Source organism: Chiloscyllium punctatum, chromosome 3 (assembly GCF_047496795.1).
Source record: "Chiloscyllium punctatum isolate Juve2018m chromosome 3, sChiPun1.3, whole genome shotgun sequence".
Lineage (NCBI taxonomy): Eukaryota > Metazoa > Chordata > Chondrichthyes > Orectolobiformes > Hemiscylliidae > Chiloscyllium > Chiloscyllium punctatum.
Window position 1 is genome coordinate 148,930,446 of NC_092741.1, and position 60,197 is coordinate 148,990,642.

At 40.2% G+C, this 60,197-nt stretch overlaps 1 protein-coding gene across 1 annotated transcript; it reads right to left on the minus strand.

Annotated features, from left to right (window-relative positions):
• Positions 1 to 3,519: 3,519 nt before the first annotated feature.
• fkbp1b (FKBP prolyl isomerase 1B) lies at positions 3,520 to 41,827 on the minus strand. Its single transcript, XM_072562075.1, has 5 exons — positions 41,651 to 41,827; positions 41,004 to 41,051; positions 13,571 to 13,683; positions 12,362 to 12,520; positions 3,520 to 8,548 (listed from the first exon to the last, which is right to left on the minus strand). Exons 1-4 carry the CDS (start codon positions 41,685 to 41,687, stop codon positions 12,392 to 12,394), a joined length of 327 nt encoding a protein of 108 aa, XP_072418176.1. The 5' UTR covers positions 41,688 to 41,827; the 3' UTR covers positions 3,520 to 8,548; positions 12,362 to 12,391.
• Between the last annotated feature and the right edge of the window lie 18,370 nt (positions 41,828 to 60,197).

Below are 60,197 nucleotides of genomic sequence, written 5' to 3' on the forward strand. Positions count from 1 at the left end.
TGTCTGTCCAACTGCTTCTCTCTCTCTCTCTCTCTCTCTTTGGGCTCTATCCCCACGCATCGTTTATTCCTTACTCCCACCCTATTCTGCACATAAACCGATACTTCCTAGTTACTATCAACCAGTTCTGAGGAAGGGTCAGTGGACGTGAAATGTTAACTCTGATTTCTCTCCACAGATGCTGCCTGACCTGCTGAGTTTTTCCAGCAATTTCTGTTTTTGTTTCTGATTTACAGCATCTGCAGTTCTTTTGATTTTTATTTGATTAAGATGTCTTAGAGATTTGAAACTTTTTAACCATTGAATATTCATTGAAGGGAATGGGACTTGGAGGAGTCTGCAGCAGGCCAACATCACTGTGATGTAGACAGGGACAGTAGCCCTGTATGAGAAGGGCAGATTATGTACTAGTAGTAGAAATATAAATACAAAAAAAAAACCCCACAAAAGTAGGCACTATTTACAACAGTGAGACAGCATGTGTGTAAAATAGCAACAAAAAAAACATTAGAACCAAATGAATAATTAAAAAAAGTTACAAGGAAATATTTCCTGTTGTGGTTGTGACTTTGAATAACTAAAGAAATTAAGTAGCTGTAAGGTAGGAGAGTGGTGATGGAGGGTTGTTTCTCAGACTGGAAGCCCATGCATAACAAGCAGTGTCTGCGATTACACACCACCCATTTTTAGCCACTAACAGTCCCCATTAGTAGTTAGTCACCCTCCAAGCTGGATTGTTATGCACTGCTTTGTCTGTCCAACTGCTTCTCTCTCTCTATCCCCATGCATTGTTTATTCCTTACTCCTACCCTATTCTGCATATAAACCGATATTTCCTCGCTACTATCAACCAGCTCTGAGGTCCACTTTTGTTTGTCATTTATTTAAATAATTCAGATGAGAATATAGGAGGCACAGTTAGTAAGTTTGCAGATGACACCAAAAGTGCTGGTATAGTGGACAGTGAAGGAGGTTATCTAAGATTACAAAGAGATCTCAATCAATTGGGATAATGGGTCGAGGAGTGCAAATGGAGTTTAATTTGGATAAATGTGAGGTATTGCACGTTCGTAAAACAAACAAGGTCAGAACTTATACAATTAATGATAAGGCCTTGGGTCATGTTGTGGCCCAAGGTATTCGAATACGTGATTCTTTGAAATTTGCATCACAGGTAGACAGGTGGTTAAGGTGTCATTAAGCACACATGCCTTCTTTGCTCAGACCATTGAGTACAGAAGCTGGGACGCCCTGTTGGAGGCTGGACAGGATGTTAGCAAGACCTCTTCTAGAGTACTACGTGCAGTTCTGGTCACCTTGTTATAGGAAAGACATTATTAAGCTGGGGAGGGCTCAGAAAAGACTTCCTAAGATGTTGCTGGGAATGGAGGATTTGAGATATAAAAATAGACTGGGAGGTTTTTCATTGGAGCGTAGGATGTTGAAGATTGACCTTACTGAGGTTTATAAGGTTCTGAGAGATGTCGATAAGGTGAATAGTAAGGGTCTTTTCCCTAGGGAAAAAAGAAGTGGGAGTCCAAAACCAGAGGCCATATTTTTTTTTAAAAAGGTGAGAGAAAGATTGAGAGCCAACTATATTTTTTTTAAAAACACAGTGTGTGTGAAATGAACTGGCAGAAGAAGTGGTAGAATTGGGTACAGTTACAGTGTTTAAAAGACATTTGGATATATTCAAGAATAGGGAAGGTTTGGAGAGAGATGGACTGAGTGCAGTCAAGTGGGACTAGTTTAGTCTGGGAACATTGTCAGTGTGGACCATTGGACCAAAGGGTCCATTTCCATGCTGTACAACAATGCCTCTATGAGATACATTCAAACAATAATTTGTCTCCAACAGATTTCACAATTAATTCAGAAAATTTTCCAAAAGTATATCTTAAATAGCGGTCTTAAATAAGATAGGTTAAATAAGCTACGCTTAAACCGACCAGTGTTGCTGAAAATGTCAGCAGTTAATAAATGTAATAGAAAAAAAATAAACAAAAGAACGGTGGATACAGCATTAACATTTCAGGTCCAGTGATACTTCAAGTCCTGTGAAGAATCACTGAACCCAAAGCATTAACTGATTTCTCCCCACTGATGCCAGACCTGCTGAGATTTTATTCCCCCAGCAATTTGTATTTTTGTAGTAAATATAACAGATTCACTTCCACGATACTGACTTCACTACTGCTGATCAAAACCTACGCAAGACGAATCACAACTCAAGCATGCTGTAAAAGTTTACAGCAGACAAGAGGAGGCCAGAAGAGCACAGCAAGCCTGGCAGCATTATGAGGTGGAGAAGTCAATGTTTTGGATATAACCCTTTCGTGAAGAAGGGTTATACTTGAAATGCTGACTTCTCCACCTCCTGATGCTGCCTGGCTTCCTGCCTATCTACTTTGGATCCCAGTATCTGCAGTGTTTTTTTTATCTCTAATAAAATTTTAGGAAGCAAAAGTAAAATTCTTCTTTTCCTATTCCAACAAAAATAATCACAACTACTGCTTTAATATCACCAGTAGAAATCAAGTCTTTGGGAACAGCTGCAAATACTCCTCGAACATTGCCTAATGCCTGTGCTGCTGAATGTTGCCTCTGGATGGAAAATGATTTTCAGCCTTATCAGAATATTATTTTAGTAATTCCATGAATTGGATTGAATACTTTAAATCTTGATTTGCCTGTTGCAAAATTTAGGTTAATTGATTGGGTGGAGTGGAGGATGGGGTTGGGGGTGTTAGGAGAATAGGAGAGCGAAGAATTGCACTCCTGTAACAAAAATATCCAAATCAAAAAAAGGACAGTAAACCATTTATTCCATTCTATTAGGAGATCCACTTTGCCAGATTTTCTGCTGTGCCCTGCATTAGTGCAAATTACTATATATGAAGATATAGAAATAGGAACATCTGTCCTGTCTTGCAGCACCAAATAGGTTTTCGTCTAATTTCTTCTGGTTTCCTGGCCTGTTCCCTTCCCAAACTATGACTAATTCACTTCTGGATGAACGTGCACATTTAAGGCAACCTGGATGTACTTTTACTTGGCAGCGCTATAGACAAGTATTAATTTAGGAACTGATATTAATAAACAGGCTAAGGTCTTATTCTAAAACTAAGATATTAAATGTTACAGCAAAGTTTAAATATGAACAAATTTGGTTGCTGGATAGAATCTTAATGGATACATTGAGAAAGGACTGGAGTCAGATTGTTCAATGAAATCAAACATGCACCACTCTGGATGCCAGGAGTGAGATATCAAACCCCAGAACTTACCTCTCATTTAAATTAATGAATTTGTACAAGAAACTACAAAGAATGCTCTATACATTCTCTGAAAAGTGGCATATCACACTTTTGTACATTCAGGTGAGAACTAATATTCAGTCTTTTTTATTATGATACACAAGTTACACAAACTACTGACGGCACAAATATTTAATAAACAGAAAACCAATCCTTAAAAGGAGCACTATTCCTTTACTGGAATTTTTTTTTAAAACAACAATTGTGGGTGAAACAGAAAGACCTTTATTACATGATTATTACAAAATCTCTTGTCAACAAGGGCCCAGCAGTTCATTAGATCAAATTAACACTAGAAACAAGACAAATTGCCAGCAATATTTTTCAGTCCAGGGCTTCAGAATAAAGGATTTCCAATCAATTAGATTAATACATATCATCATCAACAGACATTTAGTCAAACATTGAAAATACTCCCATTAATAAATATGTGAAGGCCAAGTATTTCATAGAATTGTAGATGCTCAGTTGCGTATATTCAAGACAGTGGTCAATAGATTTGAGAGTACTAAGGAAATTAGAGGATATATAGATAGTGTAGCAAGGTGAAGTCAGTCAATCAGCTTTTTGCTTATTGAATATGGAGAAAGCTCAAAAGGGGCTTCTAATTCTTAAGTTTGTGTGTAATGTTTACACAGTGTTTAATTTGATTAACATAGAGAGTCAAGTTTCTGAGGTCATATAGCCAGAAGGCAATCATAAGCTTGTTAAAACCATAGCAAAATTGATTCTTTCTTGACGTTCAGACTGGAATGTCAGTTCAGTTTTCTGCAATTTCTATTGCCCTGGCAGAGAAAGTGGGATTTGAGTTCTGGGTTGAATCAATTATCTAGTTAATAAAAGCCATTAGAATCAAAAAGAATGCATAAGTGTCAAGACAAGTGTTACCAACTGATCAACATGTCTGTTTGACTCAGATGTTTGGAGTCGATCTCAAAGTTAGAATGCTGTAGGCTCAGCCCAAACTCCAATTGTTGGACATACAATTGAAGCTGACATTCCAGTGCAGTATTAAGTCAGGAAGCCACTGTTAGTGCTGTATTTTGAATGCAACATTAAGCTATTCTGTGTTTTAATACAAGTTTAAAACAAATCCCAAAGCAAAAAAAAACTTTTTTTCCTGAGCAACATTACCAAGAAATGGATCAATTAAATTCAGGTTTTTTTTTTAAAAAATGGTTGCTATCTGCTACTTTGCTGCTGCATTTGCTTTCACTGCAACAGTGACTGTTAATTCAATGCAGGCTCTTTCTTATTTGACAAAACCAAAGCTTACTTACATCAAAATGGGAAATTTCCATAAGTTTTATTAGCCTACATATTGACATTCAATGCCATTAGTCAGAAGTTTAGAAATAGTTTATTTTAGAAAGAAATACTTGATTATATTGCGCTTCATCAAATACTTTGACTGTGCCCTTTAAATGTCTTGTTGAATGTCATTTGATGCATTTGTATTAATTTATATTAAAGAATTGGTTTATCACCACCTTTAAACATTTTTTGCAAACGAACTGAACTTGCTAAATGTTTTCATAGCATTTCAAAATGTCGAAACTGAGAGGATAGAGCTGAGAAATACTAAGGGTAAAAAGACCTTCTTGGGAGTTATCTACAGGCCCCCAAACAGTAGTCTGGATGTCAGATGTTAGTTGAATCAGGAGCTGAAACTGGCCTGTCGCAAAGATGTTACTACAGTTGTTATGGGGGATTTCAACATGCAGCTGGACTGGGAGAATCAGGATGGTATTGGACCTCAAGAAAGAGACTTTGTGGAGTGCCTCAGAGATGGAGTCTTAGAGCAGCTGGTGTTGGAGCCGACCAGGGAGAAGGCAATTCTGGATCTGGTATTGTGCAACGAACCAGAATTGGTCAGGGACCTCGAAATGAAGGAGCCATTGGGAAGTAGTGACCATAATACAATAAGCTTCAATCTGCAATTTGAGAGGGAGAGGGTACAATCAGAAGTGACAATATTTCTGCTGAATAAAGGGAACTATGGAGCTATGAGGGAGGAGCTGGCCAAAGTTCAATGCTGCAATACCTTAGCAAGGATGACAGTGGAGGAATAATGGCTGATATTTCTGTGTATAATGCAGAAGTTGCAGGATCAGTTCATTCCAAAAAGGAAGAAAGATTCTAGGAGGCATGGGTGGCCGTGGCTGACGAGGGAAGTTAAGAAACATATAAAGTTAAAAAAAGTATAACATAGCAAAGATAAGTGGGAAAACGGAGGATTAGGAAGCTTTTAAAGAACAACAGAGGATTACTAAGAAGGAAATACGCAGAGAAAAAAAATGAGGTACGAAGATAAACTGGCCAATAATATAAAGGAGGATAGTAAAAGCTTTTTTAGGTATGTGAAAAGCAAAAAAATGGTGAAGACTAAAATTGGGCCCTTGAAGACAGAAACAGGGGAATATATTACAGGGAACAAAGAAATAGCAGAAGAATTGAATTGGTACTTCAGATCTGTGTTCACTGGGGAAGACACAAGCCATCTCCCTGAGGTAACAGTGGCTGAAGGACCTGACATGAAGGGAATTTATATTTGCCAGGAATTAGCGTTGGAGAGACTGTTAGGTCTGAATGGTGATAAGTCCCCGGGGCCTGATGGTCTACATCCCAGGGTACTAAAGGAGGTGGCTCGAGAAATCGTGGATGCGTTGGTGATTATTTCCCAGAGTTTGATAGATTCGGGATCAGTTCCTGCGGACTGGAGGGTGGCTAATATCATACCATTTTTTAAGAAAGGTGGGAGAGAGAAAGCAGGAAATTATAGACCAGTTAGTCTGACCTCTGTGGTGGGAAAGATGCTGCAGTCTATTATAAAAGATGAAATTACAACACATCCTTTAGTAGTAACAGGATAGGTCAGAGTCAGCATGAATTTATGAAGGGGAAATCATGCTTGACTAATCTTCTTGAATTTTTTGAGGATGTAACTCTGAAGATGGATGAGGGAGATCCAGTAGATGTAGTGTACCTGGACCTTCAGAAAGCTTTTGATAAAGTCCCACACAGGAGGTTAGTGAGCAAAATTAGGGCGCATGGTATTAGGGGCAAAGTACTAACTTGGATTGAAAGTTGGTTGGCTGATCGGAAACAAAGAGTAGTGACAAACGGCTCCATTTCGGAATGGCAGGCAGTGACCAGTGGGGTACCGCAGGGATCAGTACTAGGACTGCAGCTTTTTACATGATATAGAAGATGGTATTAGCAATAACATTAGCAAATTTGATGATGATACCAAGCTGGGTGGCAGGGTGAAATGTGATGAGGATGTTAGGAGATTACAGGGTGACCTGGACAAGTTAGGTGAGTGGGCAGATGCAGTTTAATGTGGATAAATGTATGGTTATTCACTTTGGTGGCAAGAACAGGAAGGCAGATTACTACCTAAGTGGAATCAATTTAGGAAAAGGGGAAGTACAGAGAGATCTGGGTGTTCTTGTACACCAGTCAATGAAGGTAAACATGCAGGTACAGCAGGTAGTGAAGAAGGCTAATAGCACGCTGGCCTTCATAACAAGAGGGATCAAGTATAGAAGCAAAGAGGTTCTTCTGCAGCTGTACAGGGCCCTGGTGAGACCACACCTGGAGTACTATGTGCAGTTCTGGTCTCCAAATTTGAGGAAAGACATTCTGGATATTGAGGGAGTGCAGCGTAGGTTCACGAGGTCAATTCCTGGAATGGCGGGATTACCTTACACTGAAAGACTGAAGCAACTGGGCTTGTATACCCTTGAGTTTAGAAGATTGAGAGGGGATCTGATTGAGACATATAAGATTATTAAAGGATTGGACACTCTGGAGGCAGGAAACATGTTTCCGCTGATGGGCGAGTGTCGAACCAGAGGACACAGCTTAAAAATATGGGGTAGACCATTGAGGACAGAGATGTGGAGAAACTTCTTCACCGAGTGTGTGGTGGCTGTGTGGAATGCTCTTCCCCAGAGTGCAGTGGAGGCCCAGTCTCTGGATTCATTTAAGAAAGAGTTGGATATATCTCTCAAGGATGGTGGAATCAAGGGTTATGGAGATAAGGCAGGAACAGGATACTGAATAAGGATGATCAGCCATGATCATATTGAATGGTGGTGCAGACCCGAAGGGCAGAATGGCCTACTCCTGCACCTATTGTCTATAATCCAGGCATTGCTCATCTGTATTAGCATGTGATATAATGAAAAAAAAACTGCAAGTGAGAAAATATATGTATATTTGTTCCTAAATATCTTGTATCCCTCTCCTCCTTTCGACGTGTTACTTGCTCCCATGCAATTCTCCCGAGCCAGAAAAAGGAAATGGTTGAGGCTACCAATTCCTGATTTCCTGAGGTGAGGTACAGAGAGAGCAGGTCATATTATAAAATTTGCCAGTATGAAGTAGAGCAAATCATTTATCTGCATTTCAGACTTTCTGCCTGATACATCACTATCTCATGGCATTCGAGCCAACAACCTAATTTTGAACACAGCAGAACATTCTGTGTTGCATATTTCTCTCACATGTAAATGAATCATAGTTGTGTATTTAATTACTGGGGTGTATCGAATGGTTTGTAAAGCCAATTTGGAATGCTCAATTTTCCTGTTCCTTTTCTGAAGTGTGCATACATTATAAAACTAATGGCTTCTGGAGTTTAGCTAGAATTCAAGGTTAAAATCAATAATCACAATAATTATCCCAATAGATTAAAAAAAGGAACCATACACTTAGCTGGGACGATATAAATGTATTTTCTTTTAAATTGTTTTTTATTTCAACAATCAATTAAGTTTTACATCAGTTCTTGCTTCAGTGCAAGACTGGCAAATACAGGTCCTGCAGTTTCTTATGAATGCCCATTTATTTTAAATTTTATAAAACCTTTGTATGCCTTTTAGGTATTTGCTATTCAAAAATTAGGTTAGACCCTGGTTAGGTCAACTTCATCAAATATTTTAGAAATTACTTAAATTCATTAAATATTGCATGCAATCAAAACAGACCAAAAACTAAAAAGATCAAGGTATCAATCCCATAAGCAAAGGATCTACAAATTAACAACACTGGTAGTCAAAACTAACAATTCCAAGTAGCAAGAGCAAAATAAACAGGATGCAGGTAGCTAGGCAGGATTTTGTTTTGTTTAAAATCAATATCATAAAAAGGTCTTCAGTGGCTCACAGAAGTCAGTTTGAAGATCAATTCCACTGTATTGATACCCAGGACTCCCTATGGCATCCCTTTAAAAAAAAAGAAATAAAATTATTATTTAATAACCGGTGAATATCACTTTCATGCCTGTAGCATCAGCGTACCAAAGTTTTATTCAAGGAATAATATCTAATTTTAGTTGTAAACGAGCATGTTTCTATCTAGGCACTTGCAGCTTCAAATAAAGAAGGAATCTAACTACTCCCATAATAGTTAAAAATTGTCATTTTTAAAAGACTTGCCTGTAAACTCACACCAAATGTTGTTCTTTAGTAATGAAGACAAATACGCATGATGGACAATTTAAGTGGACAGGGGAAAATGATGTACCTATTAATCAAGGTAACAGATTAATGAGATGAACTACATTCTAGTGTTAACTTCCTCATTAGTAGGAGGTCTGCAATTTATTCATAGCCTCAGTGAAAAGCTCTCAAAGTATCTGCAGCCAACTCGGATGGTGTTGTTTGGGAAAATAAGTAGTGCAAAATATTAATTCATCACTATTTATTGATATTAGTAATTTGGAATATTGCTTGCCTAAAAACCAAGAACAAATGTGCACTAACATTTCAACCAAAACAATAGTCATTGTGCAGAACTTGCCTGTTACTGGTTCTGTATTGCTACAAGTGAAGTTTGTTAATAAATAAAAGTCCTCTCACAAATGTCCGACAGATACACTCTTTTCCCCTAGCAATTCAACAGTGTGATAGTGCATTTATTTAGCACAGAAATAACATCATAATTGCATAGTTGTTAAGATGTTAGATCTCGCAGCTGTTACTCAAGCTGGGGAGCAGAGGAAAATCTGAAACCTTTCCCTCACTTTCATTAGCACCGTTAGTGGATTAGTGCTGAGGAGCAAGACATAAATTTCAGCACCTAAGTTCGTAGATAAGCTTCAGATGAAGGCAACTGTTCTGCCAACTGATCTCATCCTTCCAAAGTACTAATCCTATTGTCTTCCCCTTAGAGGGTATAACCACTGTTTAAATTAATCCAATATCCTGACTTCTTCCTAACAAAAAAGGTTACCTCAACAGTACAACAGGATCTTGACCAAATGGGCCAGTGGGCTGAGGGGTGAGAGATGGAGCTTAAATTTAGATAAATGTGAGGTGCTGCATTTTGGAAAAGCATAACAGAGCAGGACTTATACACTTAATGGTAAGGTCCTGGGGGGTTATTGCTGAACAAAGATCCCTTGGAATGCAGGTTCATAGCTCCTTCAAAGCAGAGTTGCAGGTAGATAGGAAAGTGAAGGCAGCGTTTTGCATGCTTTCTTTTATTGGTCAGACCATTGAGTATAGGACTTGGGAGGTCATATTGTAGCTGTACAGGACATTGGATAGGCAACATTTGGAATATTATGTCTTTCCTATCAGAAGCATGTTGTGAAACTTCAAAGGGTCCAGAGAAAATTGAGAGAGGAACACCAATTATCTGAATATCGATTATCCGAATTTCAGATTATTTGATGATGATTTCAAGGCCTTGCAAAAACGTTACATCAAAGAGATAAGTATATTCGATTTACCTGGACTGAAGGACATGTGAAAATGCTGGCAAAGAAAGAAAGAAACACAAGCACCTCAAACATCAGCAACTGGATTTTTTTTTAAGGTAATGGTTAGTTACACAGCCCTTTGCAAAAGTAAGTGTTTTACAGTATTCCCAGCACTTTACTGGGCCATTTATGAAAAGAAAATGGCCAAGAACGTAGATGCATGCGTGAGGCAGTGTTTCTGTTTTTGTGTTGAGAGACTGAGTTCCCAGAAACGACAAATGTTCTTGCAATCGTAGAAGTTGTTTGGGACTTTGTTTAATGCTGCCTTCACCACTCCTTGCCAAATGCTAACTACTGTTGCATTTTTAAAATGTTTTCTCATGTTATCATTGCTTTTGAGTATTTTGCATCAGTATTTACTGTGGAAAAGGATATGGAAGATATAGACTGAAGGGAAATAGATGGTGACATCTTGCAAAATGCCCATATTACAGAGAAGGAAGTGCTGGATGTCTTGAAACACAAAGATGGATAAATCTCCAGGACCTGATCAGGTGTACCCGAGAACTCTGTGGGAAGATAGAGAAGTGATTGCTGGGCCTCTTGCCGAGATAGTTGTATCATCAATAGTCACAGGTGAGGTGCCGGAAGACTGGAGATTGGCTAACATGGTGCCACTGTTTAAGAAGAGTGGTAAGGACAAGCCAGGGAACTATAGACCAGTGGGCCTGACGTCGATGGTGGGCAAGCTGTTGGAGGGAATCCTGAGGGACAGTATGCACATGTATTTGGAAAGGCAAGGACTGATTCGGGATAGACAACATGGCTTTGCACATGGGAAATCACGTCTCACAAACTTGGTTGAGTTTTTTGGGGAACTAACAAAGAGGATTAATGAGGGCAGAGCAGTAGATGTGATCTATATGGACTTCAGTAAGGTGTTTTGCAAGGCTCTCCATGGGAGACTGATTAGCAAGGTTAAATCTCATGGAATACAGGGAGAACTAGCCATTTGGATACAGAACTGGCTCAAAAGGTAGAAGACAGAGGGTGGTGGTGGAGGGTTGTTTTTCGGACTAGGGGCCTGTGACCAATGGAGTGCCACAAGGATCGGTGCTGGGTCCTCTACTTTTTGTCATTTTCATAAATGATTTGGATGCGAGCATAAAAGAGGTACAGTTAGTAAGTTTGCAGTTGACACCAAAATTGGAAGTTTAGTGGAAAGCGAAGAGGGTTACCTCAGATTACAACAGGATCTGGACCAGATGGGCCAATGGGCTGAGAAGTGGCAGATGGAGTTTAATTCAGATAAATGAGAGGTGCTGCATTTTGGGAAAGCAAACCTTAGCAGGACTTATACACTTAATGGTAAGGTCCTAGGGAGTGTTGCTGAACGAAGAGACCTTGGAGTGCAGGTTCATAGCTCCTTGAAAGTGCAGTTGCAGGCAGATAGGATAGTGAAGGCAGCATTTGGTACGCTTTCCTTCATTAGTCAGAGTATTGAGTACAGGAGTTGGGATGTCATGTTGCAGCTGTACAGGACATTGGTTAGGCCACTGCTGGAATACTACATGCAATTCTGGTCTCCTTCATATCGGAAAGATGTTGTGAAACTTGAAAGGTTCAGAAAAGATTTACAAGGATGTTGCCAGGGTTAGAGGATTTGGGGAGCTATAGGGAGAGATTGAACAGGCTGGGGCTGCTTTCCCTGGAGCGTCAGAGGCTGAGGGGTGACCTTATAGAGGTTTTTAAAATCATGAGGGGCATGGAAAGCGTAAATAAACAAGGTCTTTTCCCTGGGGTGGGGGAGTCCAGAACTAGAGGGCATAGGTTTAGGGTGAGGGGGGAAAAGATATAAAAGAGACCTAAGGGGCAACGTTTTCACACAGAGGGTGTTGTGTGTATGGAATGAGTGGTGGAGCAAGTGGTGGAGGCTGGTACAATTGTAGCATTTAAAAGGCTTCTGGATGGGTATATGAATAGGAAGGGTTTAGAGGGATATGGACCAAGTGCTGTCAAATGGGACTAGATTAGGTTAGGACATCTGGTCAGCATGGCTAAGTTGGACCAAAAGGTCAGTTTCCATGCTGTACATCTCTATGAATCTAAGTCATCGATCAGTCTCTGTTTGAATGCTTCTAGCACTCATCCTTCATGTGCACATGTAAGCAATTCTATCCGACACTAGGCTCTTGCCTTGGTATATTTAAAATATCTAAGTGAGCACATGGCTTGAGGTTACAACTTAATAAAATGTTTCAGATGAAATCTTGCTGAGACAAAATTGTTCAACATTAAATAAAAATTCAGTAACCTCAAGCAACTTACATACCTTGAAACCAAATATCAACGAAGGAATTCTTCACTCCAACTTCAGCAGCTCGACATCAAAGATAAGGGTGGCATTGGCTGGGATGACTCCGGGGTGACCTGTTACACCATATGCCACATCGGGAGTACAGGTCAGTTTTGCCCTTTGCCCCAAGCTCATCTGTAATTTTAATAAAAAGATCTTATTTGGTTATAATCCTATTCAATAAGAAATTCCTTCTACTTGTTTAGATGCTAATAAAAAAAGACTTAAAAAGTGAAAATTTATTTCATCGTAAACTTTAACCAAGGAATATGTACCATTGACATTTAATTGTTCAGTTCATAGAATCCCTAAAGTACAGCTCATTGGGTCCACACAGACCCTCCGAAAAGCATCCCACCCAGTCTGCACATCCCTGTTACAATATAGGTCAATTTAGCTTGGCCAATCCATCTAACCTGCATGTCTTTGGACTTTCATTATTCTGTCTTATCAACACTATATTGCCGACTGCAAAATGTTTCTTTAAAATATGCAATTAGATTGACTGTTAACTCTGTTGACCTCTACTTCCCCACATACATAAATACCTTTTATGAGTAAATCACCTGCTTACACAATTGTAACCAACCAACACATTTATCTTTATTTTCCAAAGATAACTTGTTCCCATTCTTCTTTGCACATTCTCCCTGTGTGAGCGTGGGTTTCCCCTGGGTGCTCCGGTTTCCTCCCCCAGTCCAAAGATACGTAGGTGAATTGGCAGTGCTAAATTACCCATCGCATTCAGGAACTTGCAAGCTAGATGAGTTAGCAGTGGGAAATGCACGGTTACAGGGAATGGTGGATCTGGAAAGGACACTCTTTGAAGAGTTGGTGCAGACTCAAATGGGCTGAATGGCTTCTATCTGCACCTTTATTCTTCTAGGGTAACAGAGGTATGCATACCCCTCATAACCAAAAGTCACAATGTAACGTAATTCTATGATTCTTTTAAGTTGGACGCCTATACTTAAAGATTATTTTGTAACATACTGGCATCACTGATACTATGTAAACTTGGACTGTTATAAAACAAGCTCCTTAATTGATCTTTTCTCATCAGTTTCATTTTATTGAATTTATTGTACTGTATAGAGGTATATTAAAATGTTATCTACCGCCATAGTGTTTTTTAAAAATGTATTTGGTGAATGTTTTACAAAAACATAACCACACAATAAATACCTGTGCTACGCCTTCTTCCCAACCTTTAATTACTTCCTGTTTGCCAAATTTGAACTTGAAAGGCTTGCCTCGGTCTCTGGAAGAATCAAATTTCCTTCCATTCTGCAACATTCCTGCAAAAACCACAAAATTGTCTTTGAAGCCATGATAGACAGAAAAACAAAAATAATTCAAGACATATTTTCTGTGACAACAATTTTCAACCAGAGGCATTACAGAATGCTGTACAATTGCTGAAGCCGAAATACTTTCTCCTAAGCTTACTTTACACAGGCATTGATAGAGCAAATATTGGAATGGAGCATAAAAGAATTACCTATAAATGCATTATTTTACAACCCTGGACCAGATTATTGCTTAGAGCCTATATCCTACGCATCTGGTTCAAAGCATTCAGCCCAAATATAATTTGGACATCGTATCTGAGATTCTGAAAAATTCAAGATCATATGCTATCAAAAGGACAGCCTTAAATTTATGCACAAATTAAGAGATGAAATTTATTTGGAGCCAAAATATTGTTTTTAAACAATTAGAACAAGATGGCATATACTTATTGGAAAAGAAAAAAAAAATTAGAAAAAGGTTTTCTCAATGAAGGCACTAAATGCTTGGAACAAAGAGTATTAATTACACCAATAAGATTTGAAGCAGTTAGATGCTATGCTGGTTGATTTGACAATAACCGAGCACATGTTAAAAACATTCTAATCTTTCATTTCATTTTATTCAAAGAGACCTAGGAATTGACAATGGCTAACCCAATCCAATCATTGCTGGCAGTATACCATGCAAACTCTTGAATGGGCACAACATTGTGACTTTTGGTTAGGAGGAGTATGCATACCTCTGTTACCCGAGAAGAATAAAAGGTGGCAAAAACAAGAGTTTACAGTGCTGATGTGCAGTAGCAACAAGGGTGGTTGTTAGCACTAACATGATGCTATCGTCTGCCCAATCTGTGGGATGGCACAGTGGTTAACACTGCTGCCTCACAGCGCCAGGGACCCGGGTTCAATTCCCACCTCGGGCAACTGTGTGTGGAGTTTGTGTGGGTTTCCTCCGGGTGCTGCAGTTTCCTCCCACAGTGCAGGTTAGGTGAATTGGCCATGCTAAATTGCCCATAGAGTTAGGTGGATTAGTCAGGGGTAAATACAGTGGGGTGGGTTTTTCTTCGGAGGGTTGGTGAGGACTTGTTGGTGAGGCATCTAAAAAAGATGCCTCACCTACTACAGAAATGGGTAATGTGGTACCTAAATTGCAGTGCCAGTGTGATGCCAGATATGTAGGCTGTATGTCCCAATGGTTGGCGGATCATAAGAAACAACACATCTGTTTGTTTGCAACAGGCAGAGCATTGACCATACTCAGCCAGCCTGTGCCTGCAATACTCAATGAGGTGTCTAACATTAGATGGGGCGATTGGGCAGCACTAAATGAACATTTCCAAGTGCGCCAAGAATTACACTGATAAGCAATTTGAAATATCCGTCAGACACTCAGTACAGCTTATCTACACTTGGCAAAAGCTATATATTCCTATACAGGAACATGCACTCTGCAGACAAATGGAATATCCAGGCATTGCACCTTTTCTAATAACCATAGACTGTGTCTGAGAGTACAGATAGAGATGCAGGGAGAGTTGTGTTTGGGTTGTTTCTAGTGCATTTTCCACATCATGCCTCATGTCTCTTCCAAAGCTGCTTTGTCGGTCTAAAATTAAATAAAAGGTCTGGGTTACTGTCTTCTGGTACATTTTCTATGGCATCAGCTTGACCACAGTCTATACAGGAGATAGTTGGCACCTCATTTCTCATGCAAAATAAACAACTGTACCTTTTTCAATGGTTGTATGCTTGTGACATTCCTGATAAATGCAAGGCAAAAAGCTTTGCCAGCTTCTTTTTTTTCCCCAAATAATAAAATAGCTGTGGTAACAAACCATTGTGGTTATGTCAAAGGAAGACTGTGAGACCACTACTATTTTATCAAAAATATCAACCCAAATCATTTTAAGCAGGTTAATAGGTAGTTTCAGACAAAAGATACATGACTATGGAGAGGACATGAAGTCCCAGCTCTAATGCTAATTTGGACTCCTTGCATTTTTGGCAAAATATTAAATTTCTACATTTTGATAACAGCTTTTATAAGCATGGAACAGACTCCTTCCTATAAGACGGGCACTTAGAATGCCAGCACCACCAAATAAAACTCAAAAGGGTATCCAAAATGTTCAATGCTTTAAAAGTTCAGTAATTAGTGATTTATGTTTGTATGATGCAAATATTTTCAAAGCACGTTAAAATGGGAATTATTCCCCCAGCTATAGGGAAAAACATTTTATCAGTTCTAAACAAACAGAATACAATAACAGGATACTGAAACTTCATCCAAACAAAACCATTAACATTCACAAACAAGTCTTAACTGCAATTACATTCTGCCTGTTTTTGTATCATTGAAACTAGCATAACTGTGTGCCAGAAAGTTCTTTGAAACTCAAACTACAGGAAGAACATTTGATAAGTAAAACATTTTGTATGAATATCCACATTTGTTGGGCACTGCACAAAAATATTACTGAAGAGCTGCTAAATGTGATCTATTTCTGCAGAATTCACTATAAAATCTAGGTCAAAGCTTTGCCTTTGGTTGTTTGATAGTGTGCTTAGAATGCCAATCAAAGCAATACAGAGGCATCATAAATTCAGAGAAAATAAACACCACAATGAATCCTGTTTTTTTTGGGAAAGAAAAAACACTGAACGTACTCTACGTACATTTTTGGAACATTACCTTCAAAAGCATTCTTTTAATATCCATTTTATGTTGCAAATCATTTGGATCAGGCAGCCAAAGCATTTTCACAGGCTGCATCAAGAATTAAAACATACCAAGAAGCATTATGAATTTATTTTTGTTGGTGAATAATTTATTAGCACTGCCATTTAATTTTATAGACTTGATCTGTTGATAATTTCATTCGTTTAACATATTTTACAGAGATGGTAACAAAAAGACAAAATATCATCTGCAAATCAAATATTTGGAGTTCCTAACTATGCAAATACACAGTAAAACTACTACTTCGCTAGATAAATGTGCTGATAGATCTTAGGAACACAGGAACAAAAGTCGGCCATTCAGCCCTTTAAACAACTGCCACCATTTTCAATCACCCCTCTCAACACCATATTCAGACACTACCCCCAGATCGAGGCCATTAGTAATGAGGAAGCTGTCCACCCTCTGTCCTGAATTTAACAATGACTGAGCCTCACACTAATCCAAATTATATTCCATTTGCCATGTTCGCACCCACTCATTCCACCTCTGAAGCTTCCTTGCATCCTCATCACCCATATTATCTGTAAACCTTGAATTATCACAATTAACCCCATATGCAAATCATTGGTATAGACTGTGAACAGCTGCGACTCTAGCACTGACCCTTCTGGTACCCCACTGGTCACACACTACCAACTGCAGAATGACCCAATTTATTCCTACTCTTGCTTTCTGCCTGTTAGCCAATTCTTAGTTCACGTTAGTATATTTCCTCAAACTGATGCACTTTAATTTTATTAACCTCACGTGGGAGTGTTTCAAACACTTTCCAGAAAACCAAATACATCACATCCCCTTATGGAAACTGTTAATAACATCCTCAAAAAACTCAGACTCGTCAAACATTATTCCTGCTTCATAAATTCACAACGACTAGCCATTCAAAATTAGTTTTAGGTATCCAGCAATTACATTTGTTTTAGGTTCTAGAAGGAGATGTCAGGTTGACAGACCCCGATTCCCTGTTTTCTCACTCTCTCCTTCCTTAATCAGCAGTGTTGCAGATTAGAATGTTGCAAATGTAGTCTCCACTGCAAAACAGACAAAGTGGGAATAGGCTACGTAGAGCAGTTGATCTTCTGTAATTACACCGGCACCACTCCCCACCTCTTCCTCCGCTACATTGATGACTGCATTGGCGCCACCTCGTGCTCCCGCGAGGAGGTTGAGCAATTCATCAATTTCACCAACACATTCCACCCTGACCTTAAATTTACCTGGACCATCTCTGACACCTCCCTCCCCTTCCTGGACCTCTCCATCTCCATTAATGACGACCGACTTTTTTTTTAAAAAACAAACCCATCGACTCCCACAGCTAACTGGATTACACTTCTTCCCACCCTACCTCTTGCAAAAATGCCATCCTGTATTCCCAATTCCTCCGCCGTATCTGCTCCCAGGAGGACCAGTTCCACCACAGAACACACCAGATGGCCTCCTTCTTTAGAGACGCAATTTCCCTTCCCACGTGGTTAATGATGCCCTCCAATGCATCTCGTCCACATCCTGCACCTCCGCCCTCAGACCCCACCCCTCCAACCGTAACAAGGACAGAACGCCCCTGGTGCTCACCTTCCACCCTACCAACCTTCGCATAAACCAAATCATCCGCCAACATTTCCGCCACCTCCAAAAAGACCCCACCACCAGGGATATATTTCCCTCCCCACCCCTCTCCGCCTTCTGCAAAGACCGTTCTCTCCGTGACTACCTGGTCAGGTCCACGCCCCCCTACAACCCACACTCCCATCCTGGCACTTTCCCCTGCCACCGCAGGAACTGTAAAACTTGCCCCACACCACCTCCCTCACCTCTATCGAAGGCCCTAAAGGAGCCTTCCACATCCAAAAGTTTTACTTGCACATCCACTAATATAATTTATATCCGTTGCTCCCGATGCAGTCTCCTCTACATTGGGGAGACTGGGCGCCTCCTAGCAGAGCGCTTTAGGGAACATCTCCGGGACACCCGCACCAATCAACCATTGTGCCCCGTGGCCCAACATTTCAACTCCCCCTCCCACTCTTCCGAGGACATGGAGGTCCTGGGCCTCCTTCACCGCTGCTCCCTCACCACCTGATGCCTGGAGGAAGACCGCCTCATCTTCCGCTCAGAACACTTCAACCCCAAGGCATCAATGTAGACTTCAATAGTTTCCTCATTTCCCCTTCCCCCACCTCACCCTAGTTCCAAACTTCCAGCTCAGCACTGTCCCCATGACTTGTCCGGACTTGTCCTACCTGCCTATCTCCTTTTCCACCTATCCACTCCATCCTCTCCTCCCTGACCTATCACCTTCAACTCCTCCCCCACTCACCCATTGTACTCTATGCTACTCTCTCCCCACTCCCACCCTCCTCTAGCTTATCTCTCCACGCTTCAGGCTCACTATCTTTATTCCTGATGAAGGGCTTTTGCCCGAAACTTCAATTTCATTGCTCCTTGAATGCTGCCTGAACTGCTGTGCTCTTCCAGCACCACTAATCCAGAAAGTGGGAATAGGTGTCTAAAGATTCATCTGAAATACTGTCAAATTGGGAGTATGATGTGGATAAAGCAGTTCTCCAATTTGCCAAGTGCTCTCAAAGCCCTGTAAAAATGTATGCTTAAAACGTTTTAGCTGGAAAAAACAAATTCTGCTTTAACATGTAGAACACCACTGCTGACCAGGCAGACATGAGTGCAAGTAAATTTTTCGAAATTTTCATTACTCCTCGATAGGAATTGGCGTTGTCACCAAAAGCTGGAGGTCTGTGAATTTCCAACACAGACCTTGTATGCAGCACTGTTGCATGGGCACATGATACCCACCAGGGGCAGCTATTACCATCTTCCTTTCCTAAAGGGCTTACTTACTCTGAAGTGGCAGGGGATAACCACTAACCAGTCTAACGAGAAGAGGCTCTCATCTTAAACAACAGTTTGTTTACTGCATGGTAACATTCAGGTACAATTTACATGATAATCCCCATGACAATGAAGAGACTACAAGAACAGGTGTATCCCCTTGGAGAGCTGGAGATGTTCTGTCTTTCTCCACACAAGTACTTCTGACACCAGATTAGGTAGAGCTAAATGTAGTTCTCAGCATTAACCAGTCACCTTATCCAAACAGGAATTATGGTGCAATTTCTGGTCACTTTAGAAACTACATTAAAGAACAAATCTGTCAGTCATTTTGTGGATTTGTTTCCACAAATAAAAATAGGAAGGATATGAAAACAAAGATGAAGAAAATTTATCAACGATTGCAGGAACGAGAAACTTCACTTATGAGAATAGGTTGGAGCAGCTGAAACTATTCATCTTGGGCGAAACATTATTTAAAAAGATTCATGAGGGACTAGGACACAGCATATATTTTTAAAAAAAGGAGTAAATATTCCTTTTGATAAAAGAGTTGACAACCAGAGGGCATAGATTTGCAGCACTGGCAAAGAGTAACACGAGGAGAAAGTGTTTCTGCCCCAGCAAATGATTAGTACCTGGATTGGACGACTCAATAGTTGGGAGGTAGCAATTAAATAATGCACTGCTATATAAATGAACAGTCAGTCCAATGCCTGTTCAGCCATTTAAGATCAAGGTTAATTTAATAGTGGCCTCAAATTCCTCTTTGCGATCCACCTCTGAAACGCTTCAACTCCCTGTTGGGGAAATAACCTACCTACTTGTGCTTTATAAAACATTCAATGACTCTACCGTCAATGCTCTGAGGCTAATTGTTCCAAAAAATTCCTCAAATGAGTTTTGTATGGGTAACTGTTCATTTTAATACTTCCATCAGAAAGCAAAAGCTAAAATTGAATGGAATAAATTTCAGTAAAATATTTGTGAAGTGTTTACGGCATTAATTGTCATTGCAGCAGCATTAGCATACTGGAAACGGTCATGGCAAAAAGAAAAACACTTTTTCTCCTGGTGAAGGCCATTTCTAGTCACAATCCTGGTACCTATAAAAGAGAGATACTTTGGTATACAGTATTTTTTCATATCATTTCGCCATGTATGAGCAGCTTTCACATTTGAAAATTTGTCTTATTCAGTACAAATAGGAACTCAGGAGGGTTTACACAAGAAATATCGTTTCAAATGTTATCCTGGGCATGCCTAAAGAACTTTTTTCCATTGTGGAAGAAATTGGATTGGTGGTGGAGTGATCAGACTTGGAGAAGGGAGTTGAGTTCAGGCGTGGTGGAAGGAGAGAGACCCAGGGACAGAACAGAGACAGGGCTGTTGGATGAGCAACTACTGGGGACGATGGTGGCTAGGGGGAGGTGTAGTTCAGAGTGCGTGAACTAAGTTTGGGAATGATTTGGAGAGGACTGTGTTGGACTGGCGTGTACAAAGTTAAAAATCACACAACACCAGGTTATAGTCCAAAAAAGTTTTAATTGGAAGCACACTAGCTTTCGGAGCGACGCTCCTTCATCAGGTGATAGTGGAAGGCTCGATCGTAACACAGAATTTATAGCAAAAATTTGCAGTGTGATGTAACTGAAATTATACATTGAAAAATTGATTGTCTGTTAAGCCTTTCATCTGTTAGAATACAGTGATAGTTTCACTTCTTTCATGTGTAAATCACAAAACCTTTTTTTAAAAAGTTGCATTCTTGGGTTAGCTGTTAACAATGGTGATAGCTAGACAATATGTTGAAGGTGTTAGCCCCCTGTGTTCTCTGTTTATGACCTGATGTTTAGATTGATTCTAATCTAAAAAGTGAGATAAGTTTTTACATAAATTCATGCAGTTTTTGAGCAAAGTGCAATGTAACACTGCAAGTACAAATTCACCCCACAAAATGTGTGTGCATGTGGGTCTTTGTCTGGGGTGGTGTGTGTGGTGGGGTGGTGGGGTGTGTGTGGTGGGGTGGTGGGGTGTGTGTGGTGGTGGGGCGTGAGTGTGGGTGGGGTGTTCTTCGTGACCTGCAACACATTATCAATGAGGATGAGCTCCTCACCAAGACCTTCCCCACACCTCCACTACTTCCCTTTAAACAACCGCCAAACCTCAAACAGATCATTGTTTGTCGCAAACTGCCCGGCTCTCAGGACAACTCCATACAGCCCTGTCACGGTGGACACTGAACAAGACGTGTCAGATTGTGGACATAGATACCACCATTACGCGTGGGAACACCTCCCACCTTGTACATGGCAGGTACTCATGTGACTCAGCCAACGTTGTCTATCTTATATGTTGCAGGCAAGAATGCCCGGAGGCATGGTACATTGGGGAAACCGAGCAAAGGCTACGACAACGGATGAATGGGCACCGCACAACAATCAACAGACAGGAGAGTTCCCTCCCAGTTGGGGAACACTTCAGTGGTGCAGGACATTCAACCTCGGACCTTCGGGTGACCATCCTCCAAGGTGGACTTCGGGACAGGCAGCAGAGGAAAGTGGCCGAGCAGAGGCTGAAAGCTAAGTTCGGTACCCATTGGGAGGGCCTCAACCGGGACCTTGGGTTCATGTCACATTACAGGCGATCACCATTGCACCCCACACACAACCCCCACCCCAAACAGACAGATACACACAGACAAAGACCCACATGCACACACATTTTGTGGGGTGAATTTGTACTTGCAGTGTTACATTGCACTTTGCTCAAAAAAAACTGCATGAATTTATGTAAACTCTTATCTCACTTTTTAGATTAGAATCAATGTAAACATCAGGTCATAGACAGAGAACACAGGGGGCTAACACCTTCAACATATTGTCTAGCTAACACCATTGTTAACAGCTAACCCGAGAATGCAACTTTTAAAAAAAGGGTTTTGTGATTTAGAAGTGAAACTATCACTGTATTCTAACAGATGAAAGGCTTAACAGAGAATCAATCAATTTTTCAATGTATAATTTCAGTTACATCACACTGCAAATTTTTGCTATAAATTCTGTGTTACGATTGAGCCCTCCACTATCACCTGATGAAGGAGCGTCGCTCCGAAAGCTAGTGTGCTCCCAATTAAACCTGTTGGACTATAACCTGGTGTTGTGTGATTTTTAACTAAGTTTGGGAAGTATCAGTTGAATAGACTCCACGGTTACAGTCTATTTAATAATCTAAAATTTCACTAGTGAACTAGTTAGTTAAATCCAGCAGAACCTTCTGAATTAGACGCCAATATTTAGCCCAGAAGAAAACCATTTAGCCATAGTATATCATTGGTCAACAAACATCTGAAGACAGTAATACAGTTTTCCATAATTCTCCAATTTAAATGGATACTTTCGTATCCAAGCACAGGGGGAAAAAAAACACTTAGCACAATCTCGAATATCCATGCTGATTCCCTCAGTCCAAAAAACGACTGGTCTGCACCTGCTTACTCATTGTAAATTTAAGTAACCCATATCTCAAAGTCAACATGTCCTCATATTCCATGTATTAAAAACAGCAAGGCTGGTACAGGTGGGAAATGAAGGCTTCAAGCTAGAATGAAGCCAAGATTTGGCATGTCAAGGTGTACATCACATCCTCCTGTCTGTCTTTGGCTGGAGTTATGTCATATCTGAAGATCGTTGCTAAATCAGTTTAGAAACATCAAAATAAAAAAAAAATCAAATCTATTATGGCACTCGGATAATCAAATAAAATGATCACAGGATTATATGCAAGACTGATAGATGAAATCATAATTTGAAAAAAACTTTTGTTAGATTATCATTTTTTCAAATTCTGAATTAAAACATTAGTAATAAAGCAGAAGTTATTCAAATCCAAGGTTTCTTTCTTTTGACAGAATGGTTATGTGACCTTCTCACATTTCTATAGTAAACAGCATGATGGGTTTTGGTGATCTACATTACACACTTGCACAAACAGATTAAATGTTTAGTATACAATGGTATTGGGAGGAGTGTAGAACATCAAATAAGCTTTCATCATGGTCTCTGAACTATTCTTTTTCCACACATTCATTTCACTTATTTGTTTTCGAAGATATGACACGGCTGCATGATAATGACAACAGATAAGAACAGAAACACTGATTAGACCAAGTCTATTCAATGAAGCAAATGAACAAGCAGGATTCCTCAGAACAAGTACATTCCACTGCCTGTAATAACAGTTGCAGAGATCATGGAGATGACAGCCTTCCTTCCGCACAACACAGAAGAGTGTTAAATCTTTGGGGCTGTATTTTTGCAAAAAAAAAAAATCTATACTGAAAGATTGAATTTGTTTCAATAAACTTTTAACCTTTTCCTCAAAGTGTCACAGAACAGATGGAAAGGGAAACAAACATCAAAGAGCCAGGAGAATGGAATTTTCCTGCCACTATACAGTGTTATGCAACAAAATAGCAAACAGCAAGTAGTAGTAACCGCAAGGACAGGCGTCATTGAAATGGTTGGTAGACGCATGTTGAAACAACATGGATAATTCAATTTTCTCATAACCTCATCATTTCCACTTGAACAAGTGCAATACATAATTAATGGTTGATTTTCCATCATGCAAATCTTGCAGAATAAAAGCTCAAAAAAACCAAGTTTTTTTTAAAAAAAGGGACAGCTCTGCATCTGTTCACCTGTGATTCTGTTCAGTTGAAGGAGCAATATTTTGAAAAGGTACCAGCATCCCCAAGAGTCAACATAATATCGCCGAGGATAAACGGGAAGTCACGACTCTCTCGGGATTTAGGTGTCACAGCGAGCTCCTGGAAAGTGTGAGTTGACGTGCATAATATTTTGGCACAGACTATCTGGATATTGGAGTGGTATTCTTTTAATAATAAAGACAAAGAAGATCATACGGCACAGAAACAGACCCTAAAGTCTAATCAGTCTCTGCTGACCATAATCTCAAACTAAACTAGTCCCACCTGCCTGTGCTTGGCCCATATCCCTCCACACATTTCCTATTCATGTACTTATCCAAACGTCATTTAAACAATGTAACTGCACCCACATCCACCACTTTTTCTAGTAGCTCATTCCACAGATGAATCACTCTAAAAAGAAAAGACTTGCCTTTCTCCACTCACCTTAAAAAATATGCCCTCTAGTCTTTATGGGGTTGAACAAATTCTGTTTGGGAATGACAGACTTGTGCTTCTCCCGTCGTGTAGCTCCATACTGACTTTGCTGCAGGACATGTACAGCTACATTATAACGAACAACTACACTTCAAAATATACAGCTGGTGTGAGAGCATTTTAGGATCGGTAAGACCACGGTCACGTGCCAAATAAATGCAAATTTCTCCTTTCTTTTTGGTCCTAGTTGAAACAGCAGCAAACTATAAAGAAGCTAAACGCTCAGCACATCTGGCGTCGATGAAAAGAGAACTAGTTATTGCTACGGACAGACCAACAACCTTTCAGATGTGATCTCTTTCTGTTAAGAACTTGCAGCAATCCGTGTGTTTAATTTCAGATTCCCGGCATCTGCAGCATTTGCATATGTCACAAACTACTGAACCTGTTTGTTTGTTGCCTTGGCAATAGCACTGAATGCTTTACTTTTACCACTAAATTTAAACAAATTCACTATTATTGATCAGCTTTTAGAAGCTAGCATCAACATAAATGCCTTCAGAAAGGTGTAACCTTTCTGATATATTTAGGTTATTTAAGAGCACACCCAGCTCTTAAAGCAACACACTATCCTGCTCCCACCACCCCTGAACAAAGCCACATGCAAAATGAAGACAAAATATATAATGTTGCAAAACCATTTGCATTGAAAACAAGAAAAGTCAAATTGACTGGGTTTAAAAAAAAATCTATAAACAGTGGTTTGACAATCTGTCCCCAGGTCTCCTGATGGTATAACCTTCCAGAGATTGACTTCACTTGGCTGCTCCCAATATTCATTCGTATGAGTCTCTTGCATATTGTGAATGTATTGTTTGTCATGTTGTTCTTGTGCATCATTTTCTGAATGTGAATGTGTTCTATGCACAGTTGGAGAACTGTACAACTCCGGAGTCGATTGTTCTTTCTCAAGGTTGCTCCATTTGATGTCATAGCTTTGTAAAGCTTACGGACCACTTTGGATGTATCAATGAATAACCAGCTTCCATGAGAAGATATGACACTAATGTTCTGACCCCCACACAGATTAAGCAGCACTTGAACAAAACAGAGTCATTTACTGTCTTAGTCCTCCTCAGTCTTTTGAGGGGTTCATCCTGGGTTTTTGAAAACAAATGGTTCTAATTTGCCTTCCAAATATGATCTCCGTTGGTGGCAGTAAGCCTATACGCAGAACTGTAGCTCTTGGGTATAGCACAGCAACATGACAATCTTGTTTTGTCGCCGTGCACTTTAATGATGCAAACCATTCACTCAGCAACACCGGTGGATCTGGGTGTCTGATGAAGCTTTTTATTTCAAAATACACTTTACTCAAAAATATCTTTGTGTACAGAGTCACTGAAACTGTACATTAGCAAATTAAGCTATTAGATGGCTCATTCCCCATTTGGCATACTGCCAGACCTGCTTAGGGACAGTATGTGGTGGCCCCATTGACAGACACTTTTCAGATGTAATGAATAGACTGAAGAATAGAATTGTTATGATAAAGAATTAGGTCAATCATGTCTACACTGGCTTTCTGGACATTTTAGTTCATCTTCTGCCTTTTCCCTAATCCTGCACAATATTTAAATGTAAACAATCATCCAATGTCTGCTTGAATGCCTCTGATGAACCTCCCTTCACCACACTTGCACACAATGCTTTTCCATACTCCAGCTATTCATTATACTGTATTACAAAGCTTTTTGCACTTATTACATCTGTCAGACAGACTTGAAATGTCCTTTAATTGTCAGACAATTGGTATTTTGGATAATGTAGTTGTGAACCAGGAGATTATTGCTGCCATGTATGGTAAATAAATCATGTGTGATTTTAGAATTAAATAATGTGGAATCTCATGAGAGTTTACAGGTACACTAATGTGGTTAGGGACTCCAGCACACTTCACATATCCTCACTTTGGTCTCAATGTTTTGGTCAATACACAGTACCTTGTGCCAAGCGTCCTTTTCGCAGTATATCCATATAACCCTAATAGGACCTGAGGCAGTTTCAGGTACAAGTATTTGTTTCATTCAAAATTAATCGGAGATGTCTATTTCATTTTATTTAATGGCCAAAGGCATTGAAAGTATGGTGTTAAGCCACCCGTCTATGATAATTATTAGCTGAATCATTAGCTGTTGCTTCTTTAAGTTGGTTGAGTTTGTGTTGATTAAAATTCATCCAATCTTCCTCGTCAAATGTTCATACTGTCTACTTGGTAAGTCTAGTGGACTTTCTCAAATTCTTATTTGGATAACCTGCTCAGTGTATCCAAGGAATCCATGTTGATACCAGTTTTGTAGCAGATGACAAAAAGATATCTGGTACTTTGATGAGAAGTTATAGTCCAGCTGTTGCATTTGTTTGTGCCAAATAATTTCTAATGGTTTTCACAGTATATCATTTACTGCTCAGGGCATCTTGTGATATAGAGAACCAGAGCAAATTTTCCACACAGTCTTAGGAATAATTGGACTGCTTCTTAAGAGACCTTCGAAGCCAAATGCAATTGGTTTGCCATGTTGCATGATGCAGACTCTTAGCCCTCTGAGAAGCATCACCTTCCAAAATTGTCTTCTCCCTTCAATCATAGTAATGTAGGGTACAGGTCAACGATGCTGGTTTGAAAAATTCAAACAAGTCTTGATGGTCTTCACCACATATATATTGAAAATGTTTCCATAACAGCTCTCTTACTGATGCTTGTTGGAAAAGTTTAGTAAGTAAGACAATAGAAAGTAAAAAACAAATCCAGTGATCTCAGCAGCATGCAGCCTAGGCAGGTATTGTACAACTTAGACTTTTCCTGGATTGGGAAGGATCCCATAATTTGCATAGTTAGAACCTCTGACCCATATTCAACTGGCACTTCTCGCTATTGAAGGTAGCTCCTTTATGACAACTGCCACCATCAGTTTGATCAAATTCTTTGTTTTTCCTCATTACTCCAATATCATTGGCGATACATACACGCAGTTCTCTCCATATGCTGCTGGAACAGATCCTGACTGACAAACTGAAAAGGTAGTCTCTGAAAGCAACATCTGCAAATTGGGTGTTGTGAAAGTCATGACTTCGAGATTCGTTTGCTGAGTGAACTGACCAATATCCCCGCACTCCGTATCCAGCTTGGAAAAGAATTTATTTCCTGTGAAATTGCGAATGAATTCTGCTCATGTTGAAGTGTTGTACAGGCAATTCTTCAGAAATTGCTTTGGTTGTTGTGTGGGTGCAATCATACCCTGATTGTACAAAATAAAAATGCCACACATGTAACATAACTACACCATGTGGTACGTGATAGATAATACCATTATGTTCCATATTGTTCAGCTCACTCTTAAGTTTCCTCTCTACATGAACACTGCAACTTCTAGCAGGGTCAATTGATTGAATTGCATCTTCCCTGAAGTACAATACAGCTTCAACTTTGCAGTTTTGTCTTGTGCTGAATCGGTTATCAAAATCCCTGGACAGACTTCACAGAAAATTCACGAGTTTAGTCCCGGGTATGAAGAAATTGCATGACGAGGAGAGGTTCAGAATGATGGGCCTGTATTCAGAATTTTGGAGAATGAGACATGACCTTATTGAACTTGACAGGCTAGGTGCAAAAAGGGTGTTTCTCCTGTGGGAAAGCCTAGGACAAGAGGGCATAATCTCAGAATAAGGGATTGCATATGTAAAACTGATGAGAACACTTAAGGTGGTGAATCTATGGAATTCTTTACTACAAAGGGCTGGGGAGTCCAGTCATTAAGTATATTCAGGATTGAGACTGGCAGATTTTTAAGTCAGTAAATGAGCATTATGTTAAAAAAGCAAAATGTGGACTTGATTGTTAGAACAGGCAACCGCATTGAATAATGTAGTAGATTTAAATGGACTACTTCTGCTCTTAGGTACATGGTCACTTTTAATTTCTTCTCCAGTGCAGTGAGTGTCGGTCCTAGATTGAGTACACATAATCATAGGAGGACTTGCCAGGAATATTTGCATGGTATAGTCTGTCCAGCAGGAATTCTGCCCGAACCACAAAGCTAACATCTAAATTCAGTGGTAATAGGGAAGACAAATGATTGTGAGCCTTTATTTCAAAAGGAGTAAAGAAAGTATTCCTAAATCCCTCTGTGCTGCAGCTTTCTGCAGTCTTTTTCCATTTAAAATTATGTTCAGCTACTTTGTTCTTTGTGCCAAAGTGCATAATCTGACATTTTCCCACATTATACTTCACCTGCCAAATTTTTGCCCATTCACTTAACCGGTCTGTATCCCTCTGTAAACTCTGTCATTCTCACCTCTTGCCTTTCCATTTTTTTGTGGGTCATCCTCAAACTTGGCTGTTGTAAATCCACTTTCTTCATCAAAATCATTAAATATATGACATATATCCAGTTCTTACAATTAGCCAAACTCAAAATGTCCCACTTAGCCAAAGTGGGTGCAGGGAATTACTGGCACAGTGAACTAGTAATCCAGTGCCTCAGGTTAATATTCTGGCAGACTGGGTTCAAACCCCACTATAGCAAATAGTGAAATGGGAATTCAATAAAATTCTGAATAAACAGCCAGCGTAATAGTGGAATGTAACTACTTATTCATCATGAAAAAATAACAAACAATAATCTGGCTTACTGGCATCTCTCAGGGAAGGAAATTCTTACTTAGTTTGGGCTACATGTGACTCCAGTCCAAAGCCATATGATTAACTTAGCTAGGAAGGGATAGGTGGGGACGTAGTGGTGATAGGTCAGAGCAGAGGGTGGAGCAAATAGGTAGGAAGGATGATGGACAGGTGTGTGGAGTTCAAGAGGGTGGTGCCGAGTTGGAGGGTTTGATCCGGGACATTGGGGGGGTGGGGCGCGAATGAGGAAACTGGTGAAAGTGACGTTGATGCCGTGTGGTTGGAGAGTTCCTAAGTGAAAAGTGAGGGATTCTTCCTCCAGGCATCGGGTGGCTAGAATTTGGCGGTGGAGACCGCCCAGGACTTGCATGTCCTTCAGAGTACGAGGGGCAGATGAAGTGGTTGGCCACAGGACGATGGGGCTGTTTGGTGTGTGCACCCCGGAGATGTTTTTTACAATGTGAGGTACAATGTAAACTAGCCAAAGCAATTTAAATCTTCGTCATTTCAAAGCCATTCTTTTAATATGTGATTAGATGATGTTAGTAATTGCCAGTTAACTTCACTCTTCTAATGGCTCATTTTCAGTGCCAGTGCAGTCTTTTGTCCTTCAGGCTTAGAGTCGTACACACCCTTTAGTCCAACCCATACATGCCAACCAGTTATCCTAAATAAATACAAGCAGCACCCTCTGCATGAATAAGGTTGCCCCTTAGATCCCTTTTATATCTTTCTCCTCGCATCTTAAAGCCATGCCCTCAGGTTTTGGACTCCTCTATCCCAGGGAAAAAACCTTGTCTATTTACCCTCTCCATACACTAAAACCGCATGAATTCATGTAAAACTCTTATCTCACTTTTTAGATTAGAAAAAGATCTAAACATCATGGCATAGACAGAGAACACAGGGGACTAACACCTTCAACATATCGGTAAAAACAATGACTGCAGATGCTGAAAACCAAATACTGGATTAGTGGTGCTGGAAGAGCACAGCAGTTCAGGCAGCATCCAATGAGCAGCGAAATCAATGTTTCGGGCAAAAGCCCTTCATCAGCTTTTATTCCTGATGAAGGGCTTTTGCCCGAAACGTTGATTTTGCTGCTCGTTGGATGCTGCCTGAACTGCTGTGCTTTTCCAGCACCACTAATCCAGTATCCACCTTCAACATATTGTCTAGCTATCACCCATTGATAACAGCTAACCGGAGAATGCAACTTTTCTAAAAAAAAAGGTTTAGCGATTTACACATGAAAGATGTGAAACTATCATGGTATTCAAACAAACAGATGAAAGACTCAACAGACAATCAATCAATTTTTCAAATGTATAATTACAGTTACGTCACACTCCAAATTTTTGCTATAAATTCTGTGTATTAGTGGAGGGCTCAATCCTATCACCTGATGAAGTAGCGACGCTCTGAAAGCTAGTGTGCTTCCAATTAAACCTGTTGGACTATAACCTGGTGTTGTGTGATCGTTAACTTTGCATACCCCTCATGATTTAATAAACCTCTATTAGGTCACCCCTCAGCCTCAGATGCCCTGGAAAAAACAGCCCCAGCATACTTAGCCACTTTCTAGAATTCAAACCTTCCAACCTTGGCAACATCCTTATAATTCTTTTCTGAACCCTTTCAGGTTTCACATCTATCCTATAGGGAGACCAGAATTGCACACAATATTTCAACAGTGGCTTAACCAAGTACTGTACAGCTACATCATGACCTCCCAACTCCTAGACTCAATGCACTGACCAATAAAGGCAAGCATGCCAAAATCCTTCTTCACTATCTAACCTACCTGCATCTTCACTTTCAAGAGACTATGAACCCAATGCTTCTAGGAGATTTGAAGATTTGTGCATATTTGAAGAAAAATTGTTGGACTAAGTGCCCATTTTAAAAAATGCGACATTAAACAATACATGCTTTCCTTTTCACAAGGAAAGATTTAATTTCTCTTCCCCCTGCAGTCTTATACCAAACAGGAGACAGACCTTGGAAAGGCAAACCTCTATTTGAAATTGTCGTCAGGTCTGGCAAGCCAAATTGGTTGAAAGACCTATTTGTACAAAATAACAACTGTTTGCACGCAACACATTACTGATATGCAAACACTTCACAATTTTTTTTCCCTTCTATATTTCTTACTTGCCATATCAGTATTTATCAAACATAAGAAATCACTTCAGGGGATCACACAGTTAAGGGAAATTATGAAAGTGAACAGATTTCGTTTACACAGTGAAGAAAATATGGGCCTGTGAGACTCCATGTTAAAACACATTATATTGTTCAGTAGTTGATTCTCACATTACACCAGACATAAAATTAATGATACTGCAAGAGGCCAATTTTGACTAATTACGTTAGTAAACAGCAGCTTCTGGGAAAAAGTACTGACTTGCCACATAGCATGGTGAAGGGAAATAGAGGTAATTAACATATATAGCAGCAAAAAAGGTACTTTGGACTGTAGTGTGAATCTGAAAGACTTCCACAGTCACACCTATAATTTATCATTTAAATAAAAGTACCAGTTCTTATACTTAGAAAGGAAATTATCTTCATTCAGTAAATACATAGCTTTCCAGATATCTTTCCAAATGAATGCAAGTACTAAAAGCATTCCATATGTTGGAAAATAAGAAGGGTAACAACACTATGCTTTGTACAGCAGGATTAATTCACCTTTATAGTATAAATGCTAGAATGTTCCAAGGTACTGCCATTAAAATAATTGATTTGATTTTGTTAAGATCAACCTTGTAGTGAAACTGTGAGATGAGCTGCAAAATAATAGCAAACCCAGGTGGCCCAACGCAAATCATTTCCTTCCACTTGCTTCTGGTCTTGGGGTTATGAGCATTCAGTTACCCTTTTTGTATCATTTTCAAACAGCAACTGTAGATGAATGGGCAAAGTCACTAAATCTGATAATGGGCTCATTTAAGTCAAATGAGGCAGCTTGGTTGAATTTAATTCGTTTGGTGGCTGATTACTCAAAAGGTTCACGTTATATTCCTTTCTGCATGATTTGAGCCATTTAGTTTATAATCGGTTAACAACAGCATTTAAATAGTCATAAGGGAATATTTTATAAAACACACAAACCAGTACCATACCAAAGAATGGCATTTACAAGAAAATTTAAATTTAACCTAATGCTGTAATAAGCTGAAGATCTGAAGTGATGGAACAGCTCAAATAATAACCGAAAAACTGCTACCAATGAAAAATTACAGATGAGCCTCTATTGCTTACAGATGAAGAAGTGATTCAACTGTTTTTATTACAGAGTCAGTCTTACAAAGATGATATTACTAATCAAATATTAACTATTCAATAAAGTGTTCTAAGTAACAATCATGGAAGCAGATAACTAACAAAAGGTGATCCAATCAGATGAATAACTGCATAATTTATTGATTAGCTACATTATTAATCATACGAAGTCTTGATCGGGGACTTATGGCACAGTGACAGTGTCCTTACTGCTAAATGAGGAGGCCTGAGTGCAAGTCCCACTATCTCAAGAGATGTGCAGGAACATCTCTGAACAAGCGGATTAGAAAATATCCATGAAGTCTTAATCAAAATCTCAGTTTCAAAAGAAAGTGAGAATCTGATGCCAGACAGTTAATGAACAAGCTTGGTAAAAATCCAATATGCAAATCAAGATCATAGCTGTACTAAACTATTCTAGGATGCTAAACCAAAATCTGAATGAGAACTACAGATTATACTTCACAAGTTGCATTCTGCATGTCAAAATCTGATATTACACTAGGGAATGGTTAATTTTGACTATTTTTGATTATAGTCAGACAGAACAATGTAAATTTTTTGAATCCAAATAGGGCAAAAAAAAACACATTTAAAAGAAGAGGTGTGCATCAAAACCCAGATGGTCCAGTGGATAACAGCACTGCTCAGAAGTAGCAGTCACACAGAACAGAAAGTCACAACACTGATTACTGCTGTGGTCAAGATAGTAAGCTCATGATTTTTCTTGGAATCCATGTTACAACAAGCCCCAGGGGAGATGTGGAATGATTACATTTTCTATTCTTGATGGCTATCCACTGATTGTCACTTGTCCAAAATCCCTCTGAGGCTCACACATGAGAAACAATCACTTTGATGAGGCACCACTTTTCAACTAGCAATGTGGTACCAGATTCTGTGCTTCCAAAATTGAAAAGGTCAGACAAAAATATATTAAAACATTAGCGACAAGAAATATTAGTAACTGCTTTGCCCAATAGTTTATGGATATCTTCAACTGGAGTAGAATTATAATTGTATTTAGGGTAGAATAGAGTAATGGTTAGATTATTGGACTAGTTATAGAGAGAGTTATACAGCATGGAAGCAGACCCTTCTGACCAACTCGTCCACCCCAACCAGGTCTCGGAAATTGATCTAGTCCTAGTTTCCAGCATTTGGCCCACATCCTTTTAAAGCCTTTCTACTTATATACCCATCCAGACCTCCTTTAAATGTTGTTATTGCACCCACCTCCACTGCCAGCTTATTTCATAAGGGCACCACTCTCTGCGTGAAAAGATTGCCCCTCAGTCCCTTTTAAATCTTACCCTCTCCTTAAACCTACACCCTCTAGTTTTGGGCTCACCTACCCTGTGAAGACTTTGGCGTACTTGCACAATCTGGAAGTTATACGGAGATGACTGTCTGTTTGGTTTCAAAAGGAGTATGGACTGTGAGCAAGCATCACCACAGTGTAATGGCATCACTGCTACATTATTTCCTGACCATATATCATAAACTGTACCATCAGTCACGCATGTCCACAATCAGGTCAGCATTTATCACCAATCCAAATCTAAGTTTTCCCAACACTTAAATATGTTGCTCCTTCAATTAATGGTTAATTGATGGAGACTGCATTAATTCAGAGCAACAAGAAAGACTGATTACAAACAAGGAATTCTGATTTGTAACAAAACAATTCACCATTTCACAAGGGTACTGATAAACATGGAAGCGATATTACAGAACAATCAATCACTCCCCACGGTAATATCAAGCTGCAACTTCACCTGGTGCCTTTATACCTTTGTCAAGAAAACCGGTCGGGTGAACAGTTTGACAGGTAGTATAGATATATCTAAACACCTGCAATAATAATCCAAAAACCTGAGCTCAAATACAACATAACGGAATTGGTACTTCCCAAATAAAGTAATTTTGAAGTAAAAATGTTAGCGTCAGTAATGATGTTTGTGAAACGGTTTGTAAAAGTTAAAAATCACAACCAGGTAATAGTCCAACAGATTTATTTGTAAGCACTCACTTTCAGAGCACTGCTCCTTCAATCAGGTGATGTGGAGTATAAAATCGTAAGATACAAAATTTATAGCAAAAGCTTAGTGTGATGTAACTGAAATTATTTATTGAAAAAGACCTGGATTATTTGTTAAATCTCTCATCTTTTAGAATGACCATGTTGGTTTCATATGTAAATCACAGAACATTTAATGTTACATTCTCAAGTGAACTTTTAACGATTGGTGCTATGTCGGCCCAGGCAACGCACTGAAGGGGTGAGCTGCGCTGTGAGAACTGTCTGTGCCACAAGGGTCAGACCGATTCTAATCTAAAAAATGGATTTGCAGAATCTTACATGGATTCATGCTGTTTTTGAGCAAAGTAAAATGCAGAATATGCAGAATTACATTTTATTTTTAAGATTAGAATCAATCTGACCCTTGTGGCACAGACAGTCTCTCACAGCGCAACTCACACCTTCAATGCATTGCCTGGGCCGACATAGCACCAATCATTAAAAGTTCACTTGAGAATGTAACTTTAAATGTTCTGTGATTTACATATGAAACCAACATGGTCATTCTAAAAGAGGAGAGAGACTTAAACAATCCAGGTCTTTTTCAATATATAATTTCAGTTACATCACACTGTAAGCCTTTGCTATAAATTCTGTGTTTTACAATCTTATACTCCACAGCCACCTGATGATGGAGCAGTGCTCCGAAAGCTAGTGCATCCAAATATACCTGTTAGACTATAACCCGGTGTTGTGTGATTTTTAACTTTGTACACCCCAGTCGAACACCAGCATTTCCAAATCATGTTCTTTAAAAGGTAATTCACAGAAGAAAGTGTGCCTTCATTAAGTCCTACACATGACCCCAGATTACCCCATAGTAATAAGGGTAACAACTGAAATGGCTTAGAAAGCTTTACAATTTCATTAAAAGTAAGTGATGCAGCACCCCAACTTCAAGGGCAATTAGGAATGGACATAAAATGGTAGTCTGCCCAGAGGTTAACACATCATGAATAGAAGAAAACAAATTCCACAATAGGAAACCATTCTAATCAATACTCCAACTGTTACTAGTATTATTTGGTTGAAGTTTGGTTGAAAGTGAGTAATTTATGAAGTGGATTCCCTTTATTTCCCACATCATCTCATTATTTTAACTTCTATGGGAAAGAGATTAGGTTGAAGCCTAATCTTTTCTGCAGTGCATCTTTAGTGCCAAGTACAACTGTTGAATGAGTGGGCGTGGAGGATTAAGCATGCGACACAGTAGAACTAACTTAGTTAATAATTATCCTCTACTTGATTCAAGATTATTTGAATCCAAACACATTAAAAATCAGAAAAAAAAATAACTGGAGCTCCATGCATCAGTGCACCTTGTTATATTGTCCTGAATCAACTTTTCCATAAAATTTAGCATGAGTTGCTCATCTTAGATGGACTTCTGAAACAAAGAGGTAGGGACAGAGGAAATGTTCCCTTCAAAAGGAAAGGACGTTTCAGTGTAATGCAACCTGGTCTCACTGTACAACTTTATTACATATTGGAAAATGTTAGCCATTGTACATAAAGCAATCTGGAGTCACAGTCAGAGAGATGTACAGCACGGAAACAGACCCTTTGGTCCAACTTGTCCATGCCAACCAGATATCCCAACCCGATCTAGTCTCACCTGCCAACGTCCGGCCAATAACCTTCCAAACCCTTCCTATTCATATACCCTTCAATGTTGCAACTGTACAAACCACCACCACTTCTCTGGCAGCTCATTCCATTCACGCACCACCCTCTGCACAAAAAAGCTGCCCCTTAGGTCTCTTTTATATCTTTCCCTTCTCACCCTAAACTTATGCCCTCTAGTTCTGGACTCCCCCACCCCAGGGAAAAGACTTTGTCCATTTAGCCTATCCATGCCCCTCATGATTTTATAAACCTCTAAAACAGGTCAACCCTCAGCCTCTGAAGCTCCAAGGAAAACAGCCCCAGCCTGCTCAGCCTCTCCCTATAGCTCAAATCCTCCAACCCTGGCATCATCCTTGTAAATCTTTTCTGAACCCTTTCACGTTTCACAACATCTTTCCGATAGGAAGGAGACCAGAAATGCATGCAATATTCCAACAGTGGCCAAACCAATGTCCTGTACAGCCGCAAAATGACCTCCTAACTCCTGTGCTCAATATGTGACCAATAAAAGAAAGCATACCAAACGTCTTTTTCACTATCCTATCTACCTACAACTCCACTTTCAAGGAGCTATGAACCTGCACTCCAAGGTCGCTTTGTTCAGCAACACTCCTCATTAAGTGTATAAGTCCTGCTAGGATTTGCTTTCCAAAAATGCATCACCTCACATTTATCTAAATTAAACACCATCTGCTACTCCTCAGCCCAATGGCCCATCCGATCAAGATCCCATGGTAATCTGAGGTAACCTTCTTTGCTGTCCAAAATACCTCCAATTTTGGTGTCATCTGCAAACTTACTAACTGTACCTCTTATGCTCGCATCCAAATCATTTATATAAATGACAAAAAGTAGTGGACCCAGCACCGATCCTTGTGGCACTCCACTGGTCACAGGCCTAGAGTCTGAAAAACAACCCTCCACCACTACCCCGTCTTCTACCTTTGAGCCATCTAATGTTATTTAAACACAGTCCCAAATAAGCACATCAATATAGAGTGCTCCAAAAACATGTAACCTGTAAAATGCTGCAATTCACAACAGATTCTTCAGTACACATTTTTCAATTCTAACGTCTGGCCACTTATCTCAGAATAAATTACCACAAGAGAAAACAAAAGTTAGATGTGGATAGTGCAGATAAAAGGCAGCATTGATTGTCCATGTCCAATTATTTTGAGATGGCAGTGGTTAGCTGCCATACTGCACTGTGGCAGCCACATTGTGAAGGTACAACCAGAAGGGAGGAAGTTTTACCATGTTTGTTCAGAGAATGCTTCGTTTGATAGGAGATGACATTAGGGAAATTAAAATTAAATTAAAAGACAACAGAAAAAAAAATCAAACAAATAGAACTAAAAACAATACAGAAAGAAAAAATCTAAATCAATTAAAACACCATGGAGTTGCCGTAAAAGAAACTCATGAAAACAATATGAATGAGAATATGAATAAAAGCAAATCAGAAAAAAATGTATCAAAACATGAAAAAGCCAGGACGAAACAGTTTCTTTAAATTTAGGGTATTTGATACTCATTATATTTTTGAATACTTTCAAAAAAATGGAAGGTTTTAAATGTTGAACCTAACACTGGAAGTAGTGCATAACACAGCTCAGTTACAAGATCATCAACCCTTTACTGTTGTGTGTTGGGAACAATTTCAGATAATATCTGAAAGCAGTTCACCTGTTTGTCCTCTTGATTAAGACTACTGTATTAGTACCATAGAAAGACTTTAAACATTACATATAGCTGTTGTTCTAAGTCTGTAAACATGTCCTAAACTTGAACTAAGGAGGATACCTTCTAAATCCTGAGACAAGTAATCAAAAGCAACAAAACAGGCAAAGTATTAATTTTTTTTGACTGGTATGGTTTTGCTCACTTTCTGAAGCTGGTGCCACACAGTCAGCCCCAATTCCATAACCATACCAGCCGTTATAACCAAAATATGGACAAAAAAGACAGCAGAGTTTGATCTGCACACACAGTTTAAACAGATGCCATTAAAAAACAAACAAATAATGAAATGTCTGGTTGAATTTTCTTGTCTCATGGCATAAAGGCTAAAAGACTGGTGCTAAAAACCTGATTTTCAGGTAGAACTTCCAAACAGTCCCCTATACCGTGTAAGCTATTGTGTAGCTATAAAACAATGCTTTACAAAACAAGACCAGTGTACAATGAAAGCACCGGTTTCTGTTTTCTGAATTCTCCATAGGCTCCTGGATTCAGATAATAGATACCGAGCCCAGCCAGTCTGATGGCGAGAATGATATATATTGTATCACAAGCAAGATGTCACACTGCATTGGTCAGTGTATTCAACTGGCCAACAGGGAAGCCAATTGTTATGATTAAAATAAAACAGTCAAAAACAAGTGTGCCTTTCCTGCCACTTCACCTTCAGGACAGCAACTCATTTCAGGAAAAATATGTCTGAACAGTTAGACTGACTAACAAAAGGTTCAGAATTAACATATAGAACATTTCTGATCTCATATTCTCAATCTCCACTGAAACAGAGTTAACCACAGAGCTATAGTTACAGAAGGACCAGACAATAATATATCTGGAACCAGTGAGCAAACTTTAAGGATGCTAAAGAAATAATGCACTAATAGTTTAATGGTACATGAAGGTTGGGGGAGTGAGGAGTTGTTGACATCCATTTTTCAAGTAGATGTATTTGAGTTAGAATAACAGCTCAAGAATTATTGCTTTGCCACATGAATGGGTAAGGGAGAAGAACCATCAGCCAAGATGCCAAAATGCTGATTTCTTGTAGGAAAGCTTCAAATGGAACTGAGTCAGATACAACTAATATTCAAAGGAGACATGATGACAGAGCTAAAACTAATTCTACTCTCATCAGGAGATTTCACACAGCAGCAAGGATCAGCACCAGTAAAATTTCAGAACTACGCTTTGATTAAAAAGATTGGCATCATTGCCAAAAGAAGAAAGTAATAATTACAATCTGCCCAATATAGCCATACAGAACCAAAATATTACCAGTTCTGGGGATTTCTAGCTCTGGAGATCACTGCTTTGCATGGATCTTGGAACTGGTAAGAAATTTAGAGGGAAGCAGGTGGTGAGTTACCTTATTGAACTATTGCAGTCTACGTGCTGTAAGTAGACCCTCAATTCCATTATGGAGGGAGCTCCAGAACTTTGACCCAATGACACTAAAGGAATGGCAATATATTTCCAAATCAGAATGAGGAGTGGTTTGGAGCGAAACGCATGGGTAGCAAGAATCCCAAGTGCATAGAAGCACAACTAAATTTTAACCATCTAAAATTGTTCAATGTAATAAGAAAATAGCAAAATGGACCTAGTGGACTGTTGGCTTGCAAGACTGCCAACATCCACTACCAATCTCATGCAGGTCCCACTAAATCAGATAATGGTATGTCAGAACTGAAAGCAAAGTGCCAAAGATACTCACATCTGGGGAGAGAGAGAGAATGCCAGACCTGCTGAGTTTCACCAACAATTTCTATTTTTACTTCTGATCTCTAGCATCCGCTATATTTTGCTTTTAATTAGGACAAGCCTTACTTTTAAAAAAGGTAAGAGCTTACTAAATCCCCTCAGATGAACAACTTGATGCAAATCACCAGATGTCATCTTGAAGCAGATCCGATTTGAGATTTATAACATCAGATACTAGGAGATTCTTGTGACACTTGACAGAAGAATTGCACTGTCTTTTTATCAACCTTCAATTTTATATTAAAAAATGATCAGAATAATGGAATTTGATCAGCAGAAGACACTTTTGACCAAAGTCTTTAAAAGATTTAAGATCAAAAGGCAAAAACCAATTAAAAGAAAATGTGCGTGTGAAGAAAATGTGAGCCAGGCAAGAAAGCAATTACAAATTTTAAAGCTAATGAGAAAGGAAGAACTTATCTGGTAAGTTTATCTCTCCAAAATGAAAAAAAAACAAGGTTTTTAGTGTCTGACATCTGAGAAACAGAATGCTATGCTTGGAGGTTTTCAATGGTCAACATATTTAAATCAAGCAGAAACACTTCATGTTACATCAGGTAGTACAAGATCCTACCAGGTGCATCAAACAATTGTATAATAGTCACTCAGTAAGCCATCACACCCCCGCTCTGAAAGTAATGCAATATGATAAATACTTCAGCGCAGATTTACATTTGGTTGAATAACAGGAAGTAATCATTTCAGTTTTATATGTTTTTGTACATTTATTTGTTCTATTACTGACTATTTTTCTTAGATATTTCAGGCTAATGCAAAATTAATTTGCAAAAAGAACCAGCACTTTGGGTGTCAGTACTCACAGATTACATTTTTTTTTAAAAGAGATCACACCAAACAGCAATTCATTTTACTTGCAACATTAGCCCCATTTCCACCATTGAGACACAGTTATTTAAAATAAAAAGTATACACAAGACAGTAGCATTAATAGTTTCTTAATCAAGTGTCAGATGAAGGATACATATAATGAGACTCCCTTTTCCTTAAAGCATTTCTCCTTTGTTGCATCACCTAATGCTGGCACTACACCCAGTTGAATGAGTGAACTACCTTGGTATACAGCCAGCCATACTAAAACCAGCAACCAAGGAGGTACAAAAACAGCCGAGAGCAATTTTTCCTACAATTTTCGCTTCCTCACAGAGGAAGCAGCTACCTACCTCTCAGCACTTTTGCCATGGTGTCATGGTCAAAAATCAAAACTGTGTGGGGGAGTGACTGCAAATTCAAGACCAGGTCTTACCATGGTCAAAACAGGCTCAAAAACATTATCATAGTCACCAGCTTCAGAAAACTGCAATGCCCATTACCACCCACTGGTGACATTCTTATTGAATGTATGATTCATATGAAATGTATGATTCATAGTATACATTACCTATATAGTGAACAACACATGTCTGGCCCTTTTTTGGAAATGTCCTGCCTGAAAAAGAAGACATGCAATTAGTACCTTTGACATCTTTGTGTTCCTGTAAGATATGTCGCAATTCTTTGTAATGGGTCGCCCAGCGAGACGTTATAGTGGTTTTGAGGTTCTAGCACAAAACCACGTTAACTTTCAGAAAAAAATGGCGTGTCCAATTAATTGCTAAAATGTTAGCTTCCTTTTTCGATTGGCTCCACGGTTTTAAATTTCACGACTTTTGTAATGAGTGCTTACCTTCAGGCATAAAGCCTTTGGAAGATTTGATTTCTACGGCCGGAACTAAAGTTCAAACGCCTTTCTCAGGAACACGCTTTGTTGAAAATACGAACCCGCCTAATCATTTCCCCCTTAGCATGGATACCAACAGCAGCAACAATACTACTAACGAAAAGCCAGACAGAGTGAAATCACACAGCCCTTATCTCTCTTTTATAGTACAGTACTAGCCTTTACGCAGCTGTCAGCAAATGCCATTTAAAAATCCACACACACTGCATTGCTACCAAATTTGTTTAGACTACCACGACAAGGCAGATTCCTGCAATGCAAAACCCAGTTAAAAACACAATAAAGATCTGTTGGGATGGCACAATTACCGTCTCCTGGCGATATGGTCTCGATTTCAACGCCCATTCTTAAACAACAATGCTCTCAAATATATACAATATATATATTCTATGTCTCTTCCGCGGAAGAAATTGCCACGCTTCCCCAGTGCAGCCTGCAGCAATAACAGTCCTTCGGCTGCACACCCTGCGTCGTTACAGCCACGCACCACTCTGCCCACGAGCACGTGACCTCCGCGGCGTCCGTCAATCACCCCTATCCCCGCCTCATTGGAACAGTGATACATTCCGCCGGCCAATCGGCAGCAAGGCTCCCCCCCCCCCCCCCCCCGTAAGTTGCCATGCTACTGCTGTTACTTCCTGGGGATAGGTTGTGTATGCAGCCAGCAGCATGGCTCTGAAAAGAGGAAGGTGTCTTATTATAGGGATAACGAACTAAAATAAATATTTACAGGAGCAGGACATTCGGCTCTGCTCTGCCATTCAATAGATTCATTTTGTTTGTAGTTAACCTGTTCAGAGATGTTTCGCAGGAGGTCAGGCAACATCCCAGGAGTAGAAGAATCGACGTTTCGGGCATAACCCCTTCATCAGGAATGGGGGAGGGGTTATGCCCGCATCGTCCATTCTCCGATTCTTTGGATGCTGCCTGACTTGCTGTGCTTTTCCAGCACCACACACTCCACTCTGATCTCCAGCATCTGCAGTCCTCACTTTTTCCTACACCTATGGAGCAGTTAGGACTTGAATCCCCACCTCCTGGCTCAGAGTAGATGGCTAATACAAAAATTCTCATGTTCGCTTTCCCGTATTATCCCAGTAACCCTTGATTCCGTTACTGATCCACAAACTATCTCAGCCATAAATATACACAAAGATTTTGAGCCTACAGCAGGAGTTCAAAAGGTTCACAACCTTCTGAGAAAAGAAATTCCTCCTTATCTCAGTCTTAAATTGGCACCTGTTTATTCTGCAACTATGTCATTTCAAAGATAGGCCAAAGGCAGGTAAATAGAGTTAAGTCACAGACCAGCAATGATCACAGTGTTGCAACACATTCAAGGGGCTGAATGGACTACTGCTGTTCCTACGTTCTTGAAAATTTATGCACTCTGTCCAGCTTGAGAACTCTGCATCATACTGTTCAAGACACCATAGGACATAGTGGTATTTCAAAGTGATTTAGTTCACCTCCCTCTCCCTCCCCCAATGGTGCAGCTTTTGTCCCATCCAACTGCAGCAGATCCCTTTGTCTTGGGGTAGCAGTGTTCCAATTTCAAATCCCACTTCCAGGAATTAAGCAGAAAACACAAGACACAAAGCTGATGCTCTGGAGATGGGAGTGTTCTGCACTGTTGAAGTTCCAATTGTTTCAATGAGACCTTAAATGGCCACTCCATGTGTCTGCTCTGGGAAATGTAAAAGATCCTAAGAAAATACTTGAGAAGCCCAGGAGTTATCCCCACTATCCCCAATAAACCAATACTTATCCTGAAATCAGCATCACATTATATAGTCTTTATTTGTGGGTATTTGATATGCACAGATTGGCTACTGCACTTTTGGTGGTACTTCAGTGTATTAAGATGCCTGCTGTCAGTTGTCCAAGGCTCTGAACTATAGAAGAACAAGGGATTACTGCTACCCAGTAAACCATAATGTTAGTCTCAGCTTTGAGTTCTTAGTCCTTAAATACACTTCTTCAGTCAATCAGCAACTATCACACAGAGGCAATGATGAATTTCAAGACCTTTGTTGAGAGAACCCTCTCAAGATATAAGAAAATAGTCCTGATTTCCAAAGGTGGGTCACACAAAACTAATAATATTGACATCATTTCTGTCTGAGATATTGCCAGTCCTGCTGAGTTTCTCCAGTACATTGTGCTATTTCAATCTCTAAAGTGCACCATATTTTTTTGTGTATATCTAAAGATAATTTTTTTTCCCCCAAGGGCCACTTTCATTTCTGCTTTACAAAAAGCTCAACTTCCATAACTGTGTCTGATAATTAGTTCAATATATTTGTGCACCTAGCTAATTATTCCTGAATTGCCTGTGGTATTATTCACATTAGGCTGAAGGATCTGTGACTTTTTCAGGATATCAGCATTATCTATGTAAAACTCAGTGCCTCATTATATAAAAATAATATCCCAGTCAGATACTCTAGTTTTGTCCAACAGCAATTACTAATAACTGCTGTCACATGCCTTTGAGCACATGGCCTAATCTAGTATTAAGTATTTTGGATATACTTGCAAATGCAGAGAAATTCATATTTACTTAGCAAACATCTGACATTTATCAGTAGCTGAGGATGTAAGACACTAACAATTATCAAAAATCACACATACTTCTTTTTCTCTTACTTATTTAATACACAGAAGGTTGAATTATATATGCAATCATTGAGGTTGCATGCCAAAAGACAGTTTATTTTATTTTCTATTTATCAACTGAATGTTTAATTGGTCTCATTTTGATTCCTAGCTAGCCAGATGGATTTGTAGCTTACATTTGGTCAGCAGTGTCATACTGTCACCCAAACTCATAATTGAGTTCAAACCCTACTTTAGGATACAATTGCATAATTTAGCACAATGTGCTTCAGGAATTTTGAGAAGATTTGTAGCTCAGGTTGAAGTTTGCATGTAGGTTTGGTCGCTGAGCTGAAAGGTTCATTTCCAGACGTTTCGTTACCTTACTAGGTAACATCTTCAGTGGACCTCATGTGAAGCAATGCTGAAAATTCCTGCTGTCTATTTAAATGTGCTTCAGTACTAAAGTAAAGGAAGAATGCATTGGTGGAAGTACTATCTTATGAATGAAATTATTGAACTGCCTGGCTTGTTATCAATGCAATGAAATCTTTGCATAATATGGGTTATTTTCTTGTTGACAGTGATACTTTATCAATAGGATACTTTATTAACAATATGACAAGGATAATAAGGGATCTGGTAAATAGATAAATAGATAGAAGAAGCTAATAATCACTTTAACGAAGTCAAATTCTTTTCTGAACTAGTAATGCTGTAAAAAGATAAGTTATAAAGTACCCAGAATCTTGTAATGCAAATGCTTATCAAAATTCACCTGCGAACAAACCATGCTTAAATCAATAGAATCTCGTATACAATCACCATTGCATTGATGATAATTCTAGATGAGAAAGTGGCTCATTTTTCGGAGTTGCTTTTGATCCCATTATCTGTGTTGCAGTCTCATATTTCAGAGATGGATAAGGATACTCTGGGTGAAAATCTTTTGTCCAGTGATGAAATGCATAGGAGAAATGAGAATCTCTCATAAACGTGTACTGTGCAAAGAAGTAATTAGTGATTTCTAATGGTCTCAGTCATTCTTTGAAGTTTACTTAATTATATTGCTTAAACGTTAATAGAAAAATGCAAAAGAAACTGTAAAAAACAAACACGTGCTGTATGCTTTCCATTTATAAAATGACTTAAAAGTATGCCTTTATTACTGATTGCGTGATTGTGCTGGACACCACTGACCAGGACACAGGTATGATCCTGAGCCATTTCAGTTCTCTGTCCCACTCCTGTTCTTGGTCATCAACAAAGAGTTGGAAGGTGTTGTCAACACTTCTACCAAGTATCACTGACTCACCAATAACCTGCTTATTGATGCTCAGTTAGACTTCCGTTTCCCCGGCCCCTAATGCCTTATCTTCACCATGGATATCCAATCCCTCTACACCTCCATTCGCCATGACCAGGGCCTTCAAGCCCTCCGTTTTTTCCTCTCCAGACGTCCCCAACAGTACCCTTCCAGTGACATACTCATTCGTTTGGCCGAACTGGTCCTCACCCTTAACAATTTCTCCTTTGAATCCTCCCACTTCCTCCAGACCAAAGGCGTAGCCATGGGCACATGTATGGGCCCCAGCTATGCCTGTCTCTTTGTTGGCTATGTCGAACAGTTGATCTTCCGTAATTACACCGGCACCACTCCCCACCTCTTCCTCCGCTACATTGATGACTGCATTGGCGCCACCTCGTGCTCCCGCGAGGAGGTTGAGCAATTCATCAACTTCACCAACACATTCCACCCTGACCTTAAATTTACCTGGACTATCTCTGACACCTCGCTCCCCTTCCTGGACCTCTCCATCTCCATTAGTGACGACCGACTTGACACTGACATTTTTTACAAACCCACCGACTCCCATAGCTACCTGGATTACACCTCTTCCCACCCTATCTCTTGCAAAAATGCCATCCCGTATTCCCAATTTCTCCGCCTCCGCCGTATCTGCTCCCAGGAGGACCAGTTCCACCATAGGACACGCCAGATGGCCTCCTTCTTTAGAGACCGCAATTTCCCTTCCCACGTGGTTAAAGATGCCCTCCAACGCATCTCGTCCACATCCCGCACCTCTGCCCTCAAACCCCACCCCTCCAACCGTAACAAGGACAGAACGCCCCTGGTGCTCACCTTCCACCCTACAAACCTTTGCATCAACCAAATCATCCACCGACATTTCCGCCACCTCCAAAAAGACCCCACCACCAGGAATATATTTCCCTCCCCACCCCTTTCCGCCTTCCGCAAAGACCGTTCCCTCCGTGACTACCTGGTCAGGTCCACACCCCCCTACGACCCACCCTCCCATTCTGGCACTTTTCCCTGCCACTGCAGGAACTGTAAAACCTGTGCCCACACCTCCTCCCTCACCTCTATCCAAGGCCCTAAAGGAGCCTTCCACATCCATCAAAGTTTCACCTGCACATCCACCAATATCATTTATTGTATCCGTTGCTCCCGATGTGGTCTCCTCTACATTGGGGAGACTGGGCGCCTCCTAGCAGAGCGCTTTTGGGAACATCTCCGAGACACCCGCACCAATCAACCAAACCGCCCCGTGGCCCAACATTTCAACTCCCCCTCCCACTCTGCCGAGGACATGGAGGTCCTGGGCCTCCTTCACCACCGCTCCCTCACCACCAGACGCCTGGAGGAAGAACGCCTCATCTTCCGCCTCGGAACACTTCAACCCCAGGGCATCAATGTGGACTTCAACAGCTTCCTCATTTCCCCTTCCCCCACCTCATCCTAGTTTCAAACTTCCAGCTCAGTTACTGTCTCCTTGACTTGTCCGACCTGCCTATCTTCTTTTCCACCTATCCACTCCACCCTCTCCTCCTTGACCTATCACCTTCATCTCCTCCCCCACTCACCCATTGTACTCTATGCTACTCTCTCCCCAACCCCACCCTCCTCTAGCTTATCTCTCCATGCTTCAGGCTCACTGCCTTTATTCCTGATGAAGGGCTTTTGCCCGAAACGTCGATTTCGCTGCTCGTTGGATGCTGCCTGAACTGCTGTGCTCTTCCAGCACCACTAATCCAGTATTTGGTTTTCAGCATCTGCAGTCATTGTTTTAACCTTGGTTTCTAGAAGGGCCACTCAATTGCAAATCTCATGACAGCCTTGGTTCAAACAAGGAGAAACAGCCAAATTGCAGAGATGAAGAGAGTAGAGGAGATATTTGATGAATTCGGCACAAAGGAGCCCTAGAAAAATTGAATTCAATTTAAAGTTCCACTGGTTGGAGTCACATCTTGTAAAAAAATGTTAAAGTTGTTGAAGACCAATCATCTTAGCCCCAAAATATTAACATAGACATTCCTCAGAGCAGGAACATATCCCCATCCTCAGCTGTTTCATCAAGGACCTTCTCTCTATCAAAAGGTCAGAAATGAGCATGTTTGGTGATAATTACTGATTGTTCAATTCCACTTGCAATATACCTCTGGTCTTTTACTTTCTCTAGATGTTTTCTTCAGGAAGTACCAGAGTTGTATCAACCACCTAAATTTCTTGACTTTCTTCACTCATGCTAACCTATTTCTCTCTCAGCGTGGAGTGATCTGTTCTCTCAGATCCATCCATGGTAACATTGAAATTTCAGTTCCCTATGGACGTTTTTCAGTGTGTGAAGACCTGAAAAATTGCAAATGCAAAAGGTGTCACTGGTTCTACATGCTTCAGTGACGTGATTAGATTTTCAAAGGTGGAGTCAGAAACCTTCATACCTCCAGTCAATAACTTGTCAATAGCTCATTGTAGGGCCTACTAGGAATATGAGGAGCAACAATTCTTTGTTATCTTGAGGTCTCTGCCCAAAGGCAGATCTGATCCACTATGCCATAGCCTCCATCATGAGTAGGGCAAAAAGGCAGTTTCAGAATCTACCCAAGCCAGAACAGGGATTGAACTTAGTGCTGTTGGTATCTACCTAATTCTCATTGTTTGTCTGGCCAACTGCACCCTTCCATCAAAGAAGTCTCAAGTTGCTGTAGCAATATACACTTTCCTTGCAAATTGTGGTTTGGCAATATGGACAGCATTCTGTCCATTATATGGACGACCAGGAACTTCTCCCTCTCTTGCAGTCTGTCTTTGGTGTCTGTTGGAAGGGTTTACTAGTTAATATTCAACCTGTTTGGCCATTTGATGAATGCACCTTTGTTAGTCATAAAGTACTGCGTTTCTGGCTCAGAGGCAGGGATACTACCTTTTATGCCACAAGACCTCCTGAGCAATGATCAACAATTTTCAAATTAAAAGCATGGGCAACATGAGGGCTGGGACACATCTCTACGTAATTGTCAAAAATAAAGTGAGGAGCCATTTGTAGTTATGACTGCAGTGTGAAAAAGTTGTCTAAAAGGATAGATTTAAATTCAATTGTTCATGCAATGGCACAGAATTGCCATCAGCTGAGAGACTTGATTTTGTGAGGAGACAGTGCTTGATGTTGCTGACATCCATGGCCAGCTCCAGCCATGCCTGATGGTCTGTTTCTTCCTTGGCTCTTCTTCCAGTGTGAGGGAAGTGTAGAAATCTCCTGTCTGCCACAACTTAAGCAGAGCAACAAGTGATGGCTGCCCAAACAATGCAGATCAGGTTGATGCCAATAGTCCTGCCTCTTTGGACTACTCATGATACTCTTTGAGTTTCCAGTGCATCCATTTCTGATGGCAACAGCCAGTCTGGTCATTTGCCTTTACATTTATCTATCTGTGCTTGGATCCCACCTGCTGGCTGAATCCTCACCTCTAATTGGGCACCAAATTCATTTTAGGGCCAATTAGTTGCTGACACTTTGAAAAGCGTATTGCATCACAGTAAGGTTGAGACTCATAAATCTTCTAGGTGTTAGGCTGCTAACCCCAGAGTGAAAATTCAATCCATTTAAATCTGCTGACAATGACAACTTCACGATTACCATCATGGCTTTTTTTTTGCTTGTCATGGTATCATCCATTTTTACCTCGCACCATCATGTTCAGTGCTATTTAATCACTCCTGTCTTCAGTGCAGCAAAGGTTTACCAGACTGATTCCTGGAATGACCAGACTGACATATGAGGAGAGGTTGAATTGGTTAGGATTCGCCAGAATTGACAAGAATGAGGAGGGGGAAATCTCATAGAAACCCAAAAGATTTCCAACAGGACCAAACAGGGTAGATGCAGGAAGAATGTTCCCCAAGATAGGAGAGTCCAGGCCAGGGATACATGGTGAACCATTGAAAACTCAGATGAGGAGAAATTTCTTCACTCAGAGAGTGATGAGCCTGTGGAATTCACTACACCAGAAAGCAACTGAGGCCAAAACACTGAATGATTTCAAGATGAATTGGATACAGCACATGGGGCTAACAGGATAAAAGGATATGGAGGTAAAAGCAGGAACAGGCTATTCAGTTGGATGATCATAATGAAAGGCAGAGCAGGCTCGAAGAGCCAAATGGCCACCACCCACTCCTATTTTCTATGTTTCTACATTTCCACCCTCTTTCCTTCTGTTCCTTGTTCTCTTCGCCACCTTCCCTGCCTCTATACTTGCAAGTAATCTGCCACCTCTATCATTTCCAATTCCATCAAAAGGTCATTGACCTGAAATGTTAGCATAATTTGTCTGTTCACAGATGCTGACAGACCTGCTGAGTACTTTTTGTTGACCCAACAGCTTCGAAGGGGATACTATTTAAATAGACCATAAAAATGCCAGGGATAAAGGATGAACATATGAAGATCATTTTCATTAACTTGGCCTATATTCCTCTGAGTTTTGAAATTTGGGGGATAATCTAAACAATGTATTTAAAATAAAGAATTGAATCAATAGGTAGAAAATGATAAACTATTTCTTCTGGTGGGAGAATGCAGACCAAGAGGGTACAATCTTAAAATCGCAAAAATTTCCATTTAGAAAACAGCTTTGAGATACAGACTGGCCAGATCTAGTCAAAAGGTGCAGCATATTTCAGAGGTTGAATGACTTACCCCTTTGCTCTGTTATCACGGTGGCACAGTGGTTAGTACTGCTGCCTCACAGCGCCAGAGACCCGGGTTCAATTCCCGCCTCGGGCGACTGACTGTGTGGAGTTTGCACGTTCTCCCTGTGTCTGCGTGGGTTTCCTCCAGGTGCTCCGGTTTCCTCCCACAGTCCAAAGATGTGCAGGTCAGGTGAATTGGCCATGCTAAATTGCCTGTAGTGTTAGGTAAGGGGTAGATGTAGGGGTATGGGTGGGTTGCGCTTCGGCGGGGCGGTGTGGACTTGTTGGGCCGAAGGGCCTGTTTCCACACTGTACGTAATCTAATCTAATGCATTACTTAAACCTTTCTGTAGCTAAAATGGTTGCTGTGTTTCTGTTTCACTAACATTATTTTGACTGGGTGTATTCTAAACAAGAAGCCAGAAATATATAAACCCTTTGTAAACCCTTACTTCTGTGAATAATTTCACTCATAAATATGGACAAGCATGAAAAAATGTTTATGAGACAAAACAGAGCTGGAGTTGCTATGCACTCTATAACCATTTCTGACCTACAGCTTTTATATTTAAGAAGGTTAAAAAAATGGTAAAGTTTTCAACTTGTCACTCAGATGTAAAACTTAAATTACAGAAGTAAACATTTTAAAATGTCATACAGTCATACAACACAGAAACAGCCTTCAGTCCAAACAGCCCATGCTGACTATAATCCCAAACTAAACTAGTCCAACCTGCCTGCACTTGGCCCATATCCCTTCAAACATTCCTTATTCATGTACTTATCTAAATGTCTTTTAAACGCTGTAAATGTACCTGCATCAACCACTTCCTCTGGAAGCTCATTCCACACATGAGCCACTCTGTGGGGGGGGAAAACAAAATTGCTCCTCATTTCTTCTTTTTAAATCTTTCTCCTCTCGCCTGAAAAATATGCTCACAGTCATGAAATCACCCATCCGAGGGAAAAGACACCTGCCATTTAGAGTCATAGATATAATACAGCATGGAAACAGACACATAGGTCCAACCTGTCCATGCTGACAAGATATCCCAACCCAATCTTGCCATTTGCCAGCACTTGCCCATACCCCTCTAAACCCTTTCTATTCATATGCCCATTCAGATGCCTTTTAAATGTTGCAACTGTACGAGCCTCCACCACTTCCTCTGGCAGCTCGTTCCATATACGCACTACCCTCGGCGTGAAAAACTTGTCCCTTAGGTCTCTTTTATATCTTTCCCTTCTCACCCTAAACCTATGCCCTCTAGTTCTAGACTCCCCTACCTCAGGGAAAAGACATCGACTAGTTACCCTATCCATGCCCCTCATGATTTTATAGACCTCTATAAGGTCACCACTTAGGGTGAGAGGGGAAAGATAAAGAAGAGACCTAAGGGGCAAGATTTTCATGCTATCTTACCTATAGTCCTCATAATTTTTATAAACCTCAATAAGGTCACCTCTCAACATTCTACACTCCAGCCTCTCCTTTGAACTCAAACCCTCCATTCCCAGCAACATCCTGGTAAATCTCTTCTGAACCCTCTCCAGTTTAATAATGCCCTTCCTGTAACAGGGTGACCAGAACTGGACACAGTACTCCAGAAGACACCTCAGCAATGTCCTGTACAACCTCAACATAATGTCCCAACTCCTATATTCAAAGGTCTGATGAGCAATGAAGGCAAGCATGCTAAATGCCTTAACCATCATTTTCTATATGTGATGCAAACTTCAAAGAATTACGTACCAGAACCCCTCGATCTCTCTGTTCTACAATACTGCCCAAGGTATTACTTATAATTTGATAAGTCTTGTCCTTGTTTGTTTTACCAAAATGTAATACCTTGAATTTATCCAAATTAAACTCCATTTGCCACTGTTCAGCCCATTGACCCAATTGATCGAGATCTCTTTGCAATCTTAGATAACCTTCTACGCAGTCCACTATACCACTAATCTTGGTGTCATCTGCAAACTTACTAACCATGCTTTCTTTATTCTCATCTAAATCATTCTATATAAATGACAAACAAAATGTCCTTTTCTATAAAGGGCAGTGATCCTCCCGCATGCGCCGACATGCATTGTTGTGTATTTGTGTGCATATTAAGTCAGGTCTCAAAGCTTTTGAAAAAAAAGAAGGAACATTATACAACCATTTTTCACCAAAACCATTAGTGATCGCTGAAAGGTCCAGAGGTCACAAACAGCATGATGGTGATGCTATCTTCTCGTCTAAAGAAATTAGCAGAATTTTGTGAATTCAAACACAACTTAAATGATGTTATCAGAGACAGACGAGTGTGTGGTTTCAAGTTGTGAAACCACTCATAAGAGATTTCTGACAGAAAGGAATCTAGACTTAAAGAAGACACTGAAAATTGCAGTCTCAATGGAACTAACAGAGAAGGAAGCTCAACAACTAAGCTCAGTAATGAGAGTTCATAAAATGGGAGCTGAGAGATAAGCACCAATGCAGACTCAAAACTGCCATCGATGTGGAAAAACAGGTCATGCTGGAGCAAATTGCTGATATAAAGAAGCTATATGCAGAAACTGTGGAAGCAAAGGACACATTAAATGGACGTTTGAGGAAGAAACATGAACAACATATAGTAAAAGTACAGAGACTAACAAATAGAAAGTAAATCTATATGGAACAAAACGTGCATAAGAAAAATCCAAACGCTCAGTCCAGAGAGGAGTTGTTATTAAACATAACTGGTCACTGGAGGACCCGAGTAGTGTTTTCATTGATACATGAACTTGTTTATCAGAAACAGCTCACACTGCACTGCAACTTCAAAATGTACATAGGTGAAGTAATGCAGTAAGGGTTGCATTGATGTGAATGTTCAGTTATCCAGTCAGTCTGAAGATTTGTCTACTTTTTCCCACTTTATTGGGAAGAATGTGGTTGGAGAAAATCAAACTCAATTGGTACATTGTCAGATTTTGAGACTGATCCATCACGGATTCTAAAGAAACATGCTGTTGTTTTTAACAGGGATCTGGGAAGCATGACAAAGATCTGTCAATTAAAATCAATGAAGAGATTCAAGCAAGACTAGATCAGTCCTTATGCATTCAGATCAAAGGGTGAAGCATAATTAGAGAGGTTAGTTGAGATGGGATTCCTTGAATTTGTAAATGTGAGTGACTGGTTCATGCATAGCATTCCATGATCTGTACGTCCTCACTTACTATGATCTGTCTGGACTGCTCATAAACAAAGCATTTCTCTGTACTTATGTACATGTGACAACAAATAAATCAAACCAAATCAAATCAGTGATGAAGAAAGTTGGATTGGTACACAGCAGTGGTGACTTTACGGTCAGTACTGTGTGCTGAGCTGTATCCTTTGTCTTCAATCAATGACCTATTTGCTAAACTAGTTGGAGATCAGCTTTTCAGTGAAGCTGACTTTAGCCAAGGCTATCTTCAGACGAATGTTGATCCTGAATCCTAGAAATGTTTTACGATTGCAACGCAAAGGACTATTCAAATGCAAGACACCCAATCACATCTGCACCTGTGGTATTCTAACATGCCACGGTCAGATATTTGGTGGATTAGGGGTCCACTGTTACCTAGACAATATTTTGGTCATGGTGAGAAACAAGAAAGAGCATCTCCACAATTTAGGCTGCAGAGAGTTGAAGATTATGGCCTGTGAGTGATGCAAGGCAAATGTGAATTTTTTATATATGACCTAAATATTTTATGAAAGATTATTAAGTTGTTATTAAATACACAGAATCCTGTATTTTTGCAAACAGAAAAGAAGTGTACACACATAGGACCTGCTTTAACTCAACAAAAGAGGTGACAACAGGTTCATTTTTCTTGGCAATGCCCAAACCAATTGGAATTAGTCTGTTTTAAAATTTAAACAAAGCTTAGAAGTTAACTATCAAACATGCGACTGACTGTGTGGAGTTTGCATGTTCTCCCCGTGTCTGCGTGGGTTTCCTCCGGGTGCTCAGGTTTCCTCCCACAGTCCAAAAATGTGCAGGTCAGGTGAATTGGGCCATGCTAAATTGCCCGTAGTGTTAGGTAAGGGGTAAATGTAGGGGTATGGGTGGGTTGCGCTTCGGCGGGTCGGTGTGGACTTGTTGGGCCGAAGGGCCTGTTTCCACACTGTAAGTAATCTAATCTAATCTAATATAGACTCGTACAGCAGAGATACATATATTTTTGTCCATACTGACTGTGTTTCCCAAACTGGACTAGTCTAATTTACCTACATTTGGTCCATATCCCTCTTAACATTTCCTTTTTATGTGCCTATCCAAATGTTTTTAAATGTTGTAATTGTAATCGCCTCTATTACCTCCTCTGGGACTTTATTCCATACACACACCACATTCTGTGCACAAATGTTGCCCCTCACGTCCCTTTTAAATCATTCCCATCTCACCTTAATCCTATGCCCTTTGCTTTTGGACTCCCCTTCCCTGGGGAAAAGACCTGGGCTATTCACCTCATCTATGCTCCTCATGATGCTGCAAGGAAAAAAAGTTCCAACCTACTCAGCCTCTCCCTATAACTCAAACCCTCCAGTCCTGGCAACATGCTTGCAAATGCTTTTCTGCACCCTTTCTAGTTTAACACATCCTTCCTATAGCAGGACGACCAGAATTACATGCAGTCTTCCAAAAGTGGCCTCCACCAATGTCGTTACAGCTACCACAAGATGGCCCAATCCTATAATCAATGTTCTGACCAATGAAGGCAAGCATGCTGAAACCCTTCTTCACCACTACATACGATGTCACTTTCAAGGAACTATGTACCTGAACCCCCTCGGTCTCTCTGTTTGAAACACTACCCATAACCCTACCATTAACTGTGTAAGTTCTGCATTTATCTAAATTAAACTCTACCTGTCACTTCTCAGCCCATTAACCCTTCTGATTAACAATATTAATTGGTGCATTGTCCATGGTATCCCCACCAATCAGAATCTATTTGTGAACTAATCAATTTCCCCTCATGCAGTAAAATGTTGGTTTTCCCTTGAATTGGTATTCTTGTAAAATTGTCCTGATGGGTGCAAGACAGAAATGTTCATCAAAATGTCTTTTTCAACAATATTCCTATTGTTTGTCCATTCTGTTTTTCTTATGAAGAGAGATTGAGCAGTTGAGGCCTATATTCTCTGGAGTTTGAAAGAATGAGAAGGGATCTAATTGAAATATGCAAGGTGCACAAGGGGATTTATGAAATTGACATAGAATGGATGTTTCCTCATGTAAAGCAATCTAGAATGAGAGGTCATAGTTTTATGATAACAGACAACAGATTCAAAACAGAAACGAGCAGAATTACTTCTCTTAAAGGGACATGAATCTGTGAAATTTACTACCTCAGAGTATAGCTGTGACATTGATTAAGTTTAAAGAGGAGACAGCTCCTGTTGCTGTTCCCCTCAATAACAAGTATACCGTTTTGGATATTGTGATTTTTTAGGGGGGGTGGGGGAGGAGAGAGAGAAAGAAAACGAGATACCAAGGTTAACCCATATGGTATAGGTCTCTGGCACAGACTCTGTCCCTGTTGCTCAGAAGGGAAAGGGGGGGGGGGGGGGAGGAGCAGAGCATTAATCATCGGGGACTCCATAATTAGGGGGACAGATAGGAGGTTCTGTAGAAAGGAGAGACACTCACGGTCGGTGTGCTGCCTCCCAGATGCCAGGGTTCATGACATCTCGGATCGTGTTTTCGGGATCTTTGATGGGGAGGGGGAGCAGCCCCAAGTCATGGTCCACATAGGCATTAACAACATAGGTTGGAAAAGGGATGGGGATTTAAGGCAGAAATTCAGGGAGCTAAGTTGGAAGCTTGGAGCTAGAACAAACAGAGTCATTATCTCTGGTTTGTTATGCGTCCCACGTGCTAGCGAGGTGAGGAATAGGGAGAGGGAGGAGTGGAATACGTGGCTACAGGGATGGTGCAAGTGGGAGGGTTTCGGATACCTGGATTATTGGAGCTCATTCTGGGGCAGGTGAGACCTCTGCAAACAGGATGGTCTACACCCAAACCAGTCAGGTACCAATATCCTGGGGGGGGGGGGGGGGGGGGGGGGGGGGGGGAATTTGTGAATGCTCTTCCGGAGAGTTTAAACTAACTCAACCGGGGGATAGGAACCTAACTTGTAGCTCCAGTGTCCAGGAGGTTGAGTAGTGAGGTCAGAAATAAGGCTTCAAGGTCACAAGAGTGCACTGGCAAGCAGTAAGGTGGTTTGAAGTGTGTCTACTTCAACACCAAGAGCATCCAGACTAAGGCAGGCGAACTTGCAGCATGGGTTGGTACCTGGGACTTCGATGTTGTGGACATTTCGGAGACATGGATAGAACAGGGACAGGAATGATTGTTGCAAGTTCTGGGATTTTAATGTTTCAGTAAGAACAGGGAAGGTGGTAAAAGAAGGGAAGGTGTGGCATTGTTTGTCAAGGACACTTTTATGGTGGCAGAAAGGATGTTTGAGGATTTGTTTACTGAAGTACTATGGGCTGAGGTTCGAAACAGGAAAGGAGAGCTCACCCTATTGGGATTTTCTATAGGCCTCCGAATAGTATGAGAGATGTAGAGGAAAAGATGATTCTGGATAGGAGTAAGAGTAACAGGGTATTGTTATTGGGGCCTTTAGCTTTCCAAATATTGACTGGAAATATAGTTTGAGTACTTTAGATGGATCTTTAGTTTTTGTCCAGTGTGTGCAAGAGAGTTTCCTGACACAATATGTATACAGGCCAACAAGGGATGAGGCCACATTGGATTTGGTACTAGCAATGAACCAGGCCAGGTGTCAGGTTTGGAGGTAGGTGAGCACTTGGGTGATAGTGACCACAATTTGGTTATGTTTACTTTAGCGATGGAAAGGGATAGATATATATCACAGGCAAGAGTTATAGCTGAGGAAAAGGCAATTACAATGTGATTAGGCAAGATTTAGAATGCATAGGATGGGGAAGGAAACTGCAGGGGATGAACACAATTGAAATGTGGAGCTTATTCAAGGATCAGCTATTGCATGTCCTTGATAAGTATGTACCCATCAGGCAGGGAGGAAGTGGTCGAGCAAGGGAGCCGTGGTTTACTAAAGAAGTTGAATCCCTTGTCAAGAGGAAGAAGGCGAGTTATGTAAGGATGAGTTGTGAAGGCTCAGTTAGGACGCTTGAGAGTTACAAGTTAGCCAGGAAAGACTGAAAGAGAGAGCTAAGAAGAGCCAGGAGGGGACATGAGAAGTTGTTGGCAGATAGCTAAAAATCACACAACACCAGGTTATAGGCCAACAGGTTTAATTGGAAGCACACTGGCTTTTGGAGTGAAGCTAGTGTGCTTCCAATTAAACCTGTTGGACTATAACCTGGTGTTGTGTGATTTTTAACTTTGTACACCCCAGTCCAACACCGGCATCGCCAAATCTTGGCAGATAGCAACAGGGAAAACCCTAAAACTTTCTATATAGGTATATTAGAAATAAAAGAATGACTAGTGTAAGGTTAGGACCAATCAAGGACAGTAGTGGGAAGTTGTGCGTGGAGTCTGAGGAGATAGGAAAGACGCCAAATGAATATTTTTCATCCATATTCACACTGAAAAACAACAATGTTGTCAAGGTGAATACTGAGATACAGCCTATTAGACTAGACAGGATTAAGGCTCACAAGGTGGAGATGTTAGCAATTTTGGAAAGTGTGAAAATAGATAAGTCCCCTGGGCCAGATGGGATTTATCCTTAGATTCTCTGGGAAACCAGGGAGGAGATTTCAGAGCCTTTGGCTTTGATCTTTATGATGTCATTGTCTACAGGAATGGTGCCAGAAGACTAGAGGATAGCACATGTTGTCCCCTTGTTCAAGAAGGGGAGTAGAGACAACCCTGGTAATAATAGACTAGTAAGCCTTACTTCAGTTGTGGGTAACGTGTTGGAAAACGTTATAAGCGATTGGATTTATAATCATCTGAAAAGGAACGAGTTGATTAGGGATAGTCAACATGGTTTTGTGAAGGGTAGGCTGTGCCTCACAAACCTTATCGAGTTCTTTGACAAGGTGACCAAACAGGTGGACAAGGGTAAAGCAGTTGATGTGGTGTATATGGATTTCAGTAAGACATTTGATAAGGTAGCTCACGGTAGACTATTGCACAAAATATGGAGGCATGGGATTGAGGGTGATTTAGCGGTTTGGATCAGAGCCATGAGGTTATGCTGCAACTGTACAAAACTCTGGTGCAGCTGCATTTTGAGTATTGCATACAGTTCTGGTCACTGCATTATAGGAAGGATGTGGAAGCTTTGGAAAGGGTTCAGAGGAGATTTACTAGGATGTTGCCTGGTATTGGAGGGAAGGCTGAAGGACTTGAGGCTGTTTTCGTTAGAGAGAAGGGGGTTGAGAGGTGACTTAATTGAGACATACAAGATAATCACAGGGTTAGACAGAGTGGACAGTGAGAATCTTTTCCTCAGATAGTGATGGCTAGCATGAGAGAATATAGCTTTAAATTGAGGGGTGATAAATATAGGACAGATGTCAGAGGTAGTTTCTTTACTCAGAGAATAATAGGGGCATGGAATAGCCTGCCTGCAACAGTAGTAGACTCACCAACTTTAAGGGCATTTAAATGGTTATTGGATAAACATATGGATGAAAATGGAATAGTGTAGGTTAGATCGGCTTCAGATTGGTTTCACAGTTTAGTGCAAAATCTAGGGCCGAAGGGCCTGTTCTGCACTGTAATGTTCTATAGACATTTATAATAAATAATGGGTTAACTGGTTATAGTGAGTGGAGATGGGAGAGAAATGCACACCATACAAATATATATTGAGAAACAGGGTAGGGGAATGGGTCTGGGTGGGTTATTCTTCAGAGGGTCAATGTGGACTTGTTGGGCCAAATGGCCTGTTTCCATACTGGAGGCATTCTATGACCTTCTATGATCTACACGCAAAGTATAAAAGGTTAACTTAAAATACACCAATAAACAGAAATAGAATGTAACAGAATATCTACGTTTTCCCAAATGGAGCTTCGCCTAAAAGATATTTCCTGTAATCCAATCTGCAAGTGTTGTTTCCTACGAGAGGTGCTGGATTGTGGAATCTTGCCAGGAATTATATTTTAACAACAATAAAAAAATGTTTGATATTGCAGTGATTAATAAGCCTTATTAATAATTATTTAGTTTGGAAAGGCAAATTTAAAATTTCATTTTTTTGGCTGGCAGTACAAACTGATACTTTAGCTTTCTGCTCATATGATTTTGTGACCGTGTAATTGGGCAAATGTTTGTTATTTTTCTTTATTTCTAACTCATTAGCAAAGTTGTTAGGCAACAGCATACTGACGTAGGGAGTGAAATTACAGTTCTCTGATTGTTATCTTATGAGCTGAATCATGAACTCCTGCTTTAAGTAGGAGTTACAATGCATATATTTCTATGAGTGCACACTGTGTGATATTTTACAGTTTAGATAATGGATACAAATGACTCATTGTGAGTGAGCTGTAGTTCAGCCTTCCTTGACTCACATGCTCTTTAAAAGGGTTGCTCCCCTTCTTCTTCACACACCTACTATAAAGGAAGAAATACTCAATCAAACTCCTTCAGCACAACCCAATGTAATATGATTGCCATCTTTGTTGGGATATTGTCTTTAGTGGCGATCTTTGGCAATAATGGGTTCCCAAGTGTCATATGGTTCTGGTGCTTAACAGTGCATTGTTTCATGTAGGCCACACAATTGATAGTGTTTCCAGCCAACAATAATGTGATAACAGCATCACAGGAAGTTAAATTACTTAATTTCAGCTCAGCCACAATTATTGTAATTTAGTATTTCACAAACAGGAAAAAGCCTCCGGATCCATTTTAATAGAGAATCAGAGGAGTTGTTTGAAAAATTGAATTTGAAATGGGTGGGCAGCTTTTTGACACACATGGATTAGATCTTGGCAAATGAAGCAGAGCATTTTGGTCAGGATATTTCCCAACTCCCCAAAACACTTTATTCCATTTGTTTTAGAAGTTTCTAGGCCATCCAGCCCATTATCTCTCACAGGTTTTAATGACCTTACCCATCCTATGGCCTGAAGTACATTTATGCCAGTTCAACTAGTTCAAAGAGTCAAAAAGTGTGGTGCTGGAAATGAACAGCTGGTCAGGCAGCATCCGAGGAGCAGGAGAGTCTATGTTGAGCAGGAATGTGGGGGGTGCCCAAGGGGACTGAGAGATAAATTGGAG

What these genes read in the sequence shown, in the direction of transcription:
- fkbp1b (XM_072562075.1), bottom strand. Translation starts at nt 41,687, where the DNA reads ATGGGCGTTGAAATCGAGACCATATCGCCAGGAGACG. An exon ending in ATGTGTTGTTCACTATATAG is followed by an intron (nt 13,684 to 41,003) that starts GTAATGTATACT and finishes TGGTTTTTGCAG; the next exon opens with GAATGTTGCAGAATGGAAGG. An exon ending in GGGAAGAAGGCGTAGCACAG is followed by an intron (nt 12,521 to 13,570) that starts GTATTTATTGTG and finishes TTAAAATTACAG; the next exon opens with ATGAGCTTGGGGCAAAGGGC.